Consider the following 71560-nt stretch of genomic DNA (forward strand, 5'->3'; position numbering starts at 1 on the left):
CCAGGTGGTCTGGGGACAGCAAGGAGTCATCATGCCAGGTAGTCCTGACGCATGGTCCTAGGGCTCAGGTCCTCCGAGAGAGAGAAAGAAAGAGAGAAGGAGAGAATTAGAGAGAGCATACTTAAATTCACACAGGACACCGGATAAGACAGGAGAAGTACTCCAGATATAACAAACTGACCCTAGCCCCCCGACACAAACTACTGCAGCATAAATACTGGAGGCTGAGACAGGAGGGGTCAGGAGACACTGTGGCTCCATCCGATGATACCCCCGGACAGGGCCAAACAGGAAGGATATAACCCCACCCACTTTGCCAAAGCACAGCCCCCACACCACTAGAGGGATATCTCCAACCACCAACTTACCACCCTGAGACAAGGCCGAGTATAGCCCACAAAGATCTCCGCCACGGCACAAACCAGGGGGGGGGGGGGGGGGCGCCAACCCAGACAGGAAGATCACATCAGTGACTCAACCCACTCAAGTGACGGCATGAAAGAGCACCAGTAAGCCAGTGACTCGGCCCCTGTAATAGGGTTAGAGGCATAGAATCCCAGTGGAGAGAGGGGAACCGGCCAGGCAGAGACAGCAAGGGCGGCCAGGCAGAGACAGCAATTTAATTTTCAACAATGCTGTGATGGTCTCCCTTGTGGCAGGGACTGCTACATGGTTTAATCCGGAGTACACAAACTTGAACACAAATCAACAAGGTATTTAACTGAGGTAAATACTCAATCTTTATTTTTTGTAAAACTATACACACAATCATTTCGTCAAGGCCAATTGCACTGCATCCTGTAGCGACAACACAGAGTCAAGAAGCAGGTGAGATGTTTAGTAAACCAAAAATGGAACGAGACAACATAACAGTAGTGTCTACTTATAAACACAGGAACTATACTGACTGGGGAAGTACCTAAGGGAGTGCCAGATATAGAGGTAATAAATGAGGTAATGGAGTCCAGGTGTGCCTCATGATGACGTGCACGTAATGATTGATGCCAGGTGTGTCTAATGATGGATCCCAGGACCGGTGGTTAGTATACTGGCCACGTCGAATGCCGAAGGGGAGGAGCCGGAGTAGATGTGACATCCCCTGGATTGGACTCCATGGTGTCTCAAACTTACTGCGGGGAGAATAGAGGATCATTATAATTTAGTGTGTTTTACCTCTAGCTTTGCATGTTCTCTGTAGGTACAGGTGCAGCAGGGACTTGCTGTCTCTTACACTCTTCACACACATGGTGGCAGTGTCTAAAAGAGACAGAGGATCCTGCTAATACTTAAACTCACCAACGTTAGCTTTATTTATTTATTTAATTTTTCAAAAATATCTTTTTTAAATGTATTATCCAAAACATACAATATACTTGCAGTGAAGTCGCTCAACAACTACACCACACCAGTCATCCAACAGACTCCCATTCAGACGTTAGCTTTATTATCACGCACACACCAAACACCATTCATGTGCCTTAACTTTAACATACATGATAATCCACTGGCATGTTAAAGTTTAAGCCACGATAGCTGATATTGCACTTACATACCTGTCACCCATGGAATGCTAAAATCAACATGTATGCCCATTTGTTTATCCAGCAACTCAGCATCTGCCACCATTTAGGCAGGGAGCATCAACTCCACTGAGGCCAACAGGCCCTTTAAAGTTGCGTAAAAAGTAATGTGTGACCATGTCACCATAGAAACCAGGTTTCCCCAAACAGTATTGTGAACAGACATGATGAAACCTGCTGTATTGACCTCTCTACTTCCTCCCAATGGACTCACGACTCACCTGCAAATTTTGGGAATGGGCCAAGTTTCTTCAATACATATTAGAAAGTGCATGTTTGTTTGTGTAACAGCTGAGTGGTAATTCCAATATTACTTTTGTAATGTCAGTGTCTTACCTTTGTAGATGAGCCCCCCCAGTGACAGCCATGCTTCCCAGAGAGAGGGGAAGAGCTGAGAGGTTAGTAGTGTCATACTGTATTATTTGTTGGCAGTTTGGTTGATGTTCAGCTTTATTTACATCATACCTTCTCACTGAACTTCCACTGTAATGGAGATCATTAACCCCTTTGGTGACTGATGGTCAGAAAACAAGGCATTAAAAAACGTCCAAAGTCCTCTTGTGAACAAACCCTTTGAATACGGGCAATTATACAAAAACCACAGTATTTGCAGACTACTGTTCATCACTGAGCAGAGCAAAAAAGGAATGAGTATGAAAGAGGAAAAGAAAGACATGCGCATAGACAGACACACACCAGGTTGACCCCCCATCATCAGTCACCAACAGCGTCCAGCAATTTTCAGGTCTGAGACGGTTTGGAATGCAATTTTCAGGTCTGAGACGGTTTGGAATGCAATTTTCAGGTCTGAGACGGTTTGGAATGCAATTTTCAGGTCTGAGACGGTTTGGAATTCAGAAGGTAGAATGTGAAAACATGCCATTTCCAGGGAAAGGGGCTTGATTAAATTCTCAGGTCATTTATATTAATTTTACTTTTGAAAAAATAATAATAATAATAATAAAACACCAAATATGTTGCTGTAGTTTGTCCATAAATCATAAAAATGTTATACTATTTGAAGTTTACATTAAACTATAATATTTATTAGGTACAAACACAGTGTCTGTGTATATGTTTTTGTGAATGTGACAACATTTGTGACTCCACGGATTACATTTTTGACCTGCTTTTTTATGTATTTGTGATTTGCATTACCTTTGTGATTTGCATTACAAATTTGTGAGTTGCGTTTTACGGATCAGTTTGTGCAGATTAAGATATTAATGTTTTAGACACGTTTCATGGGAACATTCATGTGTCCAGTTCTCTGTGGGGTAGGAGAATATTCCATCAACGTCTCACCAAACATACTTAGAACATGGTTGCCATGTTTTCAGAATATAAAATATGAATGTTTGTGGCATATTGTATCGGCGGTCACGTCACCACTGAGGGAACGCAAAGCCCGCACACATCATTTGGAAAGCAGGAGATTCCAGCTCATTGCACTATACTTCATGACTAACTTGAATAAATTAAGAATTTATGTTTTAAAGAACAACTGTTCTCTTTAGTATTTCTTAGACAAGAAGATACAATATGGTACAATGACAGAACTCGCCTTTGACTCATCCATGATCGAGTTTTGGTCGAAAATTCCAGATGACACCAAGAGGCTTCACGTCACTAGCTAGCTGACGTAAACTCACCCCATTCCGTACAAATGTGCGCAACCGCAACATTCAAACGAGGCTACAAAGAAAACTAATGGGACTGTAGCGACTGTGTTGACTTCAAAATCGGGGGTGTGAACTAGGTTCCTATTCAAGCGTTGATCGACATGGTAATGGCTCTATAGTACTGGAGAAAAGTTTAAAAAACGGACCCTCCGTTACATCGTGACGTGTCATGTCGTAACGTACAGCACGCATAAAGCAACTATTTCTGTCTTACAATCTCTCTCCACCAGGTGTAGCACTTCTCTCATCGTTTAAAAACAAGAAATGGACAGTGACGGGGGTAAGGGGGGGATATCTAGTTATTTTTTGCTTCATCATTGCATGCGATCATCATTCTCAAAGCCGCTGTTTACTTCTAAGATCACTTTAGCACCGCCCTAAAAACCAGATTCAAATTCGACACAAACCTTCAAATAGGTATGTAATGACACATTATATAAACTCTTTATAGTGTTTTATTTACATTTTAGAGGCGATAAGGTGATAAGTTGGACAGATCGAGTGAAAAAAAGCAATTTTCCCACAACATCTCTCCTTCTCACTATCACGCATTAGGTTCGCTTCCCCACCCGCCATTTTTAAAAAGACCCGACGGGGCTCATTGCCTGCTTGAATTATGCAGAAACGGGCAGCGTTTAGGTCATGTAATTGATAATGTTGGAAAGGGGAGAAATTGTGCTTTACAATGGTATTGACATTACAGTTGATCTGGAAGTATTACGTTTTTGGGGCGCTAAAATAAGGGCAATTGTACGGACCAAGGCGATGTACGAGTTTACGTTAGCTAACTAGCCATTGGGCTAGCAAGACTATCTGAGGTAAAATTAGCCACAGAGCGTGCAGTGCATGTAGCTAGTTGTTTTGCAGTGCTAGCTGGCTAACGACATGGAGCAGCTAAAGCCTCCGCTAACAACTCAAACATTTGGTTGCAATTGCAAAGAAGGGTCTAGCATACACACCACCAAGGGTACAGAGACTGTTTCTGAAACTTCAGAAATACAACTTGCAACTCCAGTACAGGCCAGGGTAAGAATTGGTAGTGGCAGACACATTGTCCAGAGCTTTTGACAGCTCAGAACCAAACCAGATATACGAGCAGGATGAGACCATACATGTAAACCTTAGAGAGTTGCCCAGTCTCAGATGAAATGTGGACAGTTATTTCACGTGCTACTGCAAATGATTAGTGTTTGCAAAAGATGATTCAAACCATAACATGCGTGTGGTCTGTACAAGCTATACCATACCCTTATGGTCAATACAAGGATGAGCTATCTGTACTTTTAAGATGGTCATACCAAGGATCATTTAGCTATTTGAATTTTAAGACCCCTTAAGGCAATGTTTCCCAAACTCTGTCCACAGGACCCCAAGGGGTGCACGTTTTGGTTTTTGACCTAACACTACACAGATGATTCAAATAATCAAGCTTTAATTATTTGAATCAGCTGGGGGTCCCGAGGCCCGAGTTTGGGAAACACTGCACCTAACCATTGCTCAATAAGTTTTATCTTAATGGCATGTGTTTATTGGGCCAGAATAGTTAAGCCCTTTCCAGAAGTAGCCATAAAGCCTCCTCCCTAGGCACTTATGTAGATCTGAAACAACTTGATGTAAGCAATAGGGTGAATGCACTTTGAAGTAAATCTCAGCCATAGGAGGCGGCTGATGGGAGAACAGCTCACAATAATGTCCAGAATGGAGCAAATGGAATGGCATCAAACACATGGAAACCATTTGTTTGATACCATTCCATTACTTCCACTCCAGCCATTACTACAAGCCCATTCTCCCCAATGAAGGTGCCACCAACCTCCTGTGAATTCTCAGCCCCTTATAAAAGTAGACTCAATCAAATATTTGATTGATCATAGTGATTAAAGAGTATAATTAAAACAGGTTAATATGCCCCACCAACATTAGACAACGGCTATAGTTCTTGCCCTTAAGAAAAAAAGAGATCTATTCCTACTTACCCCATGGTCTCAACACTTAGTTTTCCTCAACCCACATTGGCTCTTTGCTTTGTTTTCATCTGTATTTCTGTCATGTTCCACGGGCTCTGGTTGTCTGCTCTATATTAGCATTCATCTTGGGGCCAGAACAAGATGGCCCTTGTGTATTATGATCAGCATCAGCATTATGATTATCTGTGACAGACTTGGTATCACGATTATTGAACTCTTAAAGGCTCTGCATGGTCAATATTTGTCTGATGTGGCCCTACAGCATTTACTGCGATGCAGCCTCCACAGACTTCAGGGGTTTCATACTTCTTGTTCTTAGCGGAGCAGAGCTGTGAGTATTTATTCAGGATGAATCGCACCCTCCTACCGTCAAGCAATCATGTCAATGCGAAGCTATACGGAGCCCTCTGCATTGTTACAACATTTGAGAGGCGTAGGGTGATGCGGTACGGAGCATGATTTGGCCTCTGCATGCCTCCGGAGGCTCCGCAATTGCGTCACACTCTCCATTCAAAGCCTCCAACCACATTTTTGGATTAAGCATAAAATTGGCTGTTAACCCTTCTACAATTTATGCGGCTCCGCGGAAATCTAATTAACATTAAAAAAAAATCCCTATCAAGGTGTGAATTTCTTAACAGGCCTCGAAGCCATGCCAGGACCATCAGAAGCACCAGCCCCGACAGTAGGTCAATTTACTACAGGTACATCCATGTAAACTTCATCAGTCTATTCTGTAGTTCTAGCAATCTGTTTAACAGCCTTTGCATATGATACATCATGACTGATCCTATATCTCTGAGCTTCTCTCTGTACCTGGCATCCACCAAATGCTGCACTGTGTTGCTCTCCCCCACAATTACAGCACTTAACCACATTGCTTCCACATTCACCGTAATCTGAGCAGCTACATGTCCCATTCTCTGGCATTTAAAACAACGCAGTGCATATTGGACAAATTCTCTAACATTGAAACTAAGGCATCCTATCTGTATTTTTCCCAGCAAGACTTTCTCAGACTCGCCTCCATTTCCGACCTCTCGTTCCCTCATCCAAAATCTTTGCCGAGGACCAGCCCCGCCCACTTGTGAGGGGAGTTCCTTACTAATTAGTGACTTTAATTCATCAATCAAGTACAAGGGAGGAGTGAAAAACCCGCAGACACTCGGCCCTCCCTGGAATGAGTTTGACACATGTGCTCTAGGGCATGTGCTCATTGGGCCAGTATAGTTAGACCCTGTCCAGAATAAACCTTAACCCCTCCTACCTAGGCACTAGTGTAGATCTGAAACAACTTGATAGGTGTAAGCAATAGGATGAAGGCACTTCGACGTAAATCTCAACTCTGTTAAAAGTTCACTCAAGAACACGTTGACGTAAATCTCAGCTCTGTTGAAAGTACACTCAAGAAAATATTTATTGATCATAGTGATTCAGGAGTATCATTAAAACAGGTTAATATGCCCCAACAACATTAGACAACATTAGACAACTCCCTTAAATTGTTGAAATAAGTATATCAAATCAATGATGAGAGAATAGTTCAATTAATTGATAACTGACACAGACATGGTGGTGTTGAAGGAACATCTGAATGCTGTGAACCAAGAGGTTGTGAGTTCAAATTCCAGGTGAGGATATGTTGAATAATAATTACTGTATAAATGAACATGCATAATGTAATCATGTACTGTATGTCAAATATGTAAGTTGAAAACACTATGTTAAAAGCAATGTGTTTGTGAGTATCCCCAACCTTGCCAACTGACAAAAAGAGCTGTGAATGGATCAGTGGTTCACTAATCAGGGCCTTGATGGGCTTAGCAACAGTAACAATGCGTGCTGTGTAATGGAAACACATTTTTGGGGATAACTTTCCTTTGGGACCATCAGACAACGTCCTGACAACTGATACACAGAAATGTTCCATGAAACGTTAGCCTGACGACTCACACAAAATGTTTCTGCTGCTCTGTCATTCGCAACATATGTTAGTCTGAGACTGCCATCATTGAAGTTGTTTGTGGTGACGAGGGGCGTTCTCAGAAGGTTTTTGCTAACATAGAAAGAATGTTTTCATAACTAACAGAAAACTGGACACTCAAACATTAGGGGAACATTACGAGTAACATTACAAAAACGTTCTCTCGCCCCCTATAATTGTTAGCTGGGTGGTTGGCTAGCTAGGTTAGTTGGCTAGGCTAGCTAGCAGGCTAAAATAACTAACTTTAGCTGGCTGGCTGGCTAAAATAACGGCATATGCCGGTAACATTATTTGATAACTGGTTAGATGGCATTATGTATTACCAAACTGGTTTACTTGAATGTAGCTGTAAGCTAGGTGTTGATCGCAACTGGCTGACTTATGCAATGCTAACGTAACATTAACAGGCTGGTAGGGCTAACGTTAGCAAGCTAGTTGGCAAGCAACTTTGCAAGCTGATTTGTAACAATAAATTAATCCCTCTCTGCCAACGACCTTGTCAACCACTTTGAAAAGAAGGTTGACGACATCCACTACTCATTCACTCAGCCTATTGAGTCTATGATCTCACTCACACAGAACTACCCTACGCCTTGACTTCTTCCTCCCCTCTCTCCAGATGAGATCCTGCGACTAGTAAGGTCTGGCTGCCCGACAACCTGCCCGCTCGACTCCATCCCCTCCTCCATTCTCCTGATTATCTCTGGAGAGCTTCTCCCAATCCTCACTTCCCTCAAAAACTCATCCCTGCCCACTGGCTGCAGTCACTCCCCTCCTCAAGAAACAAACACTCGACTCATCTGACGTCAAAAACTATAGACCTGTATCCCTTCTTTCTTTTCTTTCCAAACACTTGAGCGTGCCCTCTCTGATCAACTTCCTCATTATCTCTCAGAATGATCTTCTTGAGCCTAACCAGTCAGGCTTCAAGACGGGTCACTCAACCGAGACTGCTCTTCTCTGTGTCACAGAGGCTCTCTGCACTGCCAAAGCTGACTCTCTCTCCTCTGTTCTCATCCTGCTAGATCTATCCGCTGCCTTCAACACCATGAACCATCAGATCCTCCTCTCCCCCCTCTCAGGTCAGGGCGTCTCAGGCTCTGCACACTCTTGGATTGCATCCGACCTGGCAGGCCTCTCCTACCAGGTGACTTGGAGAGAATCTGTGTCTGCACCACGTACTCTCACTACTGGTGTCCCCCAAGACTTGGTTCTAGGCCCTCCTCTTCTTTCGATACACCAAGTCACTCAGCTACATCATATCCTCACATGGTCTCTCCTATCATTGCTATGTCGATGACACTCAACTACTTTCTCCTTCCCCCTTCTGACACCCAGGTGGTGACACTCATCGCTACGTACCTAGCAGATATCTCAACTTGGATGTCGGCCCACTACCTCAGGCTCGACGAGACGGAGCTGCTCTTCCTCCCAGGGAAGGCCTGCCTGCTCAAAGACCTCTCCATTACGGTTGACAACTCCACAGTGTCGCCTTCCCTGTTGTTCTCTGCAAACATCTGCAAACATCAAAGCAGTGACTCGCTCCTGCAGATGTCGCTTTGAAGAATCTCAAATAGAATATATTTTGATTTGTTTAACACTTTTTTGGTTACTACATGATTCCATATGTGTTATTTCATAGTTTTGATGTCTCCACTATTATTCTACAGTGTAGATAATAGTAAAAATAAAGAAAAACCCTTGAATGAGAAGGTGTGTCCCTTGACTGGTACTGTATATGTATCTCTATCGCTGTTTATAGAAGACTCACTATGCATCCTTAAATGGCGATCAAGCCACAAAGGGGGTCTAGTGTCTGTTGAGTTTGTGTAATAAAGGAACAAGCGTTATTATGTAATTGCTTGGATTAAAAAGTTCAGTCCCTTTGACTTATTCCACATTTTGTTGTGTTACAGCCTGAATTCAAAATGATTAAATATGTTTTTTCTCACCCATCTACACACAATATCCCGAAAGTGAAAACATGTTTATAGAAATTTTTGCAAATGTATTGTAAATGAAATAAATAAATATCTCATTTACATAAGTATTCACACCCCTTTGCATGCCACTTCAAATTGAGCTCAGTGTCACGCCCTGACCATAGTTTGCTTTGTATGTTTCTATGTTTTGTTTGGTCTGGGTGTGATCTGAGTGGTGTGTTGTGGGTGATTGTTCCTGTTCGTGTGTTCCTGTGGTTAGTGTTCACTATTTCGGGACTGTTGCGTCTTCGTTTATTTTGTCAGTTTATTGTTTTTGTTCTTTCTTGAAGTATTCTAATAAATATGAATACTCACCACGCTGCATCTTGGTCTGACATTTCTTACTCCTCGTCAGAGGAGGACGAAAACTACCGTTACACTCAGGTGTATCCAATTTCCTTTGATCATCATTGAGATGTTGCTACAACTTGATTGAAGTCCACCTGTGGCCACTTAATTTAGAAAGAAACATACCTGTCTATATAAGGTCCCATAGTTGACAGTGCATGTCAGAGCAGAAACTACATCATGAAGTCCAAGGAACTGGCCATAGATTGCCGAGATTGTCACACCCTGATCTGTCTCACCTGTCCTCGTTATTGTCTCCACTCCCTCCAGGTGTCGCTTGTTTTCCCCAGTGTATTTATCCCTGTGTTTCCTGTCTCTCTGTGCCAGTTCATCTTGTATGTTTCCAAGTCAACCAGCGGTTTTCCCATTCGCCTGCTTTTTGCATGCTCCTTTTTCTAGTCCTCTCGGTTTTGACCCTTGACTGTTTCTGGACTTGGTACCCGTATGCCTGACTATTCTACCTGCCTTGACCACGAGCCTGTCTGCGACTCTGTACCTCCTGGACTCTGATCTGGTTTTGACCTTTTTGCCTGTCCACAACCATTCTCTAATCCCCTTTGGATTAATAAACGTAAGACTCCAACCATCTGCCTCAGGTGTCTGCATTTGGGTCTCGCCTTGATAGAGATAAAATTGTGATGAGACATACAGTATGTCTGGAGAAGGGTATAAACAATTTCTAGAGTGTTGAAAGTTTCCAAGAGTACCGTGGTCTCCATAATTGAAAAAATATGGTACTACCCAGACTCTGCCTAGAGCTGGCCGTCTGAGCAACCGGGCAAGAAGATGACCAAGAACCCACTGACCACTCTGACAGTACTACAGATTCCTTGGCTGAGATGGGAGAACCTGTCAGAAGGACAACAGTCTCTACAGCACTTCACCAATCTGGGCTTTATGAAAGTCCTTGAGCGGCCCAGTCAAAGCCCAGACTTGAATCCCATTGAAAATCTTTGGAAAGACTTGAAGATTGCTGTTCACTGCTGCTCCCCATCTAACTTAACAGAGCTTGAGAACAATTCTAAAAACTTTGTCATGATGGGGTATTGTGTGTAGATGGGTGAGAAGAAAATATATTTAATCAATTTTGAATTCAGACTGTAACACAAAATAAAAAGGTATGAATATTTTCTGAAGGCACTGTTTAAACAGGTTTGTTGTTTAGATGTGTCGGCTATGTGTGGTACACCACCATGGTCAATACCTCTATATCAGGAGCTCTCTTCCTTGTACTCTTTTCAGATTTGTCTCTGTGGATGTTACGATCTCCATGTTGACACTGGGACATACATCAATCTTGGCCAAGTTGTGTGTGTCTCACCATCTTCTCCCATCAGCTGGCTCTGCCTTCACTGTCACTGTATTCTCCGGTGTTTCAGTGCTCATGATGCCAAATGTCTGGAAGAACCTAATATTTGCTCAAATACTCTGCCCAGATTTCCTCTTGGACCTTAATTACCTAGTCTTCGTTGCTACACGTTTCAATTTACTCTTGTTTATTCCTCGACTACATTGTCCTCCTCACTGTTCCCTTTTTCAATAAACACTGCAGAGGCCCTGGTCGAAAATTCTCTGTGCTATGCCAAACAGCACCTAACCTGTAACGGCTAATTCAGCTTCACATTAGCCCGTTACAATCTGCTAGCTAGGGCAGGTCCAGAGTACAAAGACCTGCTGTGGTCTTAATGAGTATATCATTTAATGTATCAGTGGTTTCAAAAAGAACTCAAGACAATAATATTACAAACATTTGAAGTCGGAAGTTGCAGTTTTTCACAATTCCTGACATTTAATCCTAGTAAAAATTCCCTGTCTTAGGTCTGTTAGGATCACTTTATTTAAGAATGTGAAATGTCAGAATAATAGAGAGAATTATTTATTTCAGCTTTTATTTCTTTCATCACATTCCCAGTAGGTCAGAAGTTTACATACACTCAATTAGTATTTGGTAGCATTGCCTTTAAATTGTTTAACTTGGGTCAAATGTTTATGGTAGCCTTCCACAATCTTCCCACAATAAGTTGGGTGAATTTTGGCCCATTCCTCCTGACAGAGCTGGTGTAACTGAGTCAGGTTTGTAGGCCTCCTTGCTCGCACACGCTTTTTCACTTCTGCACACAAATTTTCTATAGGATTGAGGTCAGGGCTTTGTGATGTCCAGTCCAATACCTTGACTTTGTTGTCCTTAAGCCATTTTGCCACAACTTTGGAAGTATGCTTGGGGTCATTGTCCATTTGGAAGACCCATTTGCGACCAAGCTTTAACTTCCTGACTGATGTCTTGAGATGTTGCTTCAATATATCCACAATTTTCCTCCCTCATGATGCCATCTATTTTGTGAAGTGCACCAGCCCCTCCTTCAGCAAAGCACCCCCACAACATGATGCTGCCACCCCCGTGCTTCACGGTTGGGATGGTGTTCTTCGGCTTGCAAGCCTCCCCCTTTTTCCTCCAAACATAACAATGGTCATTATGGCCAAACAGTTCTATTATTGTTTCATCAGACCAGAGGACATTTCTCCAAAAAGTATGATCTTCGTCCCCATGTGCAGTTGCAAACCATAGTCTGGCTTTTTTATGGTGGTTTTGGAGCAGTGGCTTCTTCCTTGCTGAGCGGCCTTTCAGGTTATGTTGATATAGAACTCTTTTTACTGTGGATATAGATACTTTTGTTCCTGTTTCCTCAAGCATCTTCACAAGGTCCTTTGCTGTTGTTCTGGGATTGATCGCACCAAAGTACGCTCATCTCTAGGAGACAGAACGCGTCTCCTTCCTGAGCGGTATGACAGCTGCGTGGTCCCATGGTGTTTATATTTGCGTACTATTGTTTGTACAGATGAACGTGGTACCTTCAGGCATTTGGAAATTGCTCCCAAGGATGAACCAGACTTGTGGAGGTCTACATTTTTTTCTGAGGTCTTGGCTGATTTCTTTTGATTTTCCCATGATGCCAAGCAAAGAGGCACTGAGTTTGAAGGTAGGCCTTGAAATACATCCACAGGTACACCTCCAATTGACTCAAATGATGTCAATTAGCCTATCAGAAGCTTCTAAAGCCATGACATAATTTTCTGGAATTTTCCAAACTGTTTAAAGGCACTGTCAACTTAGTGTAGGTAAACTTCTGACCCACTGGAATTGTGATACAGTGAATTATATGTGAAATAATCTGTCTGTAAACAATTGTTGGAAAAATTACTTGTGTCATTCACAAAGTAGATGTCCGAACCGACTTGCCAAAACAATAGTTTGTTCACAAGAAATTTGTGGAGTGGTTGAAAAACAAGTTTTAATGACGCCAACCTAAGTGTATGTAAACTTCCGACTTCAACTGTATATTATATGCCATTTGCTTTCAAGTCACATGACTCTTGCCACATAGCTGTTGTCACACAAGGACAACTATACATCAAAGAGATATTTGAGTCACTGGGAATAAAGTCCAGCTCAGTAAATGTAAATGATTTGGGTGTGCCAGCCTAGTCTCATTTAGGTGTTGTCCTCGGCTGTATTTACCAGACTGATGACTAGATTGCAGGTGTTATCGCCCTCTTGTGGTCTTGAAAGGATCTGATTGGAAACATAGGGTCTTTTATTGTTTATTACTCTGATCAAAAATATAAATGCAACATGCAACAATTTCAAAGATTGTACTGAGTTACGATTCATATAAGGAAATCAGTCAATTGAAATAAATTCATTGGGCCTTAATCTATGGATTTAACATTACTGGGAATACAGATATGCATCTGTTGGTCACAGATACCTTAAAAAAAAGGTAGTGGCGTGGATCAGAAACCCAGTCAGTATCTGGTGTGACCACCATTTGCCTCATGCAGCTCAACACATCACCTTCGCATAGAGTTGATCAGGCTGTTGATTGTGGCCTGTGGAATGTTGTCCCACTCCTTCAAGGGCTGTGTGAAATTTCTGGATATTGACAGGAACTGGAACACGCTGTCATACACGTCAATCCAGAGCATCCTGAACATGGTCAATGGGTGACATGTGTGGTGAGTATGCAGGCCATGGAAGAACTGGGACATTCCAGCTTCCAGGAATTGTGTACAGATCCTTGCGGCATGGGGCCGTGCATTATCATGCTGAAACATGAGGTGATGGCGGCGGATGAATTGCACGACAATGGGCCATTCATCCTTGAAGGTCGCTTTAGAAAATTTGGCAGTACATCCAACCGGCCTCACAACTGCAGACCACGTGTATAGCGTCGTGTGGATGAGCGCTTTGCTGATGGCTTATGGTAGAGAAATTAACATTCAATTGTGTTTTTAACAAAACTGCACATTTTGAAGTGGCCTTTTATTGTCCAGCACAAGGTGCACCTGTGTAATGATCATGCTGTTTAATCAGCTTCTTGACATGACACACCTGTCAGGTGGATGGATTATCTTGGCAAAGGAGAAATGCTCACTATCAGGGATGTAAACAAATTTGTGTACAACATCTGAGAGAAATCCTTTTTTTGTGCGTATGGAAAATGGCTGGGATCTTTTATTTCAGCTCATGAAACATGGGACCAACACTTTACATGTTGCGTTTATATTTTTGTTAAGAGTAGTTAAGTTCCCAGTAAGCTACAGTGGTTACTCTAAGAAATATTTCACATATGATTCCAAGAATATTTGAAGCACAATTTAAATATGAATACTAAGAAGTACAACCCCCTCTCATTACATGACTTAACCTGCTTATATTATCCTATGTTGAGTCAGAGATATATACTGTATCTATGATGAGGGCCTAATATATCTCCCTCTGACTCATTCACCTTTCTGCTATCAGAGGCTTTAAAACTACAAAGTTTTGTCCAAGTGTTGGTGACCTACCCTGCTGATCTTTATTTACAGGAAATAATGAAGTGTTGTAGATATGTCATTGTTTACCCAGGTTTGCAGTTTCATTTGAAAATCACAGAACAACATATGCCCTTTTGATTAAAATGTGTATGTTGCTTTATTTGTCCCATTCTAACCCATTAATCCAGGTGACAATTCATTATGTTCTTATTTTCCCTCTAGTGAAGCACTGTAACTCAATCTGTATTGACCTCTCAGTGCTCTACCCCTTAGTAAATGCCTCCTCCTCCTTGAACCCCTCTTGTGAGAACAGGATGTTTTCCCTGCAGTTCTGGTATGTGACTGGGAGATCCCCACAAAGGCAGCCCTGTCAAACCCATCACTATAATGTAGTTATATAGGCTGACCTATTCCAGCAAACTAATGGGCTGCTCTTATGTGGAATCAAGCAGCACCTATTCTGCAAAGGTAGCTATGAAATGTAAGTCCTTTGAAATGAAAAGTACATGGCTTTTTAAGTTCCATACATTTATGAATTTGAGGCCAGGCACAGAATGTTACAAAATTGAGCTTTACGCATTATGCTTGTCAAATATGTTGCAGAAACATGGGATATCAGAATATCATTTTGAACTTGAGACAAAAAACAACTAATTCAGATAGGGAACAATAAAGAAAATCACGCCCTTCTGTAACAGTTTTCTGTGTAACCAATTGTATTTTACAACAACGTAGTTGCTTATGACTGAAGGTAATTTTCACCATTCACAAAGTGTATTGGGAGGTTCCTAATGCGTGAACCGGCCAATGAAGGTCCATCGTGGGTTGGTTTTCGTTCTTGCACGAGGAAATTCCGATTGGTGAGGGGATTCGATTAATGCTCAGGGTATTCCCCGGGTGAACCGGCTTAGCGTTGATTGCGTCCATTTGGAACCGGGCTGCATCCCGGGCATGAGCCGCGTGCCCCGTTTTGGCCGGCGGAGAAGTCGGTTCAAAACAAAAGTGACGTCGGGTTAAGGTCATGGAGTAACGAGTATGTGTTTTCACCTGCAAAAGTGATTGATTAAGATAAAAACGCTTTATCTGCCGTCCTAATGAAAACCAGTTTGAAAATTCGAGCATATATTTTATGAAAAATAGATGTTGTATGTTTCTGAACGATGCTGCACTGTTCACAATATGACTGAGAGGCGCAGATTACGGTTTGATTTGAAAAGAGCGTGCCTCGCTCACCGGTTTTGCCTGGTCACGTGTTGGGCCATAGTTCGGTTCAACCCGAGGCAGCTTAATCGAACTCTCCCATTGATATACGTAGGTACTTTTCCTAGCCAATGAACCTCAGCGGTGGGATGGCCTGGTTTGGAATTTTGACCTCTCACGTTCATCCAAAGGAGGGTCCAAATTCTTTGTCTTCAGATTTCCTACATGACACCAGAGACAGCCTATTATGAAGGAGTAGGGGTGCGGCTACTAGGTTCCTCGTCCACCCAAATCATCTGTGGGCATTGGTTATGTTGACATGTCCCGCCTACTGGCCGGTCTGCGGACTTCACACAGGCAGTTGTGTGTTTCATAAAAATGCACTCTGATGCGGCAAGTAAGTAGCTATAGTAGTGGCTTTTGGTGTGTTTAGGCTCCACGTATTGATAATTTACGTAACAGCGACCGGATCTATTGCATCTATCTGTTTATCTTTAGATTTAGCTGTTTATCGAGTGTCTAATAGAGGTATGTGCAGACTATCTGTCTATTGCCATTCTCTTTGTATTTCCAAGTGTTGTCTTGGGGCGCAACAAAGGGACTGTACTGTGTTATTGCTGAATGTACGCACTTTTTGTTGACTTATTGTTAGGACAACTAACGTTGCAAAGGCTACTATTCGGTTGAATACATCAGCTAAATATGTCATTATTGTCGACCTATTATACTGCTATTTTGTCGCTTATTTAAGGACGGGAATGAAGTGCTACTGCAAAGCAACTTACACTTGGAACAGTGTTGTGTAGGCTAAATAGGTCAGTTTTCCAGTCAACTGCGGAAAATTACAGAGGATGAAAATTGTGACGCAGTTCTGTAAAATATATTTCTATGCTTGCTGCAATAGAGCTGGCGGACTGCGCGTCATATACATCAACTGTTGCAAGAGAACCATAAGATACTTGCATGCACTATTCCATAGGATGTAACATTTTTGTATCGATATAATATGCATTCATCAGTTGGGGTGAGTGTCAGGAGAGGGGTGCAGAATGAAATGTTAATTTCTGAGGGTGGGAATTGTAGTCTAATTCCACTCTCCATTGATCAAGATCTTAGAGCTTTGATCCAGGAAATGGACTACAACAACCACAATGTCTCCCTCTACTCTCCAGATACTTTGTAAACTCTGTGCAAGTTGTGTCTGTATTGCTATTTTAAGTAGTCTATTCAGTTAGCGCTATCATGAGGTTCGGGCCTTTCGTTGATCTAGGCGTGTGAGCGTTTTGACTATAGAAACGGATTAAAAGCGAAAATGACACTTCTTTGAGCGCAGATGAGGAGATTACATGTTTTATTGGAAAGGCCATGTCGGCGTGGTGTTTAATCATAATCGACCACTCTACTTTTTTGTCTGGCATTCTGTGAACCCTGTTACATTTGAATACAATCCTCTTCTGTCAATCCTGCTCATGATCTGACTGTAGACTACTGTATTATATTACTGTATTCTAATGTATCTACGTAGCTACAGTCCTTCATACCTCTTTCTGGTTCGTATTAGGCCCACTGAACGATTATAACGGCTCAGCATAAAAATGCATATTTTATTGTCAATCCCATCACGATGAAAGGCATTGATTATGTGCAGTTATAGCTGTTTGACATCACTATTTAGTCATCCCAACTATTTTGATACAAATTGTGAAGGTGATTAAGATGGTTGTACATGCATACCTTCTCATTCCTATTGGCTGAATGCAAAGATGTGACCCCTATGACAGAGGGAGGAGCATGATGATGTAGGCAGGCTGTGGGTAGCAGATGGTGAGTTCGCCCAGCTATCAGTGCCCTGGGAAACCTATGTTTCTCTGAGAAGCAGATCATTGTTTAATATTGCCTACTGTTGCGTGTCTGTTCCATATCTAATGTATGTAATGTAGTGGTGTTACATTTAGAGATGTGCTGAAATGTACTTTTCCCCCTTTAGATTTTCAGCTGAACTCCCATTTTTCTACACTGGCCAGCATCCACAAAATCTACCACACCCTGCACAGGCTGGTAAAAGCATTTTTCCCTCATACCAATATGTGTTTTTCATGTGACATATGAGTACCAGCCACCTGTTCCAACAGTTTACTTTATGGAGTTACTCTGGCAAAACGCTAAGAATTTGATCATGGACATTTACCCCTATCTACAAATTAATCCTAGTTATTAATGAGTTATAGACATGGATGGATTTTTCTATTCCTGGATGGATACTTAAAAGGGATTAATTCATCCTTCCTCTCATCCTATTTCTCTCCTCCCTCTCTCTCTGAAATAATAACTGCATCTCTAAAGGTTACAAGCTTGAGGAAATGAGAGAGCAAGCCTCCCCTCACACCCTACCCCTGCTCACTGCATGCGAACGTCGGTGCTGCTGTGTGTGTGTGTGTGTGTCTCTCTTGGTGGGGGTTGCCTAATATAGTTCCATTTATCTCTCCACTCAGAACCTGACGGAGGACGTTGGACAGGACGGTCACTCCACAGGTACCGACCCTGCCTGCACCTTAATGCAGACCCACATGACACTTACTAGCTACGTTTCCATCCAATTGGCGGCAGGTTTTAACACAATATTAGCATTTTCCCACCACAGATGTGTTTCCATCTAATTGATTAAAGGCTGTGCGTGATGACGTAGTGCACATGAAAATAACTTTTGCTGTTAAATTCCCATGTACCAAAAGAAAAAGACAAGTTAAATGGGTTTCTATTGAATTTTAAACCCTACTGATGGTTTTGTCACAATCCTTTTGGTTATATAGCGAATGTTCCCACTCTGGCCTTGGCAAGTTCGCTCTAGCCAACAGCTCACAGATACAGTGCAGGTATAGCCTACATGATGAGATTATTATGGACAAAAAGAGCAAGATTATATTTATTTGTCAAATGGCAGTAAAGCATTGATCATCATGTCACCAGAATAAGACCTTCCATATTTATTGAAAGGAGCATCAAGCTCATCACTGTGCTCTTTCATCAACCTGTGAAGTTCATCATAACTTATTTCATCTGTAGCCTAATAAACTGCATGCTTTCCCAAGTCGTAGTGGGAGGACCACACAACATATCGTCGCGTGACTCCCAAGTTTACTTCGATGTGATGGTTATTTGCACCTAAAGGCATTTCCACCGCCATTTCTCACATAATACATTTTACCGACGCTAAAAGATCCCATCTTGTCCAGCGTGTTTTGTTTTGTCGACATTTGGAAAGTTTACCGACAAAATTTGATGTTTCCATCACGTCCTGTCAAAACATTTTCTATCTGACATGTATTTACTCGCATAAAAAGGTTGGATGGAAACCTGGTTGCTGTTCTCTATATCTCTCTCCTCACTCTCTCTCTCTCCTATTGTGTTTCTCTCAGCCTGCCGCTCCAGAGCCATGCCTCCTAGGAAAAAGAGGAGACCCACTACTGGAGATGATCTGTCAGCTAAGAAGAGTCGCCAGGACAGGTACTACCAACCTGGTACACCAACGAATGCATCCATTAGATCAGGTCTTACACAATAAGAGGAATTATATCCAACAGTCTTATTCAGATTCACTAATCACTCGTGGACAGGCTACGTAACATCTGTCAAAAGACTGGGATGACTAACACCTCGATCACACCGACCGACAGTCATTGCATTTTGGTACACCAGAAGTACATTCATTTCCAATGGAACGCTGTGTTTGCCTTGCAGCATTCCCTTGCGGAGGCAGTTGCGGTGCGTTCTGTGTGGTCTATATATCCAACGTATGCATCAAATTGTATGCGTCGGCTTGACAGAAATAGTAGCAAAAGGTGAATGTTGAACTTTTGTTGCACACATATCCAGTAAACATTTTTGGATTACATAATAAAAATGCTGTGTCATTTAATTACGCAGCGTTGACGCAAAGACACTGTCAGTCTGATCGAGGCATAGCGAGTAACAGTTATTCATGTGCGCAGGTTTTTCGTCACTGGCTATTTGAACAAGTCTTTATTTAGCGGGTGTGTGTGTCTTTTCAAAATTCGCAAGAGGAGGGTACATTTGACCCCTAGCCTGGCATAGAGAGGCGGGTGGAGCTACCATCCTGCTTTTGCTCCTCAGTCTAGTATATTTTTCTCATACATCTCCCCCCAGAACCTAATCCAGTATGTTACGCAATTGCGCGCAATTTTTGTTCTGGATTTTCAACTGTTCACTGAAACGGTATGCATGTGTGATGACACGTGATTTGTCTCCCCGGTGGATTTGCATACTTCATTGTCAGCTTAGAAATCCAAAAGAGCAGCAAGAGGAATTTCCATCACATAGCTCATCCAATAGTTATTTGTCAGGATTAACTTTTTTCTACATCGTAGTGTGTGATATGCTCCTAGACGGTAGGATTTTAGGTCACACAATGTATTCCCAGCACCCGCAGTAATGTGTGAAATATGCTGTGTGTGCAATGCCGTAGATTGTCTGAATGGTATTTTTCAAAATGCAGTGTTTTTAGAAAACATGAGGCACCACAAATCCGAGAGGAAGAGACCTTCTCCAGTAAAAGATGTCTGGAGTGGTTCTATGAGTACGCAGGTGAGACACAAGGTTTGTAAATATACATTTTGCAATTCTCTATCAGTTTATATAAGCACACATAATGGTGTAAATACCTTTGTTACTCTTAGATTTGGGTTTTCATGTCATAGTTGAATTGTACTGTGTGAGAGCTGTGAATCGGGCATCATTGATTGCTTCATAAAGGATGTCTCTTGCTTGCTGAAATGATGTCATAGATTAATGTTTTGTGTTTGTCACCTGCAGGTGGGATAGGGTCATAGAGAATTGTTACGTATGTATGTACGCATTGTGATTGTAATTTTTGCTGTGATGATGTCAGAATACTTTGTTACCTCATTCTATGTCATAGAATTCTATGACATCATAACAATAGCGATTACAATCATAGTTTTCGTGATGTGATGTCATAATAGGGACTGCTTTGACCTCCGGATTATGACATCACACCATGTAAATATAATAGAATCTCTATGGTTGTGATGTCATAGCATTGTTGTGTCTGTGGCATACTATGCTGTCATAATATCAGAGATTAATCCTATGTGTTTGTTTCTGGTAGGAGTGGATGATGTCATAAATAATGGCCCTGTATATATGTGTGTATCTTTGATAGGCTGTGATGATGTCGTGGGGCCAGAGGGAATGGAGAAGTTCTGTGAAGATATTGGAGTGGAACCAGAGAATGTAAGGATGGCTAGTCATGTCTATGTAGATGGGTGACATTTATAATCCATCCACATGTGCATGCACTTGGTTGTTATAGTTGGGTACAACTCCATTATTCAGAGATGGCACAAAGATGAAAATGACTAATTGAAAAGTAAACATCTCAAGCATTTCATGGTGTTATAGCATATGAGTGTATGCTGTTCTTTGTGAACAGGTGGTGATGCTGGTTTTGGCCTGGAAGCTAGATGCCCAGAGTATGGGCTACTTCACCCTACAGGAGTGGTTGAAAGGCATGGGCTCCCTGCAGTAAGTCTCTGCTCTCAGTTTGTGTGTTTTACTGTACGTGTGTTCTGTGTGTCTCCCTACTGTTTGTCCTTTTCTAGCTGTGCCATGTACAAAATGGTGCTGACCCCAGACTGGGTTTATAGTCTGCCTCCGTCTGTATAGTCTACTTTATAGTCAACAGTCTGTACTCTGTCAGCTGGGACTCTAGTCTGTCTCTAACTTGTCTCTCTGGCGTTGTCAGGTGTGACTCCACAGAGAGGCTGAGGAACTCCCTGGACTACTTGAGGTCTGTCCTAAACGACACCACCAACTTTAAGCTCATTTACAGATACGCCTTCGATTTTGCTCGGGTGAGTGAGGCAAAGCCGCATCTGCAGTATTCTCACTAGATTTCCTCTGACTGGGATATTTATTTTGACTGGTATATTTATTTGTTGATGTTTAGATTCAACACACGAAAGATGACAGACAAATGAAACTATTACCATTTGTAGAAATTAACACAAGGGATAAGTGACGTCAGGTAGGAAAGTAAGTCTGTGCTGTCAGCTTTCAGCTTAGTTTTGAGTGTCAAGATCATTTTCTTATTCGTCTTGCATGGCTGAAGCTCTCCTCGTGAGTACTGCTCCTTCTATTGAGTCAGTCATATTTAACCCCTGACTTCTGAGACATCTGTTAGGGCTTTATTCAATCTGTAAAGCTGAGGCGTTACAGACTCCGCAAAATACATTTAAAGGTCATTTCCGTTTGAGCCGACATATACAGCGTTTACAGGGAAGGCAGTCTCCGCTAAAGCGGGAACATTGCCTTTAGATTTCAGTCACGCTGTAAAGCTGAATTTCCGTGATACTGATTGAATAGAGACCTTCATTTCTGATTTTGTAGGAAAAGGACCAGAGGAGTTTAGACCTGAACACAGCCAAGTGCATGCTGGGGCTTCTCCTGGGGAAGACGTGGCCACTGTTTCCTGTGTTCAATCAATTTTTAGAGGTATGGTGTCTAACCTGTGTAACATTCAACTTGATATAGTACATACAACATTTGACACGGGTTTTGTCACTATGTATTGACTGCCTGTCCTGTCTGTCTGTCATTCAGCAATCCAAGTATAAGGTTATCAACAAAGACCAGTGGTGCAACGTTCTAGAGTTCAGCAGGACAATCAACCTAGACCTCAGTAACTATGACGAGGATGGAGCCTGTAAGTGGACACACACACACACTAATACACAATCACTCATTCCCTAAGTGGTACAGGGGATCAGTGCTCTAACGTTATCCTTCTTTTCTCTCTTCTTTTGTCAGGGCCCGTTTTGTTGGATGAGTTTGTGGAATGGTACAAAGAAAGAGAGATGTCATAGCATTAGGTACACTGCAACAAAACCACATTATAATACAATGACGATGACAAACGGTTATGAGAAAACTAAAAACAAACAATACAAAATGGGAGAGGTGCTTGTCAGTGATGACAGGTGGTGCATCCAGGTAATGATAGCGATATGGTTTGGGGGGGGGGGGGGTTTAGGTGCAAGCCGCTCTGGCGAGATTAGGATGTAGGTCACCATGGAGACACAAACCCTCTCCAGGTAATGATCCCTACCCATGTTACATTGTGGGTAATCACACGGCGAGCCCCAGTGGCGTTGCGCCCCCTCACTGTGATGTCATATTGCTGCGTGTTAGGATATCGTGTTCTCATGAGTGGCTAAATGGTTTTGTGTGTGCGAGAGATCCACTCTTGAACCCTTTGCTCCCGTTCGGAGGAATTAAACCAACTAAATCCCTCCATTTTGAACGGTTGGTCTTAGTCTTAAAAACAAGGTCATTTTGACCCGGTCACATTTGAATATTGCATATCTGTGCTTTGAACTTGATCTGTGCTTGTCTCTTTATAACCTACAGAACCCATCATTTCTATCAGTTTTGTCCTGTTTGGGTTGAATTGGAATTCTTGAAGAAGCACACTGTCAAATGGCTGAGTGTTACAGTAGTTGGTCTTTTAGTCATGGTCATTAAAGCTGTTGTTACAGGTGGATGATGACACCTGTACAGTTTACTGTGATGAAGTCATTTGTGCCAGTGCTTTTTGAGCCCCTTTTTTTCCATCCTTAGTCTTACTGTGATACCAGCCTGTGCTAAAGCTTTGTAGCCCCCTGTGAAGGCTTCAGATTACCTCATACCACAACAACTAACCAATCAGCAGTGCTGCTTATTAACTCTTATTACAGTGCAGTGGTCAGTCGTTAGTGGACTGGCCAGCATCCATTGGTTATGTGACCAATCTATGTTTCTAAGCTGTAGGTTTTTAAGAGTTTTCTGTGCCTCTTTAACAATTTATAGAAGTCACTTTACTTGCTCCACACACACACACACAGTGGTCAGGGATACGTTCAGGATTAAATTAGACTGTTTGGCCTAAGTTGCAAGTTAAAATAGAAACGTACCTCTATTTTTTCTTCATATCTGGCATATTGCTTTGGTCTTGTCTTCTGTTATGTCCAGTTTCATCCATATTACTAACGAGCCTCTCTCTCTCCCCAGTACTGAGAGTGTTATAATTGGAAGACTGTTTAAGGCCTTTGAGGAATAGGTTGTGTAGGGTAGGCAGGCTGTACATTAAGGGGAAATCCAATCCCAGCATGCATGCATTGCCATGTATCATTCAAGAGGTCTCAAAACCATGGACACTGACGGGTTAGATTTAGAACCCGGTGGTGATGCAAAGGTGTTCTTTTTGCCTAGCGTAGGGCTAATGTTCTTGTAACACATGTAAACTTTTGTCTCTAGCTGTGATGTGACGCTCAATTGTCATGAGAGTGAAACTTTGCATGCATGCTCTCCATCAGAGCCATCTGCGAATGGATGAGATTTTTGAATACTTATTTTATTGTTGTTGTTTTTGTACAGGAATTTGTGCAAGTGTTTTTGTGCTTCATTTGATATCCTTGGTCATGTTGTCTTAACGCTTTATGAAAACCATGACTGTGTATATGCAGAGCTGGAACACACATGCAACCTCATTTGGGGAAGTTCCATCCTGCATTGCCCAACCACTCCCTTCTAACACACACACAAAGAACCACACTGTTAGTCTCTCAAACAAATGGACATGAACTGAAATTAACGAAGGTTTGAGAAATTGGAGAAAGGAGACAAGTTTTGTGCAGTGTTGAAGGTGTGGTGTAAGAATGGTATCAGGTCATATGTCAATCATTTATTGGTCAAACCCAGTGGTGTCTGAACTAAAGCATGTACAGTAAATGGTTCAATTTCTGAAGTAATAAGAACACATGATAGCTTCACCTATCAGTTATCCATGATGCTTTGACTGTCAGTAATCAGTGTATTTGTGTATATTAGGTTTTGGTAGGAGATGGAGCTAGTTGCTAAACTGCTCACTAATCATTTGCACAAAGTCTAATTCTGATGGTATTCTACATTGGTATTGCAGGAGGAAGAACAACTTTGTCCTGACTGTATGTACAGTATGTATGTCTGTTTTCACTGTAACCTATCTCTACGTATAAATGGGTTTATTAACTTATCGTTGTCTTTCATTTTTGCTTTACCATTTTCCTTTACAGAACGATTGTGAACAATTGTTGTCAAAGGATGTTTCATTCTGCGTTCCTAAATTGCACAGGATCATATTTGGTCCCTCTACTGTAGGGCTAATGTATTTTTGTTCTGACTTGCATTACCACAGTAATAACTACATGTGCTGTGTGTGCACCTTATTATTCAGGTATCCATAGAACAACAGAGACAAAGGCATCACAAACACAGTATGGGTTACTTTCTTTACAGGTTTATTTATGATGCATACCAACGTGGTCTCCGAGCATTTCGTATGATATGTTATGAATTTCAATTCATACAATATGTTACGCATTTGCAAAACGTACGATATGTTACGAATTCCAATTTGTTGTGGCTAGGGGTGGCTAATGCTAATGTTAGCTGGGTTAGGTTAGGGGGGTTAGCTAAAATGGTTAGGGGAAGAGTTGGCTAACATTTTAAGTAGTGGCTAATTGGCTAAAATGCTCAAGTTGTCCATGATGAGGTTCAAACACATAACCTTTGGGTTGCTAGGTGTTCACGTTCTATGCTTACCCATCCACCTGACCAACCACCCTCCGTTTGTACTCCCTGATGAAGGCCATGTAGCTGAAATACGTTGGATTTTTAAAAACTTTGTTTCTATTGAACATGCCATACAAAAAAAGGCATTTTAATTAATTATATGAAGAGTGCCTTGAACCTCCTTTTTGATGACCAATTCACCCCTTTTACCAAAGAGCACCTTCTATCTACCAAAATGTACTATTGTGTCCCTTAGTAGTGCTTCCCTTCCTCCTCTTTCCACCCTCCTTTTGATTTAAGTAACCTATCTTATGTAAACATACCAAACATAACATACACTACATGACCAAAAGTATGTGGACATCTGCTTGTCGAACATCTCATTCCAAAATCATGGACATTAATGTGGAGTTGGTCCCCCTTTGCTGCTGTAACAGCCTCCATTCTTCTGGGAAGGCTTTCCACTAGATGTTGGAACATTGCTGCAGGAACTTGCTTCCATTCAGCCACAAGAACATTAGTGAGGTCGGGCACTAATGTTGGGCGATTAGGCCTGACTTGTAGTCGGTGTTCCAATTCATCCCAAAGGTGTTCGATGGAGTTGAGGTCAGGGCTCTGTGCAGGCCAGTCAAGTTCTTCCACACCAATCTTGACCACCATTTCTGTATGGACCTCGCTTTGAGCACGGGGCCATTGTCATGCTGAAACAGGAAAGGGCCTTCCCCAAACTTCTAGGTTATTGTATGCTGTAGCGTTAAGATTTCCCTTCACTGGAACTAAGGGGCCTAGCCCGAACCATGAAAAACAGCCACAGACCATCATTCCTTCTCCACCAAACTTTACAGTTGGCACTATGCATTGGGGCAGGTATTGTTCTCCTGGCATCCGCCAAACCCAGATTCGTCCGTCAAACTGTCAGATGGTGAAGCGTGGTTCATCACTCCAGAGAACACATTTTCACTGCTCCAGAGTCCAATGACGGCAAGCTTTACACCACTCCAGCCGACACTTGGCATTGCGCTTGGTGATCTTAGGCGTGTGTGCCGCTGCTTGGCCATGGAAACCCATTTCATGAAGCTCCTGACAAACAGTAATTGTGCTGACGTTGCTTCCAGAGGCAGTTTGGAACTCGGTAGTGAGTGTTGCAACCGAGGTCAGACGTTTTTTACGCGCTTCATCACTCAGGGGTCCCGTTCGGTGAACGTACTGACTTGCTGGAAAGGTGGCATTAGAATCACGGTGCCACGTTGAAAGTCACTGAGCTCTTCAGTAAGACCATTTTATTGCCAATGTTTGTCTATGGAGATGGCATTGCTGTCTGCTCGATTTTATTCACCTGTTAGCAATGGATGTGACTGAAATAGCTGAAAACATGGCTGCAGGGGCAGTATTGAGTAGCTTGGATGAAAAGGTGCCCAGAGTAAACTGCTTGTTCCTCAGTCCCAGTTGCTAATATATGCATATTGGTGGAAAACACTGAAGTTTCTAAAACTGTTTGAATGATGTCTGTGAGTATAACAGAGCTCATATGGCAGGCAAAAACCTGAGAAAAAAATCCAACCAGGAAGTGGGAAATCTGAGGTTTGTAGGTTTTCAACTCATCACCTATCGAATACACAGTGGGATATGGGTCAGTTTGCGCTTCCACTAGATGTCAACAGTCTTTAGAACCTTGTCTGATGCTTCTATTGTGAAGTGGGGCCGAAGAAGAGGGGAATGAGTAAGGTCTGCCATGAGCTGACCATGCGCGTTCATGTGAGAGCGAGCTCTGTTCTATCCCATTTCTGAAGACAAAGGAATTCTCCGGTTGGAACATTATTGAAGATTTATGTTAAAAACATCCTAAAGATTGATTCAATACATCGTTTGACATGTTTCTACTGACTGTTACGGAACTTTTTGACATTTCGTCTGCTTTTAGTGAACGCGCTTCGTGACTTTGGATTTGTTTACCAAACGCGCTAACAAAAGTAGCTATTTGGACATAAATTATGGACATTACCGAACAAAACAAACATTTCTGGTGGAAGTGGGAGTCCTGGGAGTGCATTCCGACGAAGATCAGCAAAGGTAAGTGAAGATTTATAATGCTGTTTATGACTTTTGTTGACTCTACAATTTAGCGGGTAACTGTATGGCTTGCTTTTGTGGCTGAACGCTGTTCTCAGATGATTGAATATTGTGCTTTTGCCGTAAAGCTTTTTTGAAATTTGACACAGCGGTTGCATTAAGAACAAGTTTATCTTTAATTCTATGTAAAACATGTATCTTTCATCAAAGTTTATGATGAGTATTTCTGTTATTTGATGTGGCTCTGCAATTTCTCTGGATATTCTGGAGGCATTTCTGAACATGGCGCCAATGTAAACTGAGGTTTTTGGATATAAATATTAACTTTATCGAACAAAACATATATGTATTGTGTAACATGAAGTCCTATGAGTGTCATCTGATGAAGATCATCAAAGGTTAGTGATTAATTTTATCTCTATTTCTGCTTTTTGTGACTCCTGTCTGGCTGGAAAAATGACTGTGTTTTTCTGTGATTTGGTGGTGACCTAACATAATCGTTTGTGGTGCTTTCGCTGTAAAGCCTTTTTGAAATCGGACACTAGTGGGATTAACAAGAAGTGTATCTTTAAAATGGTGTGAAATACTTGTATGCTTGAGGAATTTTAATTATGAGATTTCTGTTGTTTGAATTTGGCGCCCTGCACTTTCACTGGCTGTTGTCATATCGATCCCGTTAACCGGATTGCAGCCCTAAGAAGTTTTAAGGGGTGTCCACATACTTTTGTATATATAGTGTATCATACTAATTTCAGGGTCCCGGATTTACGTTTACTATGTTACGTCTAGTCTATGACCAGTCTGTGCATACACATCATGTGGAGAGGCAGTGTCATGAAGATATATTTTGTGGCAAAGAAAAAAGGGGATTTGTGTATCGAGTAAGGTAGGTAAGGATGTGAATCTGGGAAATTCAAACAGTGTTTAATGCTCCCACCTTTATTATATAATTTAAAGTCATATAAACATCTATTTTCATTACGATAAACATGTTTGGTTTTCCAGCACAAATTACTCATATTTTACAACAATGTAAGAACAGTATAATTCTGTAATAAAATATAAAATCCAACTTCTAATCTCTTTGTCATCTGCTGCGTTTTTCTCAATATTAAGTGCAACTTTTCTTAAATCAGCACAAACAAATACAGTTGGTCTTAAGCCTCACTGTGTCTTACAGTGGAGAAGGTCAGGTCAGAACCATCCCTCTCAGAGATCTCACTATGCTGTGTGGCCATAATGGTTTCTGGGGTAACGCTCTGATACTGACGAGCTGTGCCGAATGGTTTAGCAGCCAATAACCCCATATAGTTCTTCTCTCCCTCATCTCCCTGTGTCTTGGAAGTACGGCCAAATCCATCTATGGCTCTCCACCTCTGTTGTCCCCTGCTCCTCCATCCAGAACCTGCCTCTTCTCCCTCTGGGAAAGGTGGTGGTGTTCCTGGGGCAGCAGGTGGAGCCAGGTGGGGCTGAATGTCTACAACTAGACGCCTCCTATGGCGGCGGATTTGGAGTGGAGACTCTATAGGCCTCGCCTCATCAGTGGAAGTGGAGAAAAAGGGTGATGTTTTTGGCAAAGACAGTTTGGGAGAGGGATTGGTTTCTTCCTTAAAGCCTCTGTCCTTTCTGCTAATGGTACGCTCTAGTATGGGACTGCTGTAGTGTGCTCTGGCTCTCCTGCCCACCTCATCTGTGCTGCTGTCTGGGTTGATATTGAGAGCACTCCTTTGAGAGAAAGAAACATTCATGTTTGTAGAACTGTCCTTTGTGTCCCACCTTTGTGTCTCTGACAGTGCCTTCAGACCATCAAGCCCTGGCCTTTCCCACCTGTCCTCTGCTCCGGTCTTCCTCTCCACCTCATCTGTGGCACTAGCTGAGTTGTAAAGGCTGATATTGAGAGCTCTTCTTGGGGCAAAGGAGACATTAATAGGCGTGTCCCCAGGACTGAGCGAGAAATCTGTGACGTCTCTCCCTGGTTTCTTTGTGGGTTCTGTAAGCTCATCTCCATTCTCACTGCTAGCAGAGGATGATTCGGCAGGTGTAGCATCCTGAGAGGGCTGGATATTCTGATGCCTCTGGAGTCCAGGGATGTAGAGTGGAACTGGTGGCTCCTCAGTTCTCGCCCTGTCTGAGGAGGTGGAGTAAAATATTGATGTTTTGGGAGCAGGCTTGGCATCTTCCTGAAAACATCTATCATTTGTGGTGGTTATACTCTCATACTTTGACTCTGATGATTGATTTTGAAAACTCTCCTTGGAGAAGCCGATATTGAGAGCTTTCCTTGGAACAAAAGAGACATTAATGGGTGTGTCTCTAGGACTGAGAGATGGACACTTATTTGGGACCTTAGCTTTCTCCTCTTCTCTTTTTTGGTTCATTGTAGTCTCATCTTCACTCTCACTGCTGGAAGAGGGTGATTCAGAGTTATGTGATGTTCGTAGGGAAGCAGGTGGAGTTTCCTGATGAGGCTGGATATCCACATGTCTCCTGAAAGTAGGGATATAGAGTGGAACTAGAGACTCTTCATCCCTTGTCCCATCTGAAGGAATTGAAGATTTGGGAAGGGGCTCCTTTGTACTGATGGCAATCTGGGAGGTTAGACCCATGCCAGTCAAACTTGGCTCTGATTGATACTGAAAACCCTCCTTGGAGAAGCCAATATTGAGCGCTTTCCTTGGTGCAAAAGAGACATCAATGTCTGCGGGAATGAAAGATGAATCTGTGACCTGAGATTTCTCTTCTCTTTTTTGATTCATTGTCGTCTCATCCTCACTTTCACTGTTTGAAGAGGATGAACCAGCATGTGGGCGTGAACCTGGGGCAGCAGGTGGAGTTTCCTGAGTGGCCTGAATATCTAAACGTCTCCGGAGGCTGTGCATATCTAGTGGAGTTTCTCTAGTCCTTGTCCCTTCTGGGAATCGATGTTGGGGAAGCGGCTCCTTTGGGGTGATATCACTCTGAGAGGAGAGATCCAAGCCAGGCGACCTTGTCTCAGGCTCTTGTTGATATTGAAAACCCTCCTTGGAGAAGCTGATATTGAGAGCTTTCCTTGGGGCTATAGAGACATTAATGTCTCCAAGACTGAGAAATGGATCCTTGTGTGTGACATCTGGGACCTCTCTGTCAAGTTCCTTACTCTCACTTCCAGAAGAGGATGAACCAGAGGGTGGTGGTGTTTGTGGGGCAGCAGGTGGCGTCTCCTGAGGAGGCTGACTGTCCACATGTCTCTTAAAACTGGGGATATAGAGTGGAACTAGAGACTCTTCATCCCTTGTCCCATCTGAAGGAATTGAAGATTTGGGAAGGGGCTCCTTTGTACTGATGGAAATCTGGGAGGTTAGACCCATGCCAGTCAAACTTGGCTCTGATTGATACTGAAAACCCTCCTTGGAGAAGCCAATATTGAGCGCTTTCCTTGGTGCAAAAGAGACATCAATGTCTGCGGGAATGAAAGATGAATCTGGGACCTTGGATTTCTCTTCTCTTTTTTGATTCATTGTCGTCTCATCCTCACTTTCACTGTTTGAAGAGGATGAACCAGCATGTGGGCGTGAACCTGGGGCAGCAGGTGGAGTTTCCTGAGTGGCCTGAATATCTAAACGTCTCCGGAGGCTGTGCATATCTAGTGGAGTCTCTCTAGTCCTTGTCCCTTCTGGGAATCGATTTTGGGGAAGTGGCTCCTTTGGGGTGATATCACTCTGAGATGAGAGATCCAAGCCAGGCGACCTTGTCTCAGGCTCTTGTTGATATTGAAAACCCTCCTTGGAGAAGCTGATATTGAGAGCTTTCCTTGGGGCTATAGAGACATTAATGTCTCCAAGACTGAGAAATGGATCCTTGTGTGTGACATCTGGGACCTCTCTGTCAAGTTCCTTACTCTCACTTCCAGAAGAGGATGAACCAGAGGGTGGTGGTGTTTGTGGGGCAGCAGGTGGCGTCTCCTGAGGAGGCTGACTGTCCACATGTCTCTTAAAACTGGGGATATAGAGTGGAACTAGAGATTCTTCATCCATTGTTCCATCTGAGGGAATTGAAGATTTGGGAAGGGGCTCCTTTGTACTGATGGCAATCTGGGAGGTTAGACCCATGCCAGTCAAACTTGGCTCTGATTGATACTGAAAACCCTCCTTGGAGAAGCTGATATTGAGAGCTTTCCTTGGAGCAAAAGAGACATCAATGTCTGCGGGATTGAAAGATGAATCTGGGACCTTGGCTTTCTCTTCTCTTTTTTGATTCATAGTAGTCTCATCCTCACTTTCACTTCTAGAAGAGGATGAACCAGAGGGTGGTGGTGTTCGTGGTGGAGCAGGTGGAGTGTCCTGAGAAGGCTGAATATCCAGACGTCTCCGGAGGCTGGTGATATAGAATGGAGCTGGAGACTCTCCAGCCCTTGTCCCGTCTGAGGGCAATGAAGGCTCTTTTGGGGTGATGGCACTTTGGAAAGAAAGACCCAAGCCAGTCAACCTTTTTTCAGGCTCTGGTTGATATTGAAAACCTTGCTTGGAGAAGTCGATATTGAGAGCTTTCCTTGGAGCCAAAGAGACATTAATGTCTCCAAGACTGAGAGATGAATTCTTCTGTGAGACATCTGGGACCTCTCTGTCAAGTTTCACTGAGTTATCTGTAGTCTCATCTTCACTCTCACTGCTGGAAGAGGATTCAGAGGGTGGTGGTGTTTTTGCGGGAGCAGGTGAAGCTTCCTGAGGCTGAATATCTAAACGCTTACTGAGTCTGGGGATGTAGACTGAAACTGGTGGGTCTTCAACCCCTGCCACGTCTGAGGGCAATGAAGGTTGGGGAAGGGGCTCCTTTGTGCTGATGGCACTCTGGGTGGTTAGATCCAAGCCAGTCGACCTTGTCTCAGGCTCTTGTTGATATTGAAAACCATCCTTGGAGAAGCCAATATTGAGAGCTTTCCTTGAGGCCAAAGATACATTAATGTCTCCAAGACTGAGAAATGGACCTTTGTGTGTGACAGCTGGGACTTGAGCTTCATCCTCCTCTTCCTCATCGCTATCCTTGTTCACTGTGTACTTTGTGGGTTCATCACTACTATCACTGGACAAATCAGAGTGCTCTGAAAACAAATGGGAGCGTTGAACTTCCTGTCTCAGTTCACTCACATGAAATCCATCCTCATCTGGAGAGGGACTGACTGGGTCCTTATAGTGCTGCTTGTCCAAACTGACATCATATTTGAGATAGGGGTTCGCTGCAGCAGGGTCTGTTGTGCTATCATGTGTAAGCAGTGCATCCTGGACAATCTCCTTCTCCTTCACTACCTCCGTCTCTGGGTTCACAGTGTACTCTGTAGGTTCATTCCCACTGTCACTTGAGTTGCTGGAGCTGGACTTATCATTCTCCCTCCAGTCTTTCACAAGTGTTTCTTTATTCAGCGTTTGTTCATACTCTTTTCTCAACTGATCGGCAAAAGCAGAACCTGAAAGATCTTGACTACTGGACCGTGCCGATGCACCTTGGATGGAATCAGGGAACTCAAAGCTCTCTCCGCTGTCATTCCACAGCTCAGGATCCATGGGGTTGGGATCTGCCATGTTTGATTTCCTATAAGCCAATTCAGGGATCTCACCCACTCTGCCAATGTTGATCTGTAGAACATCAACTGGTTTAACTGTAGGGAAATCTGAACTCCGCTCAAAGGAGTTGTCTTCCTTCTGGGGGGATTGAGGCTCCCAGGAATTATTCCGGGTCTTGCGCTCCTCCAATCTCTGAGCCAAATTGTCTTTGGGCCAATCCATATCCTGATCCCTATCTGGACTCTCCTGGTCAGAGTGTGAAGACACAGACGAGCTTCGACACCGCTGCAACTCATCTGGGTCAGGGATGGATTCAAACTCCATGCCGTGGGTATGGACTGGGTAAGCGCCCCTTTGTGGTTCACTCAGAGAGATATCAGAGAGGTCTCCACTGTGAGTGTCTGTCTCTGGGTTGTCATGTCGGAAGCTTCCTGAGCTGACAGAGCCCCGTGCACTAGGCTTCTCCTCCTCAGGTGGGTGATAGACCTCAAGGGAGGGGTGTGAGGCACCCCTCTCCTGAACATTCTCATATGTTGCATCATATTCCCCAGCGAGGTTGTCCTGCATGCCATTGACCACAGTATCATAGTATGGAATGCTATTCTGATCCCTTAGTTCTGAAGGATGTCCACTAAATGTCACTCTCCTCTCCCTGTGTGTCCCTAGATCCTCTCGCTCATCCTCATCTGAATAGGCCTTGTTGTCGTAGGGGGCCTGCCCAGCAGAGGAGACCGATTGTGGTGGGGAGGCGCTTTGCGTGGTATGGTTACAGCAGCTACAGCACCTCCTCCAGAGAGTGTCCAGGAGAGGTCTGGTCAGAGCACCAATTACAAATGCTACCAGGAAGGTGATGAACACAGACAGGCAGACAGGCAGGACCAAGTCAGACTGTGTTCTCTGGGTAGCCCTGTGGAGATCTAGAGAGTTCAGATCTGTCTCCTGACCTTCCCCCTGGATGCTGCCGAACTCTGGGTTAATCTGTAGCCGCTCCCTGTGTAAACTCCTCGTGTCTCTGGTTTTCCTCTGTGTCTTGTGAACGCGCAGGTTGAATACAGACACAGACTCCTCGTCTGTCCCAGAGACGCACACGTACAGTCCTGCGTCTCGCTCTGTGATGTCACTGATCAGCAGGCCTGCCTGGCTCCCAGGAACTTGTCCATTGGGCGTCCACCATGTTGAATCTAGAACAAATACATAAACAGTGGGAGACTATTATAAAGCCAAGTGATTACAATTCACATGGTTGTTAGCTATATACTCAACACACACAAACAAAGAAATGAAAGGTCCAATGTATCTGTTTTCATTTCTGGATAACAATTAAGTACCTTACTGTGATTGTTTTCAATTAAAATGGTCAAAAAGAAACAAAAATAGCTTCTTAGCTCTAATTTTGCTAAGACTGTCTGGTAGTGGTCTGAGTGGGGAGCGGAAAACTGAAAAGTAGCTGTTATTGACAGAGAGGTTTGGAACTCTTTCTTGTTGGTCTATTAACTCATTTACCGCCTGGTGATGTCACTAGGCAGGCCAAAACTCCATCCCACCTGAAATTTCAGAAGGCCTTTTCAAACAGCTCGTACACTAAAAGAGCATTATCATCATTTTCACACTATTATTCCAACCTCATAGTGTGGAAATATATATAAAACACAGGGAAATCACATTTTTGACTAGACTTGGCCTTTAACTGTTGGTGTAATGCAGGGCCCTGCCCCCTCTCTGGATGCATATTTTGGTTTTTGCCTAACAATACACAGCTGATTCAAATAACCAACTCATCATCAAGCTTTGATTATTTGAATCAGCTGTGTAGTGCTAGGGCAAAAACCAAAACATGCACCGGGGGAGAGGGCAGTACCGAGTTTGGGAGACCGTGGTGTAATGTATCAGAAGTGAAAGAAGTGTGTTACCTTGCTTTGGAGAGCCACAGGGCAGCAGGATCTCTGTCCCTTTATCCACTGTCACATCCTGGTGGAGCCCCACCCTGTTTTCAGCAGTAGAGCAGGTGAGGTCACTGTCCTCCAGGTGTAGCAGGTCTCTACCTGCGTGGGTGGAGGGGGATGAACACACCACCCCCCTCCAGGTCTGCTGCAGGGCCCTGTCCCTGTCGTAGGCCATCTTCCTCCTCAAGCTCCGCAGGCTGCAGTCACACCTCCACCTGTTCCCACTCACCTCCACCAGGACCTTCAGTTTACGCAACGACAGGTAGGCTGATGGAGTGATCGTGGTCAACAGGTTGAAGCTCAGATCCAGGACCTTGAAGGATGACATTATGAACATGAATATCAAAAATCTGGTCAGGTGGGAAGAAAAGGACAACAAAATGGCTGTTATGATGTTGTAGTTATCATGTGTATAGTTACCCTGAGCTCTGGCATGTCCCTCAGGGCCTGTGGGTGGAGGCTGGAGATGCGGTTGTGCTGCAGGTGGATCTCTCTCAGAAGGGGGCACCTGCTCAGATCTCCAGGTCGTAGGTCAGAGATCCTGTTGTGGGAGAGCTGCAGCACCTGTAGGAACTCACTGCCTCCCAGGCCTGAAGGACAAAGCACAAACACAGTCCTAACATTAGAGCAACATTGGTGTAATTACACAGATGACTGGGGCGGCCCCTGTTTGTCCTCAGTGTAAATGCACAGAGGATAGTAATTGTAAGGTGTGAGTCCTCTGCTCACCTTTGTACTGTTCTATACATGGGCAGCAGTCCGACATTCCTCTCAGAGCTTTACAAGCAGCCGACCAACCTGAGATGAATGAATACCTGCCCTTACAGCTCCCTATACCTGACAGGTCTAACAGTATTTGAGTGATTGACAATAACATGGTAGAATACTTGTAATTGTTTTGTTTTTAACTACGCTAAACATTCCATCCTGGGATCAGTTGTGGAAAAAGTAACCAATTGTCATACTTGAGTAAAAGTAAAGACACCTTTATAGAAAATGACTCAAGTAAAAATGAAAGGCACCCGGTAAAATACTACTTGAGTAAAAGTCTAGAAGTATTTGGTGGTAACACTTTACTTGACAACTAGCGTCATAACATGTTATGATACCATCATAACCATGTCATAATATGTCAGAACAACTGACATAACTTGTCGTAACCTGTTATGACACATATATTTAGACCTGTTGTGACATATATTGCTGGTTATGACACCTACAAAATAGTGTAAAAACTCACAAAACCTACCATGGTAGTTATTTTATGGCTGGTTATGACACCTACATAAGAGTGTCAAAATCCACAAAACCTACCACACAAGGCAAAGGATTCTATTACATCATAGCCTGTGTTAACAGTATGTTTATGTTGTGTGTATATATATACATATATATATATATATATATAATTGTAATTTTTTTATTGACCATGTTAAATTATAAATGTAATTGCGCACACATTGATGTCAGACATGCACCTACTCCAATGCTCTGTTGCTGATAACTGGGATGAATGCAGGAGCAGATTTCAGGAGCAGGACAAGACACCCTCTTTTTGACTGATGACTAATATAAGGGCATGTACATGAAAGGCCTGTCTGGCTTATATGATTATGAAGCTCATAATGCTTCGCGACAGTGTCATAAAGTGTATTTCCTTAGTCCAAGTTAAGTAACACAGGATGGTCATAATGCTTCATGACAGTGTCATAAAGTGTATTTCCTTAGTCCAAGTTAAGTAACACAGGATGGTCATAATGCTTCATGACAGTGTCATAAAGTGTATTTTCTACAAGCTATTTAAAATATGATCTAAAAAAACATGACTAAAGAATTCATTACACTAACAACAAAGGATTTAAGAAACAAACTTTCAAACAAAAGGAAACTTCTTGGCAGGGGAAAAACGAATTTGAATAAATGTGGGTTTTGACACTCTTATGTACTATGTGTCATAACCAGACATAAAATAATGCAATGCATGTCACAGCAGGTGTAAATGTATGGGTCATGACAGTGTTATGACCATATTATGACAGGTTATGACAAGTTATGTCAGCTGTTATAAGCATGTCATATTGTGTTATGACACTGGGTGTCAAGTAAAGTGTTACCCCAAAATATATTTAAGAATCAGTAAGTAAGTAAGAGTATAAATAATTTCCAATTGCTTACATTAAGCAAACCAAACGGCACAAGGTTCTTGTGTTGTATTTATTTACGGATAGCCAGGAGCACACTCCAACACTCAGACATAATTTACAAACAAAACATTTGTGTTTAGTGAGTCTGCCAGTTCAGAGGCAGTAGGGATGACCAGGGATGTTCTCTTGATAAGTGTGTGAATCGGACCATTTTCCTGTCCTGCTAAGCATTCAAAATGTAACAAGTACTTTTGGGTGTCAGGATAAATGTATGGGGTAAAAAGTACATTATTGTCATACTTGAATGTAGTGAAGTAAAAGTAAAAATTGTCCAAATATCAATAGTAAAGTACAGATACTCCAAACACGACCTAAGTAACACTTTAAAGTATTTTTTACTTAAGTGCTTTACACCACTGCCTGGGACAACAAACAAATCACTGGGGTTGGGTAGAAATATGTGTACTGTTATGACTGATTAAAGCCAAGGATTTTCTATTGACAGCACTTATTTCACACTATGATTTTCAGTCTCCCCAGTCTCCTCTTTTCTCTAGGGTGAGACTGCTGAGCTGAAGTGAGACATTGTGGGCCTGGGCTTCATTAGAGGAGCACTGGGAGACTGTGAGCAGAATATCAAGCAGCATAGAGAGGCCTCTGTCTGTCTCACAGAGCTCACATAACTGCCCACAGTCCTCACAAACCTCAAACTAGGAGAAAACACTCACAGTCACCAGTGAATACATATAAAACTGATGGAATGTTGACAAAGAGAGATTAAAAACTACTGTAAAATGATGATTGAGGCGTGGCCCTCTTTTAAAACACAATCATTGCACTTTTACACCCTCTTATGAGCCATTGGAATGTCAGTAAACAGCCTCCAAGGTTGGCTGAAGATTGTGCAATGGTTTGTCAAGTTATTTTTGTGATTGGCAGGGCTGGTTTAATCATTTTCTTATAGAGCAAAGTCCTAATTATTAAGGATAATCATTCATAGGCGTATGGGTGTGAATGTGTGTGTGTGAGCATGTGTGCTTATTTAATGTATGTGTGTTAGGCAAAGTCACATTTTCATGATTAGTGTAACTACATGTATAGTACAGCGAAGCAATTCCTTATGTATTTGTGTGTGTGAGAGAGAGACTCACCTTCAGGAATCATCTCTAGCTGGTTCCGCTCAGCAGAGAGCAGCTGCAGAGTTGGGGCCCAGGACACACATCTCCCTCGGCTATGTGAGAAGGGGATTTTCCAATGTTTACCCCTCCAGGTCCTCCGCACACACAGAGACAGGTGAGTGATGCTGTTGTGTCCAAGCCATAGACTCTTAAGCCCCCAACTTGGCCATGAGGGGGTAACGGACTTCAGGAGGTTGTGAGAAAGATCTAGTTCAGTGACAGTGGATGGAACATGTTGTTGGGCCTGGGAAAGGCCAGCGAAGGAACAGTTTAGCAGACCTTTCTGACAAAGGCAGGACTCCGGACAAGCAGGGGGAACGGGAGAACACTGGAGCCCCTGGATGAGGAGGAGCAGCACTGCAGCACAGAACATCCACTGAGACACGGCCATCACAAACAGCCCTGTGCCTATATAGGTAAAACAAGAGAGAATAACTAAAGTTAGCGAAATGTGAGTTTCAACATGAAAGACAATATCTGAACACATACAGTATTAAATATTAATGTAATACATCTTACACATACAAAAACACCCAAATGGAATCAAAACACACACATTACTCTCAAATGTAGAAATCAAACTGCAATATTGGCACACGTCATAAACAAAAATCTAAATTAATACGTTAAAAAGATTCTAACTCACCCTTCCGTGTCCGCATTGTATACAACCGAAGCGAACTTGTGACTCTCACTCTCTCCCCACCCAGCGCACCGGCAAAGGTAGCATATTATTTTAATTTGTCTCCTGTAGTTTCAGATCAAAGTCTGCAGTGTGTACTGCCATGTTGAGTCAGACATGCACATACACAAAAATTACATAAGCATTTCGCAGATTCCCTCAATCATTCACATGACATGGTTAATGTCTTACCAGGATGTTATTACCCTCTCCTTCATAGGTAACTGTGCTGCCAGGAATCCTCATAACAAGGACAACTAAGCCCAGCTTGGATTTATTATTGATTGATAAATCACTGGATCGGAACTGAATTAAGCTAAAAAATAAATCTTGGTTATTTAGCCCCTTTACAGTGTGAAATGTAGTAAACATAGAATGTAATACACACTAAATTAATTGTGGCATAACACCTCCAAGTGGGCATTGTGGGATAGGGCACAAAAAGGGTGGTTTTAAACATGAAAATAAAACTGCAAATTGACAAAAGACAACAGGGCCTTTCAAACACAGCACAACCCTTTATTAAACAAACATGGAAGTTAAATAACGGACATTTTCCAAAAGCTCATTCTCAAGGTTCCAGTGGAAAACAATGAATACATACATAAATAAAGGCATGGAGTCCATATTGCTGCTTGAGATGACGACCACATTGTTACCGTAGCAACACTTTAATATACACTCCTGTTAGAACAAAGTAAATACACATCACACTTGTAGCACTGCCACTCATGTTATGTTGCACAAAATGTCACTCAAAATTATTTGTTTCAAACCAATGTTATCAAAATGTATAATTGAAACAAACACAAAAGTCTCATGAATACCACCCCAAAACAACAACAAAAAACAGCTGACTGCATTAATCTGTAGTATATCTTATAATTGTCCTGTTTCTGAGCATTAGGCAGTATGATATTATAGACACATGAAAATGTATTCCATTTGGCACCGTAACTAAAGACACTCCAATCTCTTCCCTTGTGAAGACACAGAGACAATGTTTGGCACATACAGGATGAGAAGGCAGATGTACAGGACATTCCAAAAGTATTCAGACCACTTGACTTATTCCACATTTTTGTACGTTACAGCCTTATTCTAAAATGGATTAAATAGTTTTTCCCCCCTCATCAATCTACACACAATACCCCATAATGTCAAAGCGAAAACAGGTTTTTAGACATTTTTCAAAATGTATTAAAACATTTTATTTTTTATTTTAAATATCACATTTACATAGGTATTAAGACCCTTTACTCAGTACTTTGTTGAAGCACCTTTGGCAGCGATTACAGCCTCGAATATTCTTGGGTATGACCCTACAAGCTTGGCACACCTGTATTTGGGGAGTTTGTCCCATTCTTCTCTGCAGATCCTCTCAAGCTCTGTCAGGTCTCTCCAGAGATGTTCAATCGGGTTCAAATCTGGGCTCTTGCTGGGCCACTCAAGGACATTCAGAGACTTATCCCGAAGCCACTCCTGCGTTGTCTTGGCTATGTACTTAGGGTCGTTGTCCTGTTGGAAGGTGAACCTTCGCCCCAGTCTGAGGTCCTGAGTGCTCTGTAGCAGGTTTTCAAGAAGGATCTCTCTGTACTTTGCTCCGTTCATGCGTCCCTCGATCCTAACTAATCTCCCAGTCCCTGCCGCTGAAAAACATCACCACAGCATGATGCTACCACCACCATGCTTCACAGTAGGGATGGTACCAAGTTTCCTCCAGACGTGACGCTTGGCATTCAGGCCAAAGAGTTCAATCTAGGTTTCATCAGACCAGAGAATTTTGTTTCTCATAGTCTGAGAGTCCTTTAGGTGCCTTCTGGCAAACTCCAAACGGGCTGTCATGTGCCTTTTACTGAAGAGTGGCCACCGTCTGGTCACTCTACCATAAAGGCCTGATTAGTGGAGTGCTGCAGAGGTGGTTGTCCTTCTGGAAGGTTCTCTCATCTCCACAGAGGAACTCTAGAACTCTGTCAGAGAGACCACCGGGTTCTTGGTCACCTCCCTGACTAAGGCCCTTCTCCCCCGATTGCTCAGTTTGACCAGTCGGCCAGCTCTAGGAAGAGTCTTGATGGATCCAAACTTCTTCAATTTAAGAATGATGGAGGCCACTGTGTTCTTGGGGACCTTCTATGCTGCAGACATTTTTTGGAACCCTTCCCCAGATTTGTGCCTCGACACAATCCTATCTAGGAGCTCTACGGACAATCCCTTCGACATCATGGCTCGGTTTTTGCTCTGAAATGCCCTGTCAACTGTGGGACCTTATATAGACAGGTGTGTGCCTTTCCAAATCATGTCCAGTCAATTGAATTTACCACAGGTGGACTCCAATCAAGTTGTAGAAACATCTCAAGAAGAGGATTTTTCCTGAGCTCAATTTCGAGTCTGGGTCTGAATACTTATGTAAAATAAGGTATTTCTGTTTTTAATTTTAATTGGCTGTAACGTAACAATGTGGAATAATTTCCGAATGCACTGTAGATAGCAATGTAGAGAGCACTAAAAGTAATCTCATAAAGCCCAGATTATCTCCTGAAATCAGTAATACTGGACAGCTAAAATTATGTTTCCTATTTTAAGTGTTAACCCTTGCACATATCCCACTAACTCCAACTCATAACTCCTTAACTAACCATAATCAAAACATAAATATAGTGGCTAAGTGATCAGTGGCTGATGCCTAATACAGGGTGACTTGTACTTGAGTCACACACAGCTGCCAGTGGAAATATACATAAACAAATCATTATCAATATAAATACCCAGAACACTGGTAATAATACTGGACTGCTTGGTAGAGTGCCTTGTCTGTTGTTACTTCATATAGTGAGCTGCTCTAAGTCTAAACAAAACAAAATGATAATACTGTATGTAGCTCTTATCTTTGGCCAAGTGGATATGCAGACAAACAAAAAGGCCACCATAAAAAAGAGAGTGTTTCTGGGTGTTACATTTTGAATGTGTATGCAGTATGCACTGCACATTGTTCTAGAGTATTTCAACACTGGTTGGCCATACTTGACCATCTGTTAATTGTAGGACAAGATGGATGGTGTAACATCAGTTTGTCTTCCAGTCTCTTTAGTGGGCCGTTCCACAGGGGTTGTCTGAGGTCTGGCAGCCCATGTTCTGATACTTCACCTGGACACGGAACAGAGTGCCGTCTGCACACATACACAGCTTGTACCTCAACAGACCTTCGTCGAAATACACGTTGGCCCCCACTGAGGAGTTTGGCATGCGACTGACGCTCACCATCACCGACCCGTTCAGAACAATACTGTTCTCCTGCAAAGGGAAAGAACTTGTTAACCATAACTTTTAATGGAATACAATACACCATAGACCAGGGTTTCCCAACCCTCTCCTCACCTCTAAACTGGCACACCTGATCCAATTAGTTAACTAATCATCAAGCCTTTGACTAATTGAATCAGGTGTGCCAGTTTAGGGCTAAAAGAAAAATGTGAAAATTCTGGGGGGCCTGAGGAGAGGGCCTGATAAACATGTAGACCAAATTGGGTAAGGGGTAACACTCACAGCTCTGAGCTCGATGTCCCCTCCCATCCTGAACTCCACCGTCTTGCCCATGATGAAGACCCCCTCATTGCCGCGGATGATGGCCTTGCTGTCCGCTTTGATGGACAAGTCAGAGGAAGCGTTGCTGGTGATCTGAAAGCAGAGAGTATTCAGAGATCTACCACTTTTTTCTGGGATAAAAAAAAAAAAATACTAATCAACGACATGAATGGATACTAGAATGTATTTTATCTACAGGAACACTATTTGTGGTGCTACATGTTTTATTAGATGGCTTCTGTTGGCCTGGAATATACCCTTTCTGTGGAGGCTTTCTTCACACTGAGTACTTTGACTCCTTTGGGCAGGTGGAATTCGTGGTTTTCAAAGTCTGTGCTGAAGAATGTGTTCTGAGTGCGGGGGTCAGTGAAGGATATGCCCATGTCACTGGTGATGGACGTCTTCTCTTTCTCAACACTGAGCTTAGTAGAGCCCTGCTGAAACACCACCTGGAACACAAATACAAAAACCATATACATGTAAGAGCATACAGTCTGATTAATGTATTCATATCTGGGTCAGACTGGGGAAGTGTGTGTGTATTTACTGGTTATACCAATGTATTTGTGTGTTCTGAATCTATTCTGTGTGTGTGTGTGTGTGTGTGTGTGTGTGTGTGTGTGTGTGTGTGTGTGTGTGTGTGTGTGTGTGTGTGTGTGTGTGTGTGTGTGTGTGTTGGTGTTTGTGTGTGTTGCCTAAGTGGGTGTGTGTTGCCTAAGTGAGTGTATTTTTCATAAGCGAATGTGTTTTGCCTGAGTTCACCGGGTTGTTGTTGCCGGTGATAACCAGGTCCTGGTCCTTCCTGCCCCCCACAGTGCTCTTGTGTAGTGGGTGGACCACGCCCATGTCTGCCTTCTGCTTGAAGCGCAGCAGCCCACTCTCATGGAACTCTATACTGTCACAACCACTGGGCCCGATGCGGATCACTGTCCATATCACTAGAGTGATCTGAGAGACGGGACAAATGTCAGAGATTCATATATATTAATTTGATTTGTCATAATCAGAACTAGTTATAACATATCCATAACTAACATTCTGATGAGACCATGCATGCTACTAGCCTGAGTTAAAAAGTTAATTCAGATAAATAAGGATGATTACATTATGCAGAGAATACTTTGTGTGTCATTGGGCACTCACAATGAGGTTGATGAGAGCCAGCAAGAAGAGCAGGACTATGATGCAGACAGCCATGTTGCCCTTGCGTCCTCTCAGGCCTGTCTTGTGCAGGCGCTCCTCCTCAATGGGCACATAGCCTGCCTTGAAGTTGCTGTTGTGCTCCTTGTTGGTGGTCCGCCGTTCCATGGCCTTCTCCCTCATGGACCTCTTCACAGGCCCATTAGAACTCTCCTTCAACACACAGAACAGCAGCAATGTCAAGGCTCAGTAGGCTCACCCGACTTTATCATGCTATACTGCTGTGACATCTACAAACAACACTTTCTGGGTGGTCCCCATCAATCAAAGCATAGACTTCACTGTACACCTACCTACCTCTCTGTGTGAGATTAAACATTAAGAGTTCTATACATTGTAACTACCACATGTTATTTTGTTTCACTCTGCAGTCTAGTTGACCTAGTAGTTGATACAATGTAACAACCCAATTGACAGCAGATTTAACTGCCATATGTAGTTACAATGTAACAAATATACTGTATCTCTGAGTACAGAGAAACAGAACCACATATTGAAACCACCACATTCTATTTTATTAGACTTTATGCAGGCGTCGCTGGATAGACAGGTTGCTTCTGAGGAATGCGCGCAATTAAACACCCGGGTCTCTCTGTCTGTAGGTAATGACTAAAAATAAAGTACACGTATATTCCACGTAACAAATATGAATAGTACAGGTCCATATTCAACTCTGATGAAAATATAACTTCATGATATGGGGTAATACAACCAGTTTAAACTTTCCAATGCCGTGGAAAAACTGCGGCAATCAAGCCGTTATTTCGAGCTATGTCTATCATAAAAAGCGTAACAGTAGTACAGGGCTTGGAAGCGTGATTGCGTACTATGGATATTCCGCATACGCTTTACAACGCCCGACCGAATACCGTAATTCCTTTCAAATGAGTTCGTAGTGCATATAGATGCCTACATCTAAACCACCGACGTTTGGAAAGCAAAACGGGAAGGCAAAATGTAGAAAAACAATAATGTCTTAATGGAAGCAGACCTGCTCAGACGCCATGTTCACCCTCCCCCTCTTCCAAAGCGTTTGACAGCTCCGGAGTCCGGAAAGACAGTGGACTAGACCAATTCATTCAAATGAATAAAATAATATATATCTGGCCAGTTTTAATACTTGTGAGGGTAATTAATTATTATATTAGCAGGTGGAATTGGAAGCCTTTTTATCAAATTGTTCATAGCTGGATCACTGTAGGCTACAGTCCATGTTATCACAGATGGTTCCTTCCTGGCTAAACCAGCCAATGGGAAAGGCCCGCAACAGGATTCCAAAATAAGAAAGTCTATATAAAGCCTGTCCATTCATATTTTCTTCCAGGCAGGGCTTCGGAATAGTATACAGTCCACTGACTACTAGCATCAGTTTATCCCTACTTAAGTGATGTTTATTTCAATTAATGAAGGTTTTATCAGAGATGATGACACAACTTGATAATGTATGGATGCCACAGCCCCTAAAACACCACCAGACCGACACTTTTGCTAAAGCGTGGCTTTCGGTGTTAGTGGGACATTTTAGTAAATGAACTGGGACACTGTATTCTCCTTAGAACTACATTCGTGTCCCACTTCAATCAATAAGACTGTAGAATTTGTAGAAGCTTGTAGATAACATACTGTTTTCAGAATTTTGTGACAATAAACTTTTACTAAACCTTCCCCATGCCCTTGGAAAATGTATTGGGGGACATTCCAAGCTCTTGGGAGTCTGCACAGCTTTAACTTGATCCTGGAACACCTCTACTATCCCCCAAATTCCCCTTTCATAATTAATGTAGCCTCTTTCTATAGTCTCTTTCTTCCATGTCATTGTGCTTCCTTTATTTCCTTTCCTACCCATGTTTGTTATTTTCCCTCTAATTCCTTCCACCCTCATCCTATGATGTTTATTTGCTTTATAGTGTATAAAATCGATTCAGAGATGCTATGAACAACTAAAACAACATATTTCAATGTATTTTATCATATCTAATGCCAGAAATATATTTTAATTAATTAACGATACTTTTTTTAAGATTCATCAAACACCAATCAGGGGAAGTGGGACAATACTATAAACCTGGTTTTCATAAAATATAATAAGTGTTTACATGAATAGTTATTATATTTCAAAACACTACCAATAACACAACAAGCTAAATTGTTTATAATTAATTATAATTGACTGAATTATAACTCTGTCATTCTAGCGCAAGGTTTCATATGTACGCCGGTTTTTCATGAGTTTCACACTACGATGATGTCACACTAACCAAAACCATTTTTTTCAAGCACAGAACACATTCAGCAACAAACCAAATAACATTTATTTTGATTGGGTTACAAAATTACCATAGTACAGTAGGCCTACCTTAAAATACAAACGTACCACTAGGCCTATAACCGATTTGTCCAACTAATACTGACGTCATCCGAAATTAAATGGGCCTCTGAAAAAAAGCTGTGTTTCACATCTTCCACATATGACATTAATGGTAGGCGATACCCAACGCCCACGTGTGTGTAACAGTATGACATTACAATGGTCTCGTTTACAGCACAGACAGCCTACTTCACTTGTGCGCCTACATCATAAAGGAAGAACCGGTAGAAGACGCTTACGGTCTATACATTTCTCACATAAATAACCAGACTATTACTGAAAACAATGCAAGTGGCTTTAGCAAACATTCTCAATCTGTATATGAATAAAATGAGTAAAAAGCGTTGCCACAACTGAGATGGTACTTGGCACCCGTTGTAACGAAGGTGGACAAAACGTCAAGGGCAAGAATTTCTAAGGCGGGTATAAAAAGGGAGCGCGCGCCTGTCACGGGCGCTCTCGCCCCAGATTAAATCCCACGGTTGTCCAAGAGCATTTTGAACCTTTCAAGATTAGGGAGGGAGCAGACATGGCCGACTCGCTAAGGAGGCTGGTGAACACATCTTCCTTCAGCGTTCTACAGGACAAACTTGAGTCCTGGTACAAGGACTACCATGTAAGTCATCAATAATTTATTTCTGCCCTAAATCTGTTGGCCGAAAAGTGGCCTAAACAACAATAAAGGTAGGCGACACATGATTATTGCAATAATTCGATCCATGTAATAGATAATAGGCTATTGTCTAAATTAGTCTTGGCTATAATAAATGTGATATTGGTGTGGAAATCAATAGCATATTTAATGAATCACTGTTTGATTCAGCAAATGCGTTCTTCCCTTGAGAACTTGATTCCTCTATAGAATTTCTGTCCACCCATCTAAAATAACTTGATTAGCCTACTTGATTATGCCACTCATGACCAGATAGTGAAATATATTTGGAATCATTATTTGGTATTTATTTTTATTTTTTACAATGTATCACATTGACAATGGATTGGAACGTTTTTGAAACAATGTAACGTTAGAGGCTAAAGGAATTCAATTGTTTCGATTAAATAGATTTTCTGGCGAAGTTTGGTTGCTATAGACGCTAGTCGCCATGGCGACCGTGAAACCATTGCTGACTCTGAAAGCTAGTGGCTCGAGCACGCCCCCGTGAGCATTTTGGTGTGAACCTGAAACGCTTGTCCTGATAGAACCCATGCATTATCACACATAGATACTCCAGAGACCAACCAGTGCATTTGCCCGGAAGTCACAGATCATTTATTTTAAAAGTACATATAGTATATCCCTCAATTCATCATGATCAATACAGATATTCACTAATCAGTGATCCATGTGAATGTTTGTTTTTTAAATGTCCTCCATTGTTGACCCCACAATTGAGATTACATTACATCTTTAAAATGTATGTCCCTTTTGTGATGGTACATAATTCTCATACAGTGTCTGTCACCTTCCTAGGTCATCTCCTGTGATCAGAATCTGAACAGGTGCTGTGAATTGGTAGAGCTCACCTCCAAGATACAGGGTCAACTCTTCACCATCCTCAACTTCACTGCTAGAGAGGGTATGTGTCCAAGCTTCTCACAACTCCCCTCTCTTTTGCCTTACCCAAACAATTCTCTAATAATGTCTCCTTTTCCTTTGAGTCAGGTGGTCACTATGCAGGAGTGGATGTACTCAAATCACGCCTGCTGCCTTGGTTGGGGACCTGTTTCTCCATGGCAACCTCCTCTGTCACCAACGACACCAGCCTCAACCTCATCCAGGTGAAATAATATGTTCTGTTATTTATGGTTCTAGCTACTGTACATTCATTAAGTTATTCTATTCTATTATGCTGTCCTGTCACATAGTGTAAATAAGACAGTGATAATCAAGGTTAAATGAGGAGTGTTGTCATGCAGGAGTCTGTGGAGAAGGAGAGGAAAATCAGGGAGCTGTCTGCCTCCCATGAGAACGACATGCAGAAGATGGAGACTCAGCTGTGCTCCACTCACCTACAGCTGGACTCTGTCAAACAGGAGTAAGTCTGCACTAAACATACAACAAATGATTCGTCTATACAATAGACCTACTCATTTCTATCCAACCAAATCAGTCTGCCCCAGGTTACGTTAGTATGGCTAACTTTCTGGTCTCTGTTTTATTCACCTACTGGTATGTTGAATGCGTTTACAGACTGGCGGATGCTCATCTGCAACTGGACAACACAAAAAATATGTCAGCCACAACTCTGCTGGCCACCGAGGATGAGATACTACAGCTGAAAGCAGAGTGAGGGAAACATACTGTCATACAATATTGTACAAGTTTCATTTGAGTATTATTTGTCCTCTTTGACTTATTGATGTGTATGTTCTGAGGTTATTATGGTGTGTATCTGTGTGTGTCAGGTTGCGTGTGGCCCGTGACCAGGTGGAGACCTATAAGAGGAAGCTGGATGTTCTGGATGACTATGAGAGACAGGTGCGTCTGCTGAGGGATGAGGTGTCTTTCCTCACAGCAGAGAAGAGCATGCTGCAGGAGAGGTGAGCAGGACACGCACACACGCACACACGCACACGCACACACACACACACAGGGCCGTAGCTACAAATGAGGACACAGAGGGTCAGACCGTGGTCATTTAAAAATAAAATAATAACATTTGTTTTAGGAATTCAGTCACTTACTGTTGAGAGTTAGAATAGTAGAATACACAAGGTCAGTAATTTTTTTAGATTGGTAAATTAGTCTAGTTAGTCTAGCCAGCTATCTAAACATGTAGTAGTCATGGCCGACTTACCGAGGAAGACCTCCAGGGGGCCCTCATTGATTTTGTTAGTCACTCACTCATATATCATATTAACATGGCATAAGTCAACCATCCCTCCCCTCTTCCTTTCTATCTGTCTTAGGTTGGTGAGGAGTTGTTCCCCCAGCCCCCTGGCCAGACAGAGCCGCCCCTCCAGCCCTCTGAAGAGTGAGTCTCCCACCCGGGCCCAGCTCACCAATTCATCCCGCCACGCCAGGCTGGTGTCCCGCTTCAGTGACTTGTACGCTGTGGAGCGCCTGGAGGCCCAGAGTCTGCTCCGACGCTACATAGACGACCTGGAGATGGTCCAGAGAATCATCTTCATTGCCACTGTGGTATGACATCTGGAAACCCTGTACATTATGGAATAACACTACATACAGTACAACCTGTGATGATTAGCTGGGATTCACAATGTATTGGAGATGATCATCCTAGCACATGTAACCACCTGACCTTGTTATCATCCAATTTCATGTGTCAGATCTGAGGTTCTGGTTTCTCTGTAAATCTCCTATACCATACAGTATCTCTAATCCCTTTGTCTGAGTGTGTGTGTGTGTGTGTGTGTGTGTGTGTGTGTGTGTGTGTGTGTGTGTGTGTGTGTGTGTGTGTGTGTGTGTGTGTGTGTGTGTGTGTGTGTGTGTGTGTGTGTGTGTGTGTGTGTGTGTGTGTATGTTTGTCAGGAGGCCTTCCAGGCAGCCAAGCTGGCCTACCGTCAATTCAAGCTGCGAGTGAAGAAGACCCTGTCACCCTCCCACCTGGGGCCAGAGACCCTGGAGGACTCGGTGGTGGACTATATCGTCAGGAACCTGGACCTCTACGACATGCAGGCCAGTGTTAATGTATGGCCTACACTTTTCTCTCTTACTGACATGTCTGACATGTTACAAAAACCTGTAGATTCCAGTCACCTTTACATTACAATTTCAAGAGTTTCACACACTGTAGTTCATTGAGTGTTTGTTAATAGGAGATGTATGTCAGAGTGTATTGTGATGTGTTTCCCTCTCCCAGGACGTGATCAACGCCATGAATGTAAACCCACGGATCTCCTTCCCCCCGGAGGTGAACTTTGCCCTGATCAACAGCTTCATCCGGGAGACATGCAGAGTGGCTTTCGCCATGCAGACACTGGACCCTCCTCTGGACCTGGCTTTCACCAGCGGTGGAGAACTCTACAGCGAAAACAAGTCAGTCTGCATCCATTGACTTCATGAAACAAGATGTTAGATGTACAATTCCTAATCCTACCACTAGATGTCACCTTGGTCACGTATATACATCTCCCTCTTCTCTCTGTCTCTCTCGCCCTCTCTCTCGCTCTCTACCAGGTATCGTCGTAGCTATGACTCTGAGTTTACTGCTCCTCTGGTGGCGTACCATGTGTGGCCAGCACTGGTGGAGGGGGACGGTGTCATAGTGAAGGGAGAGGCAGTCACCAGGAGAGGAGCTCTGGTACTGATGCACCTTCAGTCCCTACTGTAGAAGCATAGGCTTTGCTTGAGCAATTACTGCATGATCACAATATAAAATGCAGAATGATTCATGTGGTGTTTCTCTGCTGTCTTCCAGTGGAGGAGCAGAAGCAGGAGCTGCAGTCCTGTTCGCTCTGGCAGCCCTACACGCACTCTCGTAAGTTACTACGACGACTGAGACCTAACACGTTAAAATAATGTCACAAATATCAAGAAACTCTTTGGAAAGATGTGTCAGCCCAGGGTTTTTATGATGCAAGAAAATATTCAGGGAAGTTGCAGTTGGGAAAGCACACTAGATGAAAGCTGTGCATGTGTGATTTAGTGTTAAGACTTTTCTTTTGCCACCAAAATACATCCATGCATACCCTGAGCCCTTGGGGTAAGTACAACAACAAAACAGCAACTCCTAGATGTTGTATTAGTGGGAGAGAGTAACTTAATCTCAAATCCAAAGGTGCAAGAAATGCTCTGTGTGACAGACTTTCTCTCTTTCTCAGGGGTTTAGTCGCAGCAGAAGCCCCTCTCCCGGACGTTTCTCCGCCAGTCGCCTGTAAACCCTAACTGACCACTGAGTTACAAAAGGAAAACAAAAAACTACACAATGATTTCATGTTCGCAACAAAGACAGGTTTTTAGCTTTAATGGACTGGATCCTGTCGTTATTTGTCAGTTGTGATGACTTGATGTTAAGTAGTTAGACTCCGTGTCAATATGGACATTAGTCCAGGGTTTACAGTATTCTGGAGAGAAGTTCCATGTTACCATTACAGTATCCAGAGACTCTGGCAGCTGGTCCTTTCAGATCAATCCTTTCAGGGTGCTGTAGCAGCACGTGACAAGGCTATGTGTGTGTGTGTGTGTGTGTGTGTGTGTGTGTGTGTGTGTGTGTGTGTGTGTGTGTGTGTGTGTGTGTGTGTGTGTGTGTGTGTGTGTGTGTGTGTGTGTGTGTGTGTGTGTGTGTGTGTGTGTTTAATCTATGCTCATTATCTTAGTGATTCTTAACTGCGCACTATGCAAAACCAGGATGATTGTGTGGTTGACCATAATGTAACTTTTTAAGGACATTTAGACCTGCACAGTATCATTTTCTGAGACTGTTGTAGTTTAGGTTTTATCTTTAACCTCAAACCTTGATAGACTCTGGGTTATAAGGAATATAATGAATACATTTTAATGTAAGTCTTAACCTGCTTATATGTTGGTAGATTTTCTTTTGTAAGACACATGGTGCTAAAGTTCAGTCAGAACTGTTCAACTCCACAAAAAACTAGAGAGATTGGTTTTGCTGAGAATAATGATTAAGCATACAGTTTGTAAAGTAATCAGTTCCAGTCTGTTTCTTTGTTTTGGTGTTGTGATATTAGCTAGATGTGTGGTTTGGATGGATTTGGAGCAATAGAAGGGATTTAAAGTGATGCAAAACATATTCTGTAACTTCAAATGGTTGACTTGAGAAAATATGCCTTTTTTGTTAGTCCTACATTTACATTTAAGTCATTTAGCTGACGCTCTTATCCAGAGCGACTTACAAATTGGAAAGTTCATACATATTCATCCTGGTCCCCCCGTGGGGAATGAACCCACAACCCTGGCGTTGCAAGCGCCATGCTCTACCAACTGAGCCACACGGGACCTAGTGAAGTTACTTACTATCTACTGTACGCACAAGATCCAAAAGCAACCATATACCATATTTAGGATAATTATTAGGCTGTAATCAATGAAATGTGGAACTATTTTTCACTATTTTTAACGTTGTGTCTTTGGCAGCTGAAATCATTATACAGTCTAATCTTTCATTTAGCATTAAACAGTGTGTTAGTGTTGTGTATGCAAAACGTTGTGATAAACAACAAAAAACTTGGACTTAAATATATATAATGTAATTGAGCTGTTCTTGTTACAGAATACAAAAAACAAAATTATTTACCAACAGATTGTGCCTTTTTATAGATTAAATAAATAAATCAGAAAAAAGGTTACTATCAATTTCTTGTGATAACGAATACTAATTTAATTATTGTCTTCCTTACCCTCATCCACTGTCAGTCATTTTTTCCTGCAGTCCTTACCCTCATCCACTGTCAGTCATTTTTTCCTGCAGTCCTTACCCCTCATCCACTGTCAGTCATTTTTTCCTGCAGTCCTTACCCTCATCCACTGTCAGTAATCTTTTCCTGCAGTCCTTACCCTTATCCACTGTCAGTAATCTTTTCCTGCAGAACACGCTGAATTCTAGTCAGTTATTATGATCGTGTTGTACTAGTATGTAGGCTATAAATATACTCTGTAGGTTATGTGTACTTTGTAGTCTATGAATATAGGCTATGAATGTAGACTATGAATGTAAGCTATGAACAGGTCAATTTGGGGATGGGAGGAGGACATCCTATGTGGCAAATAATCCCATTACCAGTGTGGTTTTGGGTTGTTCATGATGTGGGTGGCTGTTGGAGTATCCTTAGTGTTGTTCTTTGTCCCTGTCAGAGAGTCTAGAGACCAAACAGAGACAGGCAGACAGGCATGGAACACACCAAACCAGTTACTAAGACACACTGTTTCGAAAGACTGATTCACTGACCATGAGGACAAATAAAAAATACCATTCTGCCGTTGCCAGGATATCACATAACCTCCCCCAGCCTAAGTCATGGCCTATTTAGAGAGACTACAGCCATGTAATTACAGAATGTCTCAGGACTCAAGCCAACAGGAAAATTAGAAAGCACTGCTTGGTATAATGCATGCAGATGTGTTATGAATTCATACACTTGTAATTTTCAGCGTGAAAAACCTGCTCTCTTTTGCACATACTGTATTCTGTGTCCTCAAAGAACCCTGGTCAAAGTTATTCTTACAGCAAGAAACATGTTGCACCGTAATGTTCTTCCCTCTCTCTCCCAACTACAGCAAATGACTCTTCCATCATCCTTTACAGCACCAGTGCCCCTCATAGTGCATGAAAGAAAAACAGTCATGTTCCCTATGGGTGAAGTTAGAGCTGTCAATTAAAAGTATGCTCCATCATTGTAAAGGGTTCGAGTCAGTATCTCATCAGGGTGTTGATCTCAGTGGGTCTCCTCTACTGTTCTGCATTGATGTTAAAAAGGGAGTTCCAGTACATATTGCACGCAAGTAAGACATGAGAGGGCACTGTTGTTCCACTGTAGAGACTGCAGGGGAGAAGAGTGGATCCAGAAAGAACAAGGTTTTCTCTTGAGCCAAAAATATGCTTTTGACTTGTTTAAAGAAGAGAGGGGAAGTTTGGCCTTGTCCTTGGACTCTCAAAGTCACTGCACATCAGGAACTTGGTGCAATACTAAGTGTTTGTGGCTGTGTAGTTAAATTAGGGCCTAAACCATGACTCTCCGTCAAGAGACACTGAGAGCCATGGAGAGAGCAACAGGGAGAAAGAAAAGACATAAGACATAAGAGCCCCCAGACATGCTGAAGAGCGCGTGTGTGCAGCGCACGTGTGTGCTTTCATGTGCGTGTGTGTGTGTGTCTTTCTTTGTGTGTTCATATGAATGCACTCATTAAGCACAATCCCAGTGGTGATGCCAGTCTCGTGATTATCCAGCATTCACAGTCCCTAATTAACACAGTCTAATTAGTGCCCCCTCTCCCAGGACTTGCCCGGTCCTGGCCTGCTCCCCTTCCCTCTCCCCAGGCAATGCCTTGCACAGTCCTGCCCTGCTCGCCTCCTCTCCTCACAGGTCAGACACATGACACAGTTGGCTGTCCAGTACATATAGTTAGCACCCCTGCTTCACAGAGCACACACTAAACTGAAACAGACATTAGGCCAGCTTCCACCCTCCAGGTCCTTTTTGTTGACAATAGCAGCTCACTGGTCATAGTTGTTTGGCGATGAGATAGTGCATGTAAGGGGTCTATTCAATCCGTAATGCTGAAGGTCCGCTTCATATCGCGATTGACAATTAAATGTAATTTTCCCGTGGTCGCGGAGACTTCAGAAGGAGAAGAGCAGATGTCACCTCCAAAAAGCTTTCTCATGGATAATGGCATTTTATTTGTTTATACATTCATAACATTGAATTAAAATATGTTTTTCACATGGTGGGTGACAGAAGAATAAGATTTCAATGAACTTGCTAACACAGCTAACTACCTACCTAGTTAGTTCATCTTTAGCTTGCCATCAACGTGCAGTGTGACTGACCAAGTTAAGAATTGTTTTGAAAATTGAAGTTGAGTAGAGTTAGCTAATTTAATGTATGTATTAGATATCATTATATTTACTCACTGCTTGAGCACACTGCCAACCCGGATGTCCTAGCCGTGTCTGAATCCTGGCTTAGGAAGGCCACGAAAAATCCAGAAATTTCCATCCCTAACTATAACATTTTCCGACAAGATAGAACTGTCAAAGGGGGCGTTGTTGCAATCTACTGCAGAGATAGCCTGCAGAGCTCTGTCATACTATCCAGGTCTGTGCCCAAACAATTCAAGCTTATACTTCTAAAAATCCACCTTTCCAGAAACAAGTCTCTCACCGTTGCCGCTTGTTATAGACCACCTTCTGCCCCCAGCTGTGCCCTAGACATCATATGTGAATTGATTGCCCCCTGTCTATCTTCAGAGCTCGTACTGTTAGGTGACCTAAACTGGGACATGCTTAACACCCCGGCCGTCTTAAATTCTAAGCTAGATGCCCTCAATCTCACACAAATTATCAATGAACCTACCAGGTACAACCCCAAATCTGTAAACACGGGCACCCTCATAGATATCATCCTGACCAACCTGCTCTCTAAATACACCTCTGCTGTCTTCAACCAGGATCTCAGTGATCACTGCCTCATTGCCTGCGTCCGTAATGGGTCTGCGGTCAAACGACCACCCCTCATCACTGTCAAACGCTCCCTAAAACACTTCAGCGAGCAGGCCTTTCTTAATCGACCTGGCCCGGGTATCCTGGAAGGATATTGACCTCATTCCGTCAGTAGAGGATGCCTGGTTATTCTTTAAAAGTGCTTTGCTCACCATCTTAAATAAGCATGCCCCATTCAAAAAATGTAGAACCAGGAACAGATATAGCCCTTGGTTCACTCCAGACCTGACTGCCCTTGACCAAAACAAAAACATCCTGTGGCGTACTGCATTAGCATCGAATAGCCCCCGCGTTATGCAACTTTTCAGGGAAGTCATGAACCAATATACACAGGCAGTTAGGAAAGCAAAGGCTAGCTTTTTCAAACAGAAATTTGCATCCTGTAGCACAAACTCCAAAACGTTCTGGGACACTGTAAAGTCCATGGAGAATAAGAGCACCTCCTCCCAGCTGCCCACTGCACTGAGGCTAGGAAACACTGTCACCACCGATAAATCCATGACAATTGAGAATTTCAATAAGCATTTTTCTACGGCTGGCCATGCTTTCCACCTGGCTACCCCTACCCCGGTCAACAACCCTGCACCCCCCACAGAAACTTGCCCAAACCTCCCCCATTTCTCATTCACCCAAATCCAGATAGCTGATGTTCTGAAAGAGTTGCAAAATCTGGACCCGTACAAATCAGCTGGGCTAGATAATCTGGACCCTCTATTTCTAAAATGATCCGCCGCAATTGTTGCAACCCCTATCACTAGCCTGTTCAACCCCTCTTTCGTATCGTCTGAGATCCCCAAAGATTGGAAAGCTGCCGTGGTCATCCCCCTCCTCAAAGGGGGAGACACTCTAGACCCAAACTGTTACAGACCTATATCTATCCTACCCTGGCTTTCTAAGGTCTTCGAAAGCCAAGTTAACAAACAGATCACCGACCATTTCGAATCCCACCGTACCTTCTCCGCTATGCAATCTGGTTTCCGAGCTGGTCATGGGTGCACCTCAGCCACGCTGAAGGTCCTAAATGATATCATAACCACCATCGATAAAAGACAATACTCTGCAGCCGTATTCATCGACCTGGCCAAGGCTTTCGACTCTGTCAATCACCACATTCTTATCGGCAGACTCAACAGACTTGGTGTCTCAAATGACTGCCTCGCCTGGTTCACCAACTACTTCTCTGAGAGAGTTCAGTGTGTCAAATCGGAGGGCCTGTTGTCCGGACCTCTGGCAGTCTCTATGGGGGTGCCACAGGGTTCAATTCTCGGGTCGACTCTTTTCTCTGTATACATCAATGATGTCGCCCCTGCTGCTGGTGATTTTCTGATCCACCTCTACGCAGACGACACCATTCTGTATACTTCTGGTCCTTCTTTGGACACTGTGCTAACTAACCTCCAGATGAGCTTCAATGCCATACAACTCTCCTTCCGTGGCCTCCAACTGCTCTTAAATACAAGTAAAACTAAATGCATGCTCTTCAACCGATCGCTGCCCACACCTGCCCGCCCGTCCAGCATCACTACTCTGGACGGTTCTGACTTAGAATATGTGGACAATTACAAATACCCAGGTGTCTGGTTAGACTGTAAACTCTCCTTCCAGACTCACATTAAGCATCTCCAATCCAAAATTAAATCTAGAATCGGCTTCCTATTTCGCAACAAAGCATCCTTCAATCATGCTGCCAAACATACCCTCGTAAAACTGACTATCCTACCGGTCCTTGACTTTGGCGATGTCATTTATAAAATAGCCTCCAACACTCTACTCAGCAAATTGGATGCAGTCTATCACAGTGCCATCCATTTCGTCACCAAAGCCCCATATACTACCCACCACTGCGACCTGTATGCTCTCGTTGGCTGGCCCTCACTTCATATTCGTCGCCAAACCCACTGGCTCCAGGTCATCTATAAGTCTTTGCTAGGTAAAGCCCCGCCTTGTCTCAGCTCACTTGTCACCATAGCAGCACCCACACGTAGCGCGCTCCAGCAGGTATATTTCACTGGTCACCCCCAGAGCCTATTCCTCCTTTGGCTGCCTTTCCTTCCAGTTCTCTGCTGCCAATGACTGGAACGAATTGCAAAAATCACTGAAGCTGGAGACTCATATCTCCTTCACTAACTTTAAGCATCAGCTGTCAGAGCAGCTCACAGATCACTGCACCCGTACATAGCCCATCTGTAAATAGCCCATCCAACTTCCTCATCCCATATTGTTATTATACATTTTTTTTGCTCCTTTGCAACCCAGTATCTCTACTTGCACATTCATCTTCTGCACATCTATCACTCCAGTGTTTTAATTGCTAAATTGTAATTACTTTGCCACCATGGCCTATTTATTGCCTTATCTCCCTAATCTTACCTCATTTGCACACACTGTATATATACTTTTTCTACTGTATTATTGACTGTATGTTTGTTTATTCCATGTGGAACTCTGTGTTGTTGTTTGTGTCGCACTGCTTTTCTTTATCTTGGCCAGGTCGCAGTTGTAAATAAGAATTTGTTCTCAACTGGCCTACCTGGTTAAATAAAGGTGAAATATATATATTTTTTAATAATATTGTCAAAGCTATTGTTAAATATTATTGGATAGCCAAGCAATGTGTTGATTGCTAGTTAAATAACTTAGCTAGCTGTCATGCCCTGACCTTAGTTATCTATGTTTTCTTTATTATTTTGGTTAGGTCAGGGTGTGACTAGGGTGGGTATGCTAGTTTTGTATTGTCTAGGGGTTTACTAGGTCTAGGTATTTGTAAGTCTATGGTGGCCTGATTATGGTTCCCAATCAGTGGCAGCTGTTTATTGTCTCTGATTGGGGACCATATTTAGGTAGCCATGTCCCTTGGGTATTGGTGGGTTCTTGTCTATGTGTAGTTGCCTGTCCGCATTCATTTGTATAGCATCACGGTTCATTTTGTTAGTTTTGTTTAGTGTTCATTCTTATTATAAAGAAGAATGTACGCATGCTGCGCCTTGGTCTCCTCCTTTTGATGGCTGTGACACTAGCTTTACTGAGGGTCGGGTGTCTCTGATAGAACTGGCTAGCTAGCTACAGTATATTATGTTTAGCCAAAATAAATTTATATTTCCCAACTGCAGTGGATCGATCTGGTCTGGAGCCAGCTGCCTATTGACAGACCCCAGACAATGTAGCCTTTTTATCATTTAACTAGCTAATTCCCAATTAATTTTTAACAAAAAATGTGTTTACATCCCTGTCAGTCAGTGAACATGTATCCTTTGCCAAGATAATCCATCCACCTGACAGGTGTGGCATATCAAGATAACGATTTAACGGCATGATCATTACACAGGTGCACCTTGTGCTGGGGACAATAAAATGCCACTCTAAAATGTTTTGTCACACAACACAATGCCACAGATGTCTCAAGTTTTGACGGAGTGTGCAACTGACTGCAGGAATGTCCACCAGAGCTGTTGCCTGATAAATTAATGTTAATTTCTGTACCATACGTCGTTTTAGAGAATTTGGCAGTACGTCGAACTGGCTTCACAACCGCAGACCACGTGTAACCATACCAGCCCTGGACCTCCACAACCAGCTTCTTCACCTGCGGGATCGTCTGAGACCAGCCACCCGGACAGCTGATGAAACTGTCAGTTTGCACAACCAAATAATTTCTGCACAAACTGTCAGAAACCATCTCAGGGAAGCTCATTTGCGTGCTCGTCGTCCTCACCAGGGTCTTGACCTGACTGCAGTTTGGCTTTGTAACCGACTTCAGTGGGCAAATGCTCACCTTCGCTGGCCACTGGCATGCTGGAGAAGTGTGCTCTTCACAGATGAATCCCCGTTTCAACTTTACCTGGCAGATGGCAGACAGCATGTATGGCAGTGTGTGGGCGAGCGGTTTGCTGATGTCAACGTTGTGAACAGAGTGCCCCATGGGGGTGGTGGGGTTATGGTATGGACAGGCATAAGCTACGGACAATGACCATGATTGCATTTTATCGATGGCAAGTTGAATGCACAGAGATACTGTGACGAGATCCTGAGGCCCATTGTCGTGCCATTCATCCACCGCCATCACCTCATGTTTCAACATGATAATGCATAGTTCCATGTCACAAAGATCTGTACACAGTTCCTGGAAGCTGAAAATGTCCCAGTTTTTCTATGGCCTGCATACTCACCAGACATGTCAGCCATTGAGCATGTTTGGGAAGCTCTGGTTAGACGTGTACGACAGGGTGTTCCAGTTCCCGCCAATATTCGCTCAGCTATTGAAGAGGAGTGGGACAACATTCCACAGGCCACAATCAATAGCCTGATCAACTCATGCAAAGGAGATGTGTTGCGCTGCATGAGGCAAATGGTGGTCACACCTGATACGGACTGGTTTTCTGATCCACTCCCCTACCTTTAAAAAACAAGTTATCTCTGATCAACAGATCCATATCTGTATTCCCAGTCATGTGAAATCCATAGATTAGATCCTTATCACGCCCTGACCATAGAGAGCTTTTCATTCTCTATGTTGGTTAGGTCGGGGTGTGACTAGGGTGGGTCATCTAGGGGATTATGTTTCTATGTTGGCCAGGTATGGTTCCCAATCAGAGGCAGCTGTTTGTCGTTGTCTCTGATTGGGTATCACATTTAGGCAGCCATTTCCCCTTTGTGCTTTGTGGGATCTTGACTATGGATAGTTGCCTGTTAGCACAATTGTTAGCTTCACGTTTCGTTTTGAGATTTATTGTTTTGGTTTTGCTGTGAGTTTCACTTAGAAATAAAAAGATGTGGAACCCAGATCACGCTGCGCTTTGGTCCAGTTATTCTAACGAACGTGACAATCCTAATTTATTTATTTCAATTGACTGATTTCCTTATATGAAATGTAACTCAGTAAAATTGTGAAATTGTTGCATGTTGCGTTTATATTTTTGTTCACTAGTTGTCAAAGTATACCACAGCATGCTATTGTGATTTAGCGCTGAAATTTGTAGTTTTATGCAATCCATTTTAATGTAGTCTAGCTAAAGTATGTAAAGTAAAAAACAACATATTTTATTCATTAAAATAGATGGCAACGTACAGTACCAGTCAAATTGGGCTAATTGAGTGACTGTCAGTGAGTGACATATAACAATTGCACCTTATGTATTCTACTCTTCCAACTCTAAACAGTAAGTTGAGAACCAGACTGAGTTCCTAAAAATATATACAGTACCAGTAAAATGTTTGGACACACCTACTCATTCAAGGGTTTTTCTTTATTTGTACTATTTTCTACATTGTAGAATAATAGGGAAGACATCAAAACTATGAAATAACACATAAGGAATCATGTAGTAAGCAAAACATTTTAATTTTAATTTTATATTCTTCAAAGTAGCCACCCTTTGCCTTGATGACAGCTTGGTACACTCTTGGCATTCTCTCAACCAGCTTCATGAGGAATGCTTTTCCAACAGTCTTGAAGGAGTTCCCACATATGCTGAACACTTGTTGGCTGCTTTTCCTTTACTCTGCGGTCCAACTCATCCCAAACCATCTCAATTGGGTTGAGGTCGGGTGATTGTGGAGGTCAGGTCATCTGATGCAGCACTCCATCACTCTGCTTCTTGGGCAAATAGCCCTTACACAGCCTGGAGGTGTGTCATTGTCCTGTTGAAAAATGTTTGATTGTCCCACTAAGGGCAAACCAGATGGGATGGTGTATTGCTGCAGAATGCTGTGGTAGCCATGCAGGTTAAGTGTGCCTTGAATTATAAATAAATCACAGACAGTGTCACCAGCAAAGCACTCCCACACCATTACACCTCCTCCTCCATTCTTCACAGTGGGAACCACACATGCGGAGATCATCCGTTCACCTACTCTGTGTCTCACAAAGACACGGTGGAAGAAACCAAAAATCTAAAATTTGCACTCATCAGACCAAAGGACAGAATTTCACCGGTCTAATGTCCTTTGCTCATGTTTAAGGCCCAAACAAGTCTCTTCTTATTATTGGTGTCCTTTAGTAGTGGTATCTTTGCAGCAATTCGACCATGAAGGCCTGATTTACACAGTCTCCTCTGAACAGTTGATGCTGAGATGTGTCTGTCACTTGAACTCTGTGAAGCATTTATTTGGGCTGTAATCTGAGGTGCAGTTAACTCTAATGAACTTATCCTCTGCAGCAGAGGTAACTATGGGTCTTCCTTTCCTGTGGCGGTCCTCATGAGAGCCAGTTCCATCATAGCGCTTGATGGTTTTTGCAACTGCACTTGAAGAAAGTTTAAAAGTTCTTGAAATGTTCCGTATTGACTGACCTTCATGTCTTAAAGTTATGATGGACTGTCATTTCTCTTTGCTTATTTGAGCTGTTCTTGCCATAATATGGACATGGTCTTTTACCAAATAGGGCTATCTTCTGTATACCACCCCTACCTTGTCACAACACAACTGATTGGCTCAAACGTGTTAAGAAGGAAAGAAATTTCACAAATTAACTTTAAACAAGGCACACCTGTTAATTGAAATGCATTCCAGGTGACTACCTCATGAAGCTGGTTACTAGATGATTCCATATGTGTTATTTCATAGTTTTGATGTCTTCACTATTATTCCACAATGTAGAAAATAGTAAAAATAAATATGAGTAGGTGTGTTCAAACTTTTGACTGGTACTGTATATTTATGAAATATATTTTGGAATATTTTTAATAGCTTAATATTTCCACACCATATACTTAAACACATAAACATATATGTAGAACTATATGAAAACTGCCAATTTTGTAATATGTCCATGAATTTTTGTCCATATACACATATGTAAATACATGTACATACATGTTGTTAAAATATATGTAAATGTGTTATTTTTCCGTACTCTCCTGATATATTGTGGCTCCCTTGCAATCAGCCAGTTTGAAACATTTCCTCACATGAACTTATTTATATATTCTTGTTTAACCTTTGTGTTGGTGAACCTATGATCCTGAGAGACCGGGGAATATGTATGGAAAAACCCTGTGTGTTCTGGAACGTGCAGACACCCTCAATCACTCCATCCAGGATGCGATGGAAACTCCGGCCATGTTTCCTCACCACATTCCCTCACCCGAGCGTGTCCTTTCTGACCCGGCTCGTATAGTCCAATCAGCTCCTAGCTCCCATACCCAGTGCCAGGGCCAGCCGTTACCATGGCGTAGATAGAACTGGGTCTACAGCACAGGAGGTTGCTGAGGGGAGAACGGCTCATAATAATGGCTGGAACGGAGCAAATGGAATGGCATCAAACACATAGAAACCATGTATTTGATGTATTTGATACCATTCCACTAATTCCACTCCAGCCATTAACACGAGCCCGTTCTCCCCAATTAAGGTGCGACCAACCTCCTGCAGTCTACAGGGGCTGTGCTGCTGCGACACCACACTAGTGAGAGCTGAGAGCTCTCCCTTTCAGAGCCAGGGGAATGTTTACACAGGTGTGCTGTGGTCAGCCGTGGTCATGGAGTGGTTAACCACAGAACCCCGCAGTCCAGAGGGGACAGATGAGAGAGAGAGGGGTCTCTATTGGCTCTGCCAGGTCTCTTCTGGGGACAATAACTCACAACTCTCCCCTACCGAGAGGCAGGTCCATCCCAACATGCAGGCTCTAGCCTTTTGGGCGCCCTAAGCAACATGACCATACTGCACACTATATTCACTCACTGTACATACTATATGAAGTCACACACATACAGTACACCGGCTATAACACACACGCACATACACATTCTTTCTCTCTTTCCTTTTCTTTCTCTCTTCTCTTGCGTTGTGCACTATAGCTGCAGAGATAATGTGGAGGGGAGCATGCATTGGAGATGAGCCATGGTACCCTCTAGTCTGTCTGCTGCTTTAAATCTCTCTCTCTCTCTCTCTCTCTCTCTCTCTCTCTCTCTCTCTCTCTCTCTCTCTCTCTCTCTCTCTCTCTCTCTCTCTCTCTCTCTCTCTCTCTCTCTCTCTCTCTCTCTCTCTCTCTCTCTCTCTCTCTCTCTCTCTCTCTCTCTCTCTCTCTCTCTCTCTCTCTCTCTCTCTCTCTCTCTCTCTCTCTCTCTCTCTCTCTCTCTCTCTCTTGGTTTCCTGTCTCAACATCATCTTGTTCCGTGCCTGGGACTTGAACGCCCAGTAGAACGTGTAATAACCCACCATTTAAAAAAAGACAACTTTATGGGTTTATGGGAACTGAGGAGCTGAAACCTGTGGTGGCAAACGTAGAAGCTTGCTTTTTTCATTTTCATTTGGTGGATATTATAATACAGTGCATTCGGAAAGTATTCAGACCCCTTGACTTTTTCCACATTTTGTTAAGTTACAGCCGTATTCTAAAATTGATTAAATAGTTTTTTCCCCTCATTAATCTACACACAATCCCCCATGATGACAAAGAAAAAACAGTTTTTTAGAAAGTTTAGCAAATTTATTGACAATTAAAAACTGAAATATCACATTTACATACGTATTCAGACCCTTTACTCAGTACTTGTTTGAAGCACGTTTGGCAGAGATTACAGCCTCGAGTCTTCTTTTGTATGACTTTACAAGCTTGGCAAACCCGTATTTGGGGAGTTTCTCCCATCCTTCTTTGCAGATTCTCTCAAGCTCTGTCAGGTTGGATGGGGAGCATTGCTGCAGTTATTTTCAGGTCTCTCCAGAGATCGGGTTCAAGTCCGGGCTCTGGCTGGGCCACTCAAGGACAATCAGAGACTTGTTCCGAAGCCAGTACTGCGTTGTCTTGGCTGTGTGCTTAGGGTCATTGTCCTGTTATAAGGTGAACCTTTGCCCCAGTCTGAGATCCTGAGCGACATGGAGCAGGTTTTCATCAAGGATCTCTCTGTACTTTGCTCCGTCAATCTTTCCCTCGATCCTGACTAGTCTCCCAATCCCTGCAGCCCAAAAAAATCCACACAGCATAATGCTGCCACCACCGTGCTTCACTGTAGGGATGGTGCCAAATTTCCTCCAGATGTTTCATCAGACCAGAGAGTCTTGTTTCTCAATGTCTGAGAGTCCTTTAGGTGCCTTCTGGCAAGCTCCAAGCGGGCTGTTATGTGCCTTTCACTGAGGAGTGGCTTCCGTCTGGCCACTCTACAATAACTGCCTAATTGGTGGAGTGCTGCAGAGATGGTTGTCCTTCTAGAAGGTTCTCCCATCTCCACAGAGGAACTCTGGAGCTCTGTCAGAGTGACCATCGGGTTCTTGGTCACCTCCCTGACCAAGGCCCTTCTCCCCTGATTGCTCAGTTTGGCAGGTCGGCCAGCTCTAGGAAGAGTCTTGGTGGTTCCAAACTTCTTCCATTTAAGAATGATGGAGGCCAGTGTGTTCTTGGGGACCTTCAATGGTGCAGAAATGTTTTGGAACCCTTCCCCAGATCTGTGCCTCAACAACAATCCTGTCTCGGAGCTCTACGGACAATTCCTTCGACCTCATGACTTGGTTTTTGCTCTGACATGAACTGTCTACTGCGGGACCTTATATAGACAGTTGTGTGCCTTTCCAAACCATGTCCAATCAATTGAATTTACCACAGGTAAACTCCAATCAAGTTATAGAAACATCTTAAGGATGATCAATGGACACAGGATGCACCTGAGCTCAATTTGGAGTCTCATAGCAAAAGGTCTGAATACTTATGTAAATAATGCATTTCTGTTTTTAATTTTTAATAAATTGGCAAACATTTCTAAAAACCTATTTTTGCTTTGTTATTATGGGGTATTGTGTGTATATTGATGAGGGAAAGCAATTATTTATTCCATTTTAGAATAGGGCTGTAGCGTAACAAAATGTGGAAATAGTCAAGGGGTCTGAATACTTTCCGAATGAACTGTACATAAACTGGAACCTTGTGAGTAGAATTGCAAAGCTACCGGTATTTTACCAAAGTTACCGGATTCTTCAGTAATTTGGGTAATTAACAGAGCGTCTATGGCAATCTATCGTAACTTTGGTCATTTATACTTGTATATTGTTTAAAAAATGTATTCATATATAATATTCTTTTTTGATATCTGTGTCAATATTGTCTATGAGTTTCTAGTAGATGGACCATATGGTTCAAGAGAAAATAGCCTAATTAATGAAAAAGCATCTAATCAAAAATGTCATTTATTTTCTGCAACTCTTCCAACTATTGACATTTTTTTTACAACTGCCACTAGTTTGACACAAAACATTGAGGAAAAGTACATACTAACATACAAATATAAATAAGTGTGTACATTTGTTTTATTTCATCCTGAAACCCTCATATTAAACACCAATGGTATTCACTAAGTTGATGGTTCATATTTAGGATAATGTTCTACAGCTTTGTCAGTCTATTTTTTATTTTAAAAGCATCTTATTAAATTATTTCATATATTTTACATTTGATAAGGCCGCAACAGAGGGCCAGAGATAATTAGACACCTGTAAAAATAGATGTCTTTTGATTACATTCAAATTCTGGTAGTTTACTGGTAAACTTCAATAGTTTCCAGTAATATACCCTCCCGTTGCAACCCTTTTTGTGAATCGTATTGCTTTCCAAGAGCCAAAGAGCTGTGGAGAAGCTGCATGGGGGAATGAAGTGCAGGCAGAACCAAACAGAACCCATCTGTATCTCCTGTTTGGTCACCTGGGATTTATCTCCCTGGTCACAAGTCACATGTGATCTATGCCCTAGTTGCAGGTGAATCTATTTCCCTGATCTATAGCCCTGGGCCCAGGCTGAATCTTTGAGGTCAGGCGGTTCCCGCTCTCTCAGCCCTCTGGTGGCTCCACATGTGACAAAACCATTCAGGCCTGCAATCTTCTGTATTAAAAACCATTAAACCCACCCCCTACAGTTTTTATAGGTCCTCAAATCACAGACTAATGGACACTTTGGAAACACTTCCTGACTTTAAAGGCTTAATATTTCACTCACAGGCACTTTTGTTAGAGAGCAAACACATGTGGACATACAAATAATGACACGCACATGAATATTGACATGCAATTCCATACGAGCAATCGGTGCAGAAACTGAGAAAGAGTTGCTTTACTGAGGAGTCTGGATAGAGATGCACTGGGCACAAACGGGTTGAATAAACATTGTTTCAGCGTAATTTGTCAACGTATTGTGACGTGGAATCTCTGTGGAAAATTGGATTTAAAAAAAAGTTAGCAACGTAAACTGTTGTTTTGCGGGTGAAATTTCAACTACAGGATAATGTCATAATTGTAAGGAATTTTCAACATAGATAAGCCTTGTATATATAAGTTGAATTTATATATTTCAAACTAACGTCAGATCCACTATCAGAAAAAAATATATATATAAGCTGGGCTGCACTCACACTCTACAGCTATTCATTTGGTCTCCCATCCAGGGTTTTAACCAATCCCTGTCTAGGTTAGATATTTGTCACAGACTACTAACAATGTGCAATCATGAGAATTATTGAGAATTATGAGAATTATCATGAGAATTATTATTATATCATTTGGTTGTGCACATTAAAAACACATTAAGTTGTTTGTTATCTGACATTGTATTCCCTCTTGAACTTTGTTCTGCTTTAAAATGGTTGAAAGCGCAGTGATAACACATTTAGATGACAACTAAACCAAAAATCTGACGTTGTTTTTCCATTGGAATTTGGTTGTGGTATTAAATGGTTGAAAGCATAGTGATAACACATTGGGAATTTAACAAACTTCTGGCTCACTTTTTGAGTGAGTAAATAAAGGTTGAGATCTCATTGATCAACATCTCTACCAAATATTACCCACATTTCCACATTGAAATAACATGGTGTTCCCAGTGGGGATGTGTTCTGGTAGTCAGGAAGAGACAAGATGGGACTACTGTGTCTTGTTGCACCAAGGTGAGCACATGGTATAAGCAGCTGTGAGATAGAAGTGAGACATTTATTTACAGCGCTAGTTAGAGGAGCCGTGTTATAGTTGGACCTGCTCCTGGCTAGATCCAGAGATGTGAGTCCAAATTGTGCCTTCAGTTCAGCCTCAAAGCTCTGTTTCGACATCAATGGAGCATATGATGCTTCCTCTCATCCGCCCAGGGCCATTTACATTGTGTTGTATTCAGTTCTGGCCAGCCCTGAGGTTCGCTCTCTCTCCTCCAAGTGGAAGTCTGAGTGAATACCCTCCCTGGCCCGGCCTCTGGCCCCCATCTCCAGGCCTTGCAGCCTGCCAGATGAACAGGGGTACATTAATAGGGCCGTATATCACTGCATATGATGACACGGTTATGGGTGACCGGACCCAAGTGCATAAATCAAAGAGAATATTAAAATGGAGGAAAAAAGAGAGGGAGGGAGAGATGGAGGGATAGAAGGAGGAAGGGAGGAGGGAGAGAGGGAGCGGGGGAGGGGGGGAAGGAATGGAAAGTGCAAGATAAAGACTTGTAACAAATTCAACTTAGGGAAAAAAAGATCTAGAGGAAAAGTTTCAGAGTAGACTCGCAAGACAGAACAAAAGCAAGGCTGTGTGTGTGTCTACTGTCAAGAACAGTTCCCAATTCCCAATCAACAACACTCTCTGAACATGGGAACTTGTAATACGCTTACTCAAGAGATTGCAACAAATTACATTGTGTCCAGTCCAAAGTTGATTACATTATACTTTCTCACAGACAAAGTTTATGAAACTGTTGATAGTGGTTGTGGATATTGGTCCATGTGAAACAGACTGGGCCAGGGGTCCAGAGTTGTGGTGAATCAATGTTGTTTCAACGTACTTTGTCAACGTATTGTGACGTGGAAGCGCAGTGATAGACATTTGGGTGACCACTAAACCCAAAAAACAGAGGTTGTTTTCTGTTGGAATATGTTTGCGCTTTTAGATGGTTGAAAGCATAGTGATAACACAATGGAAATTCACCTAACTTTTGGCTGTCTTTTAGATGGTTGAAAGCATAGTGATAACACAATGGAAATTCACCTAACTTTTGGCTGTCTTTTTGAGTGGTTGAATATAGGTTATAATCTCATTGATCAATATCTCAACCAAATATTACCCAATTATCCGCGTTGTTATGACGTGGTGGGGTTTGGCCAGTTTACTCTGCTCCCTGATGGAGAAATCCCTCACTGGAGGAGTAAGTCAGGAAACCGCTGGACGCTTGGAGACTCTGGGTCTGTGTGGCCCTGGAGGGCCATAAAAACACATCTGGTCCAGAGCAGGACACAGTGGCCGCTGCACAGGAGGGACCTGTTTATGACAGCAGGGACCAGGGCAGGCAGAGTGGGAGAGTTATGAGAGGTGTGATTGGAGAGTTTACAGTATGTTAGAAATATACAGATCGTGTACAGTATTTGTGTGACTTCATACATACAGAAGAAGAGTGTATTGGAGTGTACAGTGTGTGGGAGTGGATGTAGTGAATGCATCTCTCTCGGTCCCAGTCGGCCAGTGGTGATATGGCCTTGGACAATGACTTGGCTCTGCTGAGTCTGTGAGGTCAGTATGGGGGCTGGCCAGAGGCGACAGCTCCGTTAGCCTGATTAACAGCCAGCCTGACGTCCGGACCCTGAGGAGGAAAGTCCAAACAGTCGTGACACAACATTACCTCCGCAGCTCGACTCCAGCGAGGTCAGAAACCGGACGGACCACTCTGCCAGCGATTCCATGGCCAAACACTTCCTTCCTCTTCTCTCTCTGAAGATCAATCTACCTCACATGAACTAGGCCTACTTAATCTTTTTGGACATTCCATCTCCCTCTGCAGAGATTTGTCAACGTTTCTTTCCTTGTTCTGTTGTAGCACATCTGGAATTTCACAAGCAACGATGACCAATGAAAGTGACTGAGTTGTGTAGCCTCAATACGTTAGTTCAAAAGAAAGGTCTGTCTTTTAAAACGTGGAGGCATAAGATCAATGTTTGGCCCACTGGACCTCAGGTTTCATAGGATGTTGTCATCAGCTTGGAGACAGGTGACTGGTTAGGGTTAGGGAGTATGTCATCTGATTACAAAAAACGGTAACTGTAATCAGTTAAATTACCAGATAAAATATTGATTACACATCATTTTGAAAAACTAGATGATTACTTCTTGGATTACTTTTAAATTCAGAAAATATATTTGCGGGAAACATTTCTGTTTTTTCAATGATATTCAATTCAGCATTAAAAAAAGGGCCAAGTTTGAGTTTGTTCCACCTGAGTGAGTCCGACCACAAGTCAGAGACCAATATGATGACACACCATATGCTTTTAATGGATCCTTTTTGTCTTCTTCTAATGCCTCTTTAGTGGAAAGTAATCCAAATTAACTGAAAGTTGTCAGATTATGTTACTGAGTTTGGGTAATCCAAAAAGTATGTTACTGATTATAATTTTGGACCAGTAACTAGTAACTGTAATAGATTACATTTGGAAAGTAACCTAACCAACCCTGCTGGTTTCTGCCACCTGTGTGCCAATCAAAGCTCTCAGTAACCAAATGTTTTAAATGATTGGCTGACATTCAGGGCTCAGAATACAGAGAGAATTGTGTCTCCACTAGCCTGTTGAAACAGTCATATTTTATTTTTGAAATCAGTCCAGTTTCCAGAGACATGTCTAGACCCGGTCCTGCTAATCATTTGAAGAAACATTTTCACTTAAATTATTTTAAAAACACAACGACAGATGAAGGGCCCGGGAGTAAGGTGATTTGGTTAATGTTTTTGACAGACTAGCGTTTCAGACGTCGTTAAAGCCGCGAAGGCTGTCATGATAATTTCTCTCTGAAAGAGTACAGAATCAATAAAAAAAGTATATCTTTTTTTGCAGTTGGATCTTTTAATAACGGTCTCATGCCAGTTTCCAACAGAAATGGAGAGTGTTCTGATTAGCAACAACTAAAGGTGTATGTTGTAACCTTCAACCTGCACTGCATGTTTATATTTATTCTTTTTTTTCTTACCAAGCTAAATTATCTAACGTCATTCACAGATAATTTTCAAAAATGTAAAAAAAGGTTAATACAAGTAGTTTCTCATTTCAAGATGTTTTTCAAGATATTTTACTTCAATCTTCTTACCGATGTAAAATATCTTGAAATAAGATAAATTACTTGTATTAAGCCTTTTTGGTTAAAATAGGCAAAATGATCTACCAATATATATTATTTCGCTTGGTAAGAAAAAAATTGGGGGAAAAAACATACATTTGAAGTGAAATATCACTCAATATAAGATTTAGGCTTGCTTAGATTTCACTTTTTGCAGTGTATATGAACGAGGACACATGAAAAGGGAGCAAAAACATTTCACTTCAATGAACAATCCAGTCCTTTTCACAGGTGGTCAGAGCTATGGAGTCTACAGCTACAGAGTAAGGAACCAGCTAGGGGTACCAGCCTGGTCTCATAAACTAGACGTACAGTGGCAAGAAAAAGTATGTGAACCCTTTGGAAATACCTGGATTTCTGCATAAATTGGTCATAAAATTTGATCTGATCTTCATCTAGGTCACAACAATAGACAAACACAGTCTGCTTAAACGAATAACACACAAACAATTATACGTTTCATGTCTTTATTGAACACACCATGTAAACATTCACAGTGCAGGGTGGAAAAAGTATGTGAACCCTTGGATTTAATAACTGGTTGACAAAAAACACTTTGGCAGCAATAACCTCAACCAAAGGTACCATTCCTCTTTACAAAACTGTTTCACTTCAGCAATATTCTTGGGATGTATGGTGTGAACCGCTCTCTTGAGGTCATGCCACAGCATCTCAATCGGGTTGAGGTTAGGGTCACTCCAGAAGGCGTATTTTCTTCTGTTGAAGCCATTCTGTGTCGATTTACTTCTGTGTTTGTCTCGTTGTCCTGTTGCATCACCCAACTTCTGTTGAGCTTCAATTGGTGGACAGATAGCCTTACATTCTCCCGCAAAATGTCTTGATAAACTTGGGAATTCATTTTTCCGTCGATGATAGAAAGCTGTCCAGGCCCTGAGGCAGCAAAACAGCCCCAAACCATGACGCTCCCGCCACCATACTTTACAGTTAGAATGAGGTTTTGATGTTGTTGTGCTGTGCCTTTTTTTCTCCACACATAGTGTTGTGTGTTCCTTCCAACCAACTCAACTGTCGTTTCATTTGTCCACAGAATATTTTGCCAGTAGCGCTGTGGAACATCCAGGTGCACTTTCGCAAACTTCAGACGTGCAGCAATGTTCTTTTTGGACAGCAGTAGCTTCTTCCGTTGGTGTCCTCCCATGAACACCATTCTTGTTTAGTGTTTTACATATCGTAGACTCGTCAACAGAGATGTTAGCATGTTCCAGAGATTTCTGTAAGTCTTTAGCTGACACTCTAGGATTCTTCTTAACCTTATTGAACATTCTGCGCTGTGCTCTTGCGGTCATCTTGGCAGGACGGCCACTCCTACGGAGAGTAGCAACAGTGCTGAACTTTCTCCATTTATAGACAATTTGTCTTACCGTGGACTGATGAACATCAAGGCTTTTATAGATACATTTGTAACCCTTTCCAGCTTTATGAAAGTCAACAATTCTTAATCTTAGGTCTTCTTAGG

At 42.6% G+C, this 71560-nt stretch overlaps 4 protein-coding genes and 1 long non-coding RNA gene across 11 annotated transcripts; 2 read left to right on the forward strand and 3 right to left on the reverse strand.

Annotated features, from left to right (window-relative positions):
- Positions 1–716: 716 nt before the first annotated feature.
- Positions 717–9629, reverse strand: LOC139577832 (uncharacterized). The gene is made up of 2 exons (XR_011675426.1): positions 9511–9629; positions 717–1130 (listed from the first exon to the last, which is right to left on the reverse strand). It is a non-coding gene; the product is annotated as an uncharacterized lncRNA (long non-coding RNA).
- Positions 9630–15837: 6208 nt separating this feature from the next.
- Positions 15838–24649, forward strand: LOC139578565 (DCN1-like protein 4). Of its 7 annotated transcripts, none has more exons than XM_071406345.1 (11): positions 15838–15958; positions 17549–17619; positions 18054–18093; positions 18978–19065; positions 20075–20175; positions 20762–20832; positions 21032–21123; positions 21344–21452; positions 21988–22092; positions 22201–22303; positions 22408–24649. In XM_071406345.1, exons 1-11 carry the CDS (start codon positions 15940–15942, stop codon positions 22461–22463), a joined length of 855 nt encoding a protein of 284 aa, XP_071262446.1. In that variant the 5' UTR covers positions 15838–15939; the 3' UTR covers positions 22464–24649. The 7 variants fall into 7 exon arrangements, with proteins under 7 accessions (XP_071262446.1, XP_071262447.1, XP_071262448.1 ...); XM_071406346.1 differs by having other exon boundaries at positions 20075–20163; XM_071406347.1 differs by having other exon boundaries at positions 15953–16089.
- A 3527-nt stretch (positions 24650–28176) lies between these two features.
- On the reverse strand, positions 28177–38791 carry lrrc66 (leucine rich repeat containing 66). Its single transcript, XM_071406344.1, has 5 exons — positions 38707–38791; positions 38034–38468; positions 35159–35328; positions 34706–35051; positions 28177–33976 (listed from the first exon to the last, which is right to left on the reverse strand). Exons 1-5 carry the CDS (start codon positions 38720–38722, stop codon positions 28416–28418), a joined length of 6528 nt encoding a protein of 2175 aa, XP_071262445.1. The 5' UTR covers positions 38723–38791; the 3' UTR covers positions 28177–28415.
- A 456-nt stretch (positions 38792–39247) lies between these two features.
- LOC139578566 (beta-sarcoglycan-like) lies at positions 39248–44636 on the reverse strand. Its single transcript, XM_071406353.1, has 6 exons — positions 44516–44636; positions 43468–43677; positions 43087–43272; positions 42582–42773; positions 42286–42417; positions 39248–42033 (listed from the first exon to the last, which is right to left on the reverse strand). Exons 1-6 carry the CDS (start codon positions 44528–44530, stop codon positions 41827–41829), a joined length of 942 nt encoding a protein of 313 aa, XP_071262454.1. The 5' UTR covers positions 44531–44636; the 3' UTR covers positions 39248–41826.
- Positions 44637–46085: 1449 nt separating this feature from the next.
- Positions 46086–52400, forward strand: spata18 (spermatogenesis associated 18). The gene is made up of 12 exons (XM_071406354.1): positions 46086–46508; positions 47364–47469; positions 47556–47671; positions 47810–47928; positions 48084–48179; positions 48299–48433; positions 48803–49034; positions 49386–49544; positions 49717–49892; positions 50034–50157; positions 50275–50334; positions 50678–52400. Exons 1-12 carry the CDS (start codon positions 46422–46424, stop codon positions 50732–50734), a joined length of 1467 nt encoding a protein of 488 aa, XP_071262455.1. The 5' UTR covers positions 46086–46421; the 3' UTR covers positions 50735–52400.
- The last annotated feature ends 19160 nt before the right edge of the window (positions 52401–71560 follow it).

Source organism: Salvelinus alpinus, chromosome 6, assembly GCF_045679555.1.
Source record: "Salvelinus alpinus chromosome 6, SLU_Salpinus.1, whole genome shotgun sequence".
Taxonomy (NCBI): domain Eukaryota; kingdom Metazoa; phylum Chordata; class Actinopteri; order Salmoniformes; family Salmonidae; genus Salvelinus; species Salvelinus alpinus.

Bases quoted from the DNA above. Each gene is read 5' to 3' on its own strand.
- spata18 (XM_071406354.1), top strand. From the start codon at position 46,422: ATGGCCGACTCGCTAAGGAGGCTGGTGAACACATCTTCCTTCAGCGTT. The intron at 47,929-48,083 runs GTAAGTCTGCAC...ATGCGTTTACAG, and splicing joins CTGGACTCTGTCAAACAGGA to ACTGGCGGATGCTCATCTGC. The intron at 50,158-50,274 runs GTACTGATGCAC...GCTGTCTTCCAG, and splicing joins TCACCAGGAGAGGAGCTCTG to TGGAGGAGCAGAAGCAGGAG.
- LOC139578565 (XM_071406345.1), top strand. The intron at 21,124-21,343 runs GTAAGTCTCTGC...TGGCGTTGTCAG, and splicing joins AAAGGCATGGGCTCCCTGCA to GTGTGACTCCACAGAGAGGC. The intron at 22,304-22,407 runs GTAAGTGGACAC...TTCTTTTGTCAG, and splicing joins CTATGACGAGGATGGAGCCT to GGCCCGTTTTGTTGGATGAG.
- LOC139578566 (XM_071406353.1), bottom strand. The intron at 43,273-43,467 runs GTGAGTGCCCAA...CCCGTCTCTCAG, and splicing joins TGGCTCTCATCAACCTCATT to ATCACTCTAGTGATATGGAC. The intron at 42,774-43,086 runs GTGAACTCAGGC...TTTGTGTTCCAG, and splicing joins TCACCGGCAACAACAACCCG to GTGGTGTTTCAGCAGGGCTC.
- lrrc66 (XM_071406344.1), bottom strand. The intron at 35,052-35,158 runs GTAACTATACAC...TCATCCTTCAAG, and splicing joins GGGACATGCCAGAGCTCAGG to GTCCTGGATCTGAGCTTCAA. The intron at 33,977-34,705 runs GTAACACACTTC...TATTTGTTCTAG, and splicing joins CTGTGGCTCTCCAAAGCAAG to ATTCAACATGGTGGACGCCC.